Raw genomic sequence first — 72,089 nt, 5'->3', positions numbered from 1 at the left:
GGGCAGGTGTGTCTAGTCAGTACAGAACTGCCCTACACTTTGTGAATGGTACAGTGACAAGCCCATACTACCTGAATAACATCATTAATCCAGTCATTGTGCCCCTGCATGAACAACACAGGCCTAATTTCATCTTCATGGATGACAATGCTCCAGCTCATCGAGGTCGCATCATTAGGGAACGGCTGCTGGAGACTGGGGTACCTCAAATGGAGTGGCCTGCACTTTCTCCAGACCTGAATCCCATAGAAAACCTATGGGATCAGCTGAGTCGCCGTGTAGAGGCTCGGAGCTCTGTACCCCAGAACCTCAATGTCCTGAGGGCCGCCCTTCAAGAAGAGTGGGATGCCATGCCTCAGCAGACAATAAGTCGACTTGTGAACAGCATGAGACGTCGTTGTCAAGCTGTAATTGATGCTCAAGGGCACATGACAAGTTATTGAGACATTGACATTTTTTGTTGTGGTATACCCACCACTGTTGTTGGCTTTGTTTCAATAAATTGTTTGAGATGAGGAAATCACCAGTGTATGCTTCTACTTAAATGCCCTACTTTCATGATATAATATCACTGTAGCGTGAACTTTTCCATAACATTTCACCCGAAAGCCAAATATCCCTAACTTTTTGTGAGTAGTGTATGTTTTTTTTCCATTGCTGAAAAGATCTTGAAAATGGAGGACATACTTTTTCTTGTTTCTGTAACATTAGTCAGTCATGCTGTCTTCCATTGCTGTGTAGCATTTAATCTCTGGTAATATGTTTTGTTATTCACAAACATGGTTTACTGGTCTTTTTTAGTCATAAAACCACATAGTCATACCAAAAATACCACCCTCTTTTGTCAGGCAAATTTGCCCTGTGTGATTGTCTTTTCTGTAATATCTGCTAATAGTTTAGTTGCACATGTGAGTCATCAATATATTAGATATTTAGGTTATAGGCCTGAATGCCCACGAAGTTAATGACGTAGCTCATATAAATGGAACTCCTTGACCTGCTTGAATGGAGAATCACGGCAATCATTGCAACTGTAATTTTAGGAATAGATGACGAGGAAGGTGACTTGTGTGGTCGAAAAGTCCTACCACTTGGGCCAGGTAGTGATGGTTCTTCTCCACACTTTTCTTGTCCAATATCTTCTATAAAATAACTCAAAAGAATTCAAAATCTGATGCAGTAAATAAACCAGGTGCAATAAACCAGCTCAGCTTGTTGTACCTTAATCTGGGTACAATAAACTGAGCTGGTCCATGGAGCAACTGATTCAAATTTATATTTCACCGCCTTTTATTTCTCTCCCTCAATTGTAGAATCTGACCTTATCCTGTCTTTTTATTTTTTCTACAGTTCATACATGTGGAAACGGAATCATTGTCTGTTGTCTCCTCACACACCATCTGGCACAGATGTCAAGGTGCATTGGCCTTGTAGCACACAGACACCTCAGACTTTGCTTTCCAATAATAGTACCCTTAGGGAGGACATTTAGGGAGGTGAAACACCAGCAGGACGAAGCACATTCCACAACAGGAGTGAATGTGGGGTTGGCTTTCACCCACTGGTGAGCACTGAAGGAGAGGATTAGGATGAAAAGCAATGTGGTATTGGCCTGTTTGTCACTGGACAGGAAGGTGCCGATGGGCAAACATTTTTTTCCCCTAGGATTGGGGCAGAAGTTATCCTAGGAAATGAAAATGCGCTGCCGGAGGCTAGCTTAGCCAGGAAGGAGGGGCTAACGTTGAATGTTGTATTTACAAAGCACACCTGCCAAATTGTACTCATTATGCCTTTAACTTAATTTACCACTGGCACAAGGGCCAGGTTCACACATCTGTTTTGGTGTGTGCCTTCTTCAGTGTGTGAAAGAAAAAACATTACAAGCTACCAGTCATAAATAGTAGGATCACAAGTGTAGTCAGTTATAATCAAAGGGTCACATGGTCAACCTCAATCACAAATACAAATTAGACAGGTGGAAATCTGATGCCTGAAGCACCTAGTGCTGCTCATTAAGACTGCCCTCTACTTGAAAAGAATAGTGTACATAAGTGGGGAAAATTGAGCTACTGGAAATATTGCTATATTTATAAATTTAAATGGTTATCAAATAATCGTGAAAGATGTTTCAACTGAAAAGAGTGCTTTTGAGAACTAGAAATGAGTCATGAGGAATGTTTTTTCTTTTTTTTTAAGTTGCACAACATTCTTCCTTGTTTATTTATTTATACACTCCTGATCAAAATTTTAAGACCAGTTGAGAAATTGCAAGAATTTACATTTTGCACTGTTGGATCTTAAGAAGGTTCTAAGTAGAGCTTCAAAATGCAAAAAGAAAAAATAGGAGTGAGACCAAAAAAAAAAAATTTGAGTAAGCAATTTATTGCGAACAACCATTAAACTGAAATAGGCTGTTCATCAGCTGATCAAAAGTTTAAGACCACAGCCTTTAAAAGCCCAAATCTTCGAAAAAATGTTGATTCAGTGTCATTTTCTGTCAGGTATCCACACTGTCATGACCTCCTGATGGCAAAGGCAAAAAAAACCTTTCTTGTTAATCACCTCAAAAATTTGTTTCGGCATGCTTGATGCTAGTGTTTCCAGGAGGAACTGGTGTCCATTTTTGTAAACTTCCCTTGCCATCCAACCCTAACTGTTCTCAATTGGATTTAGATCAGGGGAACACGCAGGATGGTTCAAAAGAGTGATGTTATTTCTCTGGAAGAAGTCCTTTGTCAGGTGGGCATTGTGAACTGCAGCATTATCCTGTTGAAAAACCCAGTCATTACCACACGTACGATGGCCTTCAGTCATGAGGGATGCCCCCTGCAATATCTCCACATAGCCAGCTGCCGTTTGACGCCTCTGCACAACCTGAAGCTCCATTGTTCCATTGAAGGAAAAAGCCCCCCAGATCATGATGACGCCCCCTCCACTGTGCCGTGTAGAAAACATCTCAGGTGGGATCTCCTTGTCATGCCAGTAACGATGGAAGCCATCAGGACCGTCAAGGTTCAATTTTTTCTCATCGGAGAATAAAACTTTCTTCCACCTTTCAATGTCCCATGTTTGTGCCGTTGAAGGAGACGAGGCCTTTGAAGGCATTTTTTGTTCTTAAAACCCTTCTCTCACAGATGCTGTCTGATGGTTATGGGACTGCAGTTGGCACCAGTGACAAGCTTAATTTGGGCTGAGGATCGTCCCGTGTCTTGACGGACAGCCAATTGGATCCTCCGGCTCAGGGCCGGTGAAATTTTTTTGGGTCTACCACTTGACTTTTTTGTTCCATAACCCTCAGGATCTTTTAAGAAGTTTAAAATGACTGTCTTACTGCGTCCAACCTGAAGCTCAACAATCTGACAGTGTTCAAGAAGAGAAAGCTTTTTGCCTTTGCCATCAGGAGGTCATGATAGTCAATCAATCAATCAATCAAACTTTATTTATATAGCATCAAATCACAAAAGAAGTTATCTCATGATGCTTTACATGTAGAGCAGGTAAAGACCACACTCTACAAATTACAGTAGAAAAAAAACAAAACAAAACAAAACAAGAAAAACAAGACAAGAAACCCAACAGATTCCCTCCTGAGCATGCTCTTGGCGACAGTGGCAAGGTAAAACTCCCCTTTAACGGGAAGAACCCTCAGGTAGAACGAGACTCAGGGTGGACGGTCATCTACCTCTACTGGTTGGGTGGGGAGGGGAGAGAGAGAGACAGAGACAGGGAGATAGGGACAAACTGGGACAGCAGACAACAACAGAAACAGCAGGATTTCCTGAACAGGTAATCTAGATGGAAGTGACACGCAGCATCTAGCCATCTCATCTGCAGCTGGATGACCTTCCAGGATGAGCAGGACAGTATGACCTAGACAAGACACAAAAGACACAATGAAAGCAAAGGGGCAGAGGACTCTGGAACAATAGCATGCACTGAATAAAAAAGAGGGGCGGGGGGGGGGGGCGGCAGGAAGAAGAAGAAAGGAAGTGGGAAGAGGAAGATTAGAAAAGAGGAAGTGCTCAGAGCATGATATGAAGTCCCCCGACAGTCTTGGCCTATAGCAGCATAACTAAGGGCTGGTCCAGGGCAACCTGGGCTGGCCCTAACTATAAGCTTTGTCAAAAAGGAAAGTTTTAAGTCTACTCTTAAAGATAGAGAGTGAATCTGCCCTCCGAACTGAGATAGGAAGTTTGTTCCACAAACGTGCAGCCTGGAATTGGAAAGATCTGCCTCCCGATCTAGTTTTAGAGATTTTGGGAACCACCAATAAATCTGCATTTTGGGAGCGCAGTGCTCTGGCAAGGTGATAAGGAACTCTGAGCTCTTTCAGATAAGATGGTGCCTGCCCATTAAGAGCTTTATAGGTGAGGAGAAGAGTTTTAAATTCTATTCTAGATTCTACAGGAAGCCAATGTAAAGAAGCCAGTGACAGTGTGGATACCTGACAGAAAATACAAGGAAGTTTATTTGTCATTATACAACAGGTTGTATAGTGAAATTAAAATGTGGTTCCCTCTTGATTGATTAATTGATTGTGTAAAAAATAGAATTATTAAGCATGGAGGAGTTCAGATGGTGCATTTAGTAGTCTCACAGCCTGAGGGAAGAAGCTGCTCTGTAGTCTGGTGGTACGGCAGCGGATACTTCTGTATCTTTTGCCTGACGGCAGCAGGGTGAACAGGCTGTGGCTGGGGTGGGTGTTGTCTTTTAGGATCCTTTTGGCTCTGCGCAGGCACCTCACCTCCCCAATATCACTGATGCTTGGTAGATGGGTGCCAGTGATGTTTTGGGCAGTTTTAACCACTCGTTGCAGAGTCTTCCTGTCCTGGGCCGTGCACACCCCATGCCAGTTTGTGATGTTTCCAGTCAGGATGCTTTCAATCGCTCCTTTGTAGAAGTTGACAAGAACTTGGCAGGGGAATTAGGAATTAGGAAGTAGGCAGGAGAAGCAAAGAGATGTGGTCTGACTGGCCAAAATGAGGACGAGAGAGGGCTCTGTAGCTGCCAGGAACATTGGTGTAAACATGGTCCAGTGTATTGTTTCCTCTGGTGGAGATGTGGATGTGCTGGTGGAATCTAGGCAAAACAGTTCTGAGATCCGTTTGATTAAAATCCCCAGCAACAATAATAACAGCATCTGGCTGTTTAGTCATGTGACTGCTGATGACCTCATACAATTCCTGGAGTGCATTTTTTGAATTTGCATCTGGTGGAATGTAAACAGCAGCAACAAACACACTTGTGAATTCTCTAGGCAGGTAATATGGCCGACATCTCAGCAGTAAAAACTCAATGTCAGGTGAACATTTTCCATCCACTCTGACTGCACCTGAGCACCAAGTATCATTGATGTACACACAGAGTCCACCCCCTCTCGTCTTACCGGAGTCTTGTGTTCTGTCGGCCCGGAACAGGCTCCGCCCGTCCAGTGCTAAAGCCTCATCCGGTATGCTGTTATGGAGCCACGTCTCTGTCAGGATGAGAGCACCGCAGTTTCTGGTTTCTCTTTGCTGGTTCAGCCTGAGCCTTATCTCATCCATTTTTTTTTTCCTGCGACCAGACATTTGGCAGGAGTAGGCTGGGTAGCGGGACAGCCTTGGGTCCAAGCCTTCTTAGCTTAAGTCTTACCCCGGCTCGTTTCCCTCTCTTCCTGGGTCGACCACACCGCTTGCAATGACGTCTGGTCCGAATGTTTTTAAATGTCGGATCTTGAGATGCCGAGGTCAGCTGCACTCAATTTAGCCACTGCACCTTCTTCTCTGATACCGACGAGCATGTCAAATTTGTACACAACACGATTCCCGGCAATTGAAGTGAAATAATTTTTATTTTTTCGCCCCACCATCAGAATCAGAATCAGAATCAGAATACCTTATTGATCCCCAGGGGGAAATTACTTTTTGTTACAATAACAACTCCCACTCCAAGTGTACAAGTTAAAAGAGCAAATTGTCAAGAAAAATAAAGAAAGGAATATTAATATAATTATATATAAAATTAAAAAAAAAAATGTACAAGTGCAAACATGGACAGGAGTTATTGCACTATAGGTTATTGCACATAAGTATGGTATTAAATATGGATTATTGCACAGAGGGAATTTGCACAAGAGTTAGTTTATGGGGCCAGCCCACTGACTCAGAGTGTCTGACACTCAGAGTGAGGAGTCGTACAGTTTGATGGCCACAGGCAGGAATGATTTCCTGTGTCGCTCTGTGGTGCATCGTGGTGCGATCAGTCTGGTGCTGAAAGAACTCCTGTGTCTGACCAACACGTCATGGAGCGGGTTGGACACATTGTCCAGGATGGCTGTCACCTTGTGAAGGATTCTCCTCTCTAGCACCACCGTCAGAGAGTCCATCTTCACTCCCACAACGTCGCTGGCCTTGCGTATCAGTCTGTTGAGTCTGTTAGCGTCCGATACCCTCAGCTTGCTGCCTCAGCACACCACAGCATAGAGGATAGCACTGGCTACCACAGACTCATAAAATATCCATGCTAAATTGGAGGGAGCCACCAGCTGCTGCGTCCACATGCGCATCCACATGCGCCGCCGTTGCCATAACATAACATTACATACTGCAAAATGACACTGAATGACACATTTTTGCGAAGATTTGGGCTTTTAAAGGCTGTGGTCTTAAAATTTTGATCAGGAGTGTATAAATAAATGAACAAGGCACTGATTCTTGGGAATTTGGATAAAACAGGTTTTAATTTTGAAAAAAAAAGTGCGTTAAATTACAAAATCTGAAGGTATATCATTATAGGCCAAGGTCTTAGCTGTTCAGCAATGTACCGGTGCAACCTCCTCATTTTGCATTTTCTTCATAAAATAGGTTTTTCCAGTTATTAGGCTACTTTGTTTTTGCCAACACCGTCACCGTAATGTTTTTTTTTTTTAATTTGAAAAACATATTTTTGTATTAAAGAGACTTTTACTTTAATAACTCAACAGCACCAAAGAGACATATTGTAAGCATATTCATTTAAAACCAATATAACTGCCTCTGACGGTGGTGACACTAATGTGACGGTGGTGACAGTGGCCTCATTACAACATACATTTCCAAAATTTATACCACTCAAGTTAATGGCTTCTTGCTTAACAACTTTATTTAACTATTTGGTACAAAAAATAAGAATCCTGAGCACTGTTATAAGCATTTTTCAGACTTCAGTCATCACCGTCACACAGAAAACCTGACGGTGGGTTAGGGTTAGGGTTACCTACATCAGACCTCTTCTTAAAAAGTATACATTTATTCCATAATCTAATTTAATATTTTTTATACAGAAGTGACGGTGTTGACATGTTATGGTTGTGACAGTAGCAGTGTCCCAAAATATGAAGAGATTTAAGAGAAAATAGCAAACTTCCAGGAGCCTGAGTGGTCTTGAAGCATGCAGTAGAGCTGAAGGTTTGAAAAGGGCTCCTCAGGAATGTAATTGACCTTGTAGTTTTTTTATTATTATTTTTTAAATATATATCTGACAGTGGTGACGAATATCTGGGACACATTTTGAGCAACCACAAAATAATAGTAAATATTGTTCAAAACCCATCATTTATAGTTTTTAATACATATTATGATGTACTCTTTCATGTGGTAAAGATATTATTCAATGAAATTATTACTTTTTGTTGTTTTAATCAAGTTGAAATGATTATCTCCTGTCTGAGGACAACTGGTTTTGTAGGCCACGGGCCAACATATAATCATTAAATTAATGCAAATTAAAAATAAACCTATAAAAGAACCTTACAAATGTGCAAAGGACCCCCTGATTATGCCCCTGATTCTTTTTATTCATTAAAATGTTGTAAATTTCCAGCAGAAATAGCATTTTTCTTAGTGGGACATGATTTATCCAAATTCTCAAGAATCAGTGAAGGAAGAATGTTGTGCTAGCTTCCAGCTAGCCAACTTAAAAAAAAGAAAAAACATTCCTCATGACTCATTTCTTCTTCTTCATGCTTTAAGCTAGAAACCTCATTAAAACTTGAAATATTATGAAAAATTCAGCATGTTTTAGGATTAGGTTGTTTCTATTCACCTTATTTCACCACACCCACTTTGAAGAGTTATTGGGCCCTATCTTGCGCCAGACTCCCTAAACCCGCTATTTGCGGATTTAGGATTTAGGAAGAGGCGTTCCCCCGTAAAAGTTGCTATCTTGTGCACCTCCCGCTATCCGCAAAACACCTCCGCTACCCGCTATATTATGAATAGGCGTGTTTTGGGCGCTACGCCAGTTAAACCAATCAGTGTGCCAGGTGCCATTGCCTTTAAGGGCAGGATGCGCTATCCTAAATCCTAAATCCTAAACCCGCGATGGAGAGAGGGAGGTAGATTTTCTCAGGGCTTCTACTCAGGCTAAAGCAAGTTGGCTTTATATACATATTATATATTATATTATAGGCGAGTTAATTCGGGAGGTGGAGCCACATGTGTCCAAGTGGACGTGTCACAAGGTTGTACTGAGTAAAATCCCCGGCCACACCACACACACACAAGAGGCAGAGGTGGAACTATGTGTAAACTATTGACAAGGTAGATTGGGCAAATAAAATATTAAAAATAAAAATATAGCACAGCTGCTGGCTTATGATAAAACAATAAAACGTGCTGGCGTAAGTGTCCAATTAAAACTGTCTTTCCTCTAAACAGTCTATATGAGTAATATACTCAGTCCTTTCCGGTGGCGTCCCGGTATCAGTCCGACCGTGTGCATGGCGAGGCTCCGTCGGGGCGCGCATTGAAGCCACCTGGGCGCGCCCTCCTAACAGCCCAAACTTTAGGGATAGCGGATAGCGGGTGGTCAGGACCACCCGCTATCCGCTATCCCTAAAGTTTGTGCACAAGATAGCAACTTTAGGGAAAGCGCATGAAACACGCCCACGAACACACCTCCAGGCGCAAATGACGGAGTCGGCATAAGGATAGCGGGTAGCGGGTGGCGCAAGATACCGTTTAGGGATAGCGGAAGCTCCTAAATCTGCAATTTGCGGGTAGCGGGTAGTGGCAGCGGATAGCGGGTGGCACAAGATAGGGCCCATTGTCTTCTGCCTTTGTCTTTGTCAAAGTAATGGTCAGCTACTTGGCTAGCCAGCTAGTTAACTAAACAAACAACATAACAACATATATGAACCACATACACACACACTCTCATCTATCTATCTGTCTATCTATCTATCTATACACACACACACAGTGCATTCAGGAAGTATTCAGACCCCCTTCACCCTTTTCACTTGTGTTATGTTGCAGCCTGATGCTACAATTGTTTAAATTAATTTTTTCTCTCATTAATCTACACTCAGTACCCCACAATGACAAAGTGAAAACAGAATTGTTGAATTTTTTGTAAATTTATTAAAACGAAAAAACTGAAATATTATATTGACATAAGTATTCAGACCCTTTACTCAGTACTTAGTTGAAGCACCTTTAGCAGCAATTACAGCTTCCAGTCTTTTGGGATATGACGCAACAAGCTTTGCACTCCTGGATTGGGGGGGTTTCTGCCATTCTTCTTTGCAAATCCTCTGGAGCTCGGTCAGGTTGGATAGGGACCGTTGGTGGACAGCCATTTTCAGGTCTCTCCAGAGATGTTGGATAGGGTTCAAGTTAGGGCTGTGACTGGGCCTCTCCAAGACATTCACAGAGTTGTCCCTAAGCCAGTCCTGTGTTGTCTTGGCTGTGTTCTTAGGGTCACTGTCATGTTGGAAGGTGAACCTTCAGCCCAGTCTGAGGTCTTGAGTGCTGTAGAACAGGTTTTCATTGAGGATGTCTCTGTACTTTGCTCCATTCAGCTTTCCCTCAACCTTGACCAGTCTCCCAGTCCCTGCTGCTGAAAAACAGCGAACAGCCTGATGCTGCCAGCACCATGCTTCACTGTTGGGATGGTACTGGGCAGCTGATGAGCGGTGCCTGGTTTCCTCCAGACATAACGTTTGGAATTGAGGCCAAACAGTTCAATATTGTCATGTGTTTTGCACTGAGGAAAGGCTTCCGTCTCACCACTCTGTCCTAAAGACCAGATCAATAGACAGCCACAGTGATGATGAGGAACTTTGTCCCATCTCCACACAGGATCTCTGGAGCTCAGTCAGAGTGACCATCAGGTTTTTGGTAGTCTTTCTTACTAAGGCCCTTCTCCCACAATGGCTCAGTTTGGCCGGGCAACCAGCTCTGGAAGAGTCCTGGTTGTGCCAAACTTCTTCCATTTGAGAATTATGGAGACCACTGTGCTCTTGGGAACTTTCAGTGCAGCAGAGATCTGTGCCTTGCAACAATCCTGTCTCTGAGCTCTGCAGGCAGTTCCTTTGACCTCATGGCTTGGTTTGTGCTCTGATATGCTGTGATGCCTTCTACAGAGAGGTGTGTGCCTTTCCAAATTATGTCCAATCAATTTAATTTACCACAGGTGGACTCTAATCAAGGTGTAGAAACATCTCAGCAACCATCAAGAGAAATGGGAGGAACCTGAGCTAAATTTCAGGTGTTGTTGCAAAGAGTCTGAATACTTATGTCAATGTGATGTTTCAGTTTTTCCTTGTTAATACATTTGCGAAAAATTCTACAATTCTGTTTTCCTTTTGTTATTATAGGGTACTGAGTGTTGATTAATGAGAGAAAAAATTAATTTAAACAATTGTAGAATCAGGCTGTGACATTACAAAAGTGAAAAAAGTGAAGGGGGTCTGAATGCACTGTTATCTATATCTATATCTATCTATCTATATCTATATCTATATATTTATATCTATATATATATCTATATCTATCTATCTATCTATCTATCTATATATGGATGCAGCAGCCGGTGGCTCCCTCCACTTATAACATGGCAAAGCAAAAAAGGAGCGATTCTTTCGCTTTTATTGCTGGGAATCGTGCTGCTTACGATGGTGATATGCTCGTCGGTATCGTAGGGAGAGGTGCGGTGACTGGATTGAGTGCAGCGGACCTGGAGATGATCTCTGCTCTCGGCATCTCTGCATCTCAAGTTCCAACATTTAAAAACATTCGGACCAGACGTCACCGCAAGCAGTGTGGTCGACCCAGGAAGAGAGGGAAACGAGCCGGGAGACGGGAGATGTGCCCTGTGTTCCAATACTCATACTCATACAACCTATCATACTATTTAGTAGGGAAAAAAAAGATTTAGGGTGTTTTCACACATATTTGGGTCGACCCAGTGACATATTTGGGTCGACCCAATATACAATGTATCAATTTTCAACTGGAGCGGCTCGGTTTCACATATGCTTTTTATCGCCGTACCAAGTCCACCGCTCTACAGAATGGAGCGTCATGTATCCATGGCAACCAGACGAAAATGACATGTGTAGCACCATCCCACCCGGAAAAGAAGGTTGAAATGAAGCCTCAAGATGTAAACAAAACACACGTGAACGATGGAGACTCAACAACAACGCCGTCTGATACGCCTAACGTCAGGGACGGTTTTTGCTATGGGCAGTGTGGGCAACCGCCCGGGTCGCAATCTACTTGGGGGCGCACGAGAAAAAAAAAAATCGCCAGTTTTCTAGACTATAGTATTGACCCGCACATGCCGCGGCACCGGGGCACCATCAGTCGGCATCAGGCGGGCTGGCCGGCCGGCCCGCCTGATGCCGACGGGATGCCAAAATAAGAATTAATCGGTCGATTTAAGATTACGGTAGACCCTTTTTCTAATGTTAGCTAGCTCTTATTTTGACAGAAAATGGAAGTGCCGCACAGTTATTGTGCGGCTAACTGTTTACTTCTTCAAAAATAAGGTGAATCGCCTTATTTTGGGTTTACCTCAATATAATGCAAATAATCGCCCTGGCGGTTATTCGGGTGGGCGTTTAATACGCAAAATGGGTGCAGACCCCAGGCGTTTAAAAGAACCAGGTGGCTATTTGCGGCCGGGCGATTAATTGGTGAAATACGGTAACAATGTTGTCCTCTACCCCAGCCCAGCCTATGTAGCCCAAACTTGTGGAGTACACCAGGCTTGGGCCGACCCGGGTTCGCTGCGCGTTCACACCACTAGTTTGGTGCGCCGCACCGCACTAAAGGCCTTGGTGCGCCGCTCCGAGACCACCCCTTCCAGCCGCTCTCGGTACGGCTGTTTAGGTCGACCTCGGGTGCGGCTAGTTGTGTTCACACTACTCGCACCGCACCAATTAGGTCGGCCTAGACAGTTAGGTCGACCTAAACACTGTATGTGTGAAAACACCCTTAGTGTGTCCCAATACATAATATGTCAGATGCAGTATGCCAAGAGTACCAGGATGTTCTACTACATCTGGTCAGATTTCGCAGTCGCAATCAAGAGGGAACCACACTTTAATTTCATTATTCAACCTGTTGTATAATGACAAATAAACTTCCTTGTATCCTTGTATCCTTGTATCCTTGTAAGTGAGCGAGAGGGGCGGACTTCAGGGAGGACGGATGTAGTGTGTCCCAATAGTATGTACTGTAGTTGGCATCTTTGCTTTAAGATTTGAACACCGGGTATCACAATATGTCTTTGTTATTTTGTCATGCTATCTATCACCCGAAGGTTCTGCTCGGGGAAGGGATTCGTTGTCTTTTTTCAGCCACCTGCTTGGACTGGTGTATTCACTGGAAGTGGATGCATTGTATATCTGTGGGGATTTCAACAGTCGAATTTCCGATATGGATGATTGCTTAATGGCGGATGGGGTGCCTCCGCGAATAGCTAAGGATTTAGTGGTAAATAAACATGGTGACTCACTTATTAATTTTATTAAAGACTCTAAATCCTGTATTGTGAATGGCAGAGTCACTCCTCTTAATGATGATTTCACATCAATCTCACCTAAGGGAAAGACAGTAGTTGATTACATTATTGTTCCTCATGATTGCCTAGATTTATGTACTGAATTCAGGGTTATTACCCCCAATGATTTACTGCAGAGTAATGGCTCGGACTGCCTTAAACTTTTGGGGGATCAATGTAAAGTGCCTGACCATTCCCTGTTGCTGCTGAAATTTAAAGCTACCGTGGGGGGCAACCCCTCTGTCCAGTCCCCTGTGGCCCAAAACAAAATTAAGCGGCTTAGAGTTTTTCCTGATAATTTTCTCTCCTCAGAGCTGTGTTGCAATACTTTATTAGAACTGATTAGAAATATTGAGGCCTCTCAGGGCAGACAAGAGGAGGTGGATCTCTGCTACAGCTCACTATGTAGTGTGCTGTATGCAGAGTTGGATAAACATTCCTTTACAAGATCCAATGACACTGGTAAAAACCTAAGACATCAGCGTAAGGCTAAATTCTTTTGGAATTGTGAACTAAATACATTATGGGCTGATGTAAGAATGGCCGAAAGAGAGTTTATAAAATGCCAGGATGGAGTGCGTAAAAGATCTTTAAGAAATTAATATAGGCAGCGCCAACATATCTTTGATAAGAAGCTCCGCTTATATAAACGAAGGTTTAGCAGGGGTCAAGCATTGCACTTGGAACAACTTCAATCCAATAATCCACGCCAATTCTGGAGTGAAATTAATCGCTTGGGCCCCAAGAAGGTTGTTAAAATACCCATGGAAGTTAGACTACCCAATGGGGATATGGATACCAGTCCAGAAAATGTTCTGAAAGTGTGGGAAAATGAATTTACCAACCTGTTTTCGGGTCACTGTATTCCACCTATTTTTGACGACAGTGCTCTGGCAGAAATAAAAAATGCCAAAGATACTCTGGAGAGGAGGATGGACCAGGAGGGGTATCATGAAAATTCATTTTTGAATAGTAACCTTACTATAGAAGAAGTAACCAGGGCCATTGCTAAATTAAAAAATGGAAAAGCTGTAGGTGTAGAGGGTCTTTATAATGAAGTTCTTAAATGCCCCCAGGTTTTGTCTGTATTGTTTTGTTTATTTAAGGCGTGTTTCCTGTATGGGACTATTCCATCCCTCTGGTATAAGTCTATTATTAAGCCAATCCCAAAGTCCACCAAGAGTGACCCAACCGTCCCTCTAAACTATAGGGGCATTAGTCTCATGAGTGCAGTATACAAACTTTACTCTAGTATTCTCAATAACAGACTCTCACATTACCTAGAAATGTTTGATTTACTTGCTGATGAGCAGAATGGATTCAGGAGGCATAGGGCCTGTATCGATCATATTTATACAGTAACCTCAGTTATTAGAGCAAGAATTCAAGAAGAAAAACCTACATTTGTTTGTTTTATAGATTTCCAAAAGGCCTTTGATTGGGTTAACAGAGACCTACTCTTCTTTAAGTTAATTCAGTATGGTGTTGATGATAAATTGTACAAAGCAATCAAAGTATTGTATCAAGCTCCTGTAGCATGTGTGCAAGTGAACGATCTGACTACTGGTTGGTTTCCAACACCATTTGGAGTAAAGCAGGGAGACGTTTTATCCCCTACTCTCTTCTCAATTTTTGTTAATGATCTAGCTCAGGAGATCAAAAATTCTGGGTTAGGTGTAGAATTGGAGGATACTGTGCTAGGTTCTTTATTTTATGCGGATGATATAATCCTCCTGGCAGAGTCAGAGGACTCCCTGCAAAAAATTCTGGATATTGTTGACCTCTGGTGCTCTAAATGGAGGCTCCTGATTAACCAAAACAAAACTCAAATTATGCACTTTAGAAAGAAGGGTACTGTAAGATCATTGTACAACTTTTCATTTGGCGCCCTGCCTCTTGAATTTACAAATGTTTATAAATATCTAGGTTTTACTTTAGATGAATTTATGACCTATGACGAGGGAATGGGAATATTGGCAGACTCTGCGGGAAGGGCTGTCGGATCGATAATTAGTAAAATGAAATTTTGTAAAGATATTGGTTATTCAACATATTCACAGCTTTATGAGGCATGTGTAAGTCCAATTCTTTGCTATGCAGCTGGAGTTTGGGGATATAAGGATGCCAAAAAAGTAAATTCTATTCAAAACAGAGCTATTAAATGTTTTCTTGGAGTGCATGCTTTTGCTCCGATTCTTGCAGTACAGGGTGATATGGGCTGGGAACCAATGGAAGTTAAATTAAAAGGAGAAATGGTTAGACTGTGGAACCGCCTTATTGATATGCCAGAGAGTAGGTTAACAAAAAAGGTTTTCAACTGGAATAAAGCCTACAGTCATCCCTGGATAATGGAAGTCCTCTCTATCTTTAGGGAAGCAGACCTTTCTTATATTTTTCACAACAGGCTTCGCTGTAATGTGAATATGTTGAAGCAGAGACTGTTTCTCAGTTTTAAAGAGAAGTGGTCAAATGACATCTGGCTGAAGCCCAAGCTCAGATCATATGTTCAGATGAAAGATTGTTTTGTTCCTGAACCCTATGTCACCTCTTTTCTAACCAGAAGCCAGAGGTCACTGTGTGCCCAGCTGAGGAGTGGTACCCTGCCCCTGGCCATTGAAGTAGGGCGGTTCACAGCTATCCCTGAAGAGAATAGGATCTGTAATGTTTGTGATTTAAAAGATGTTGAAAATGAATTTCATTTTATGTTTTATTGCACCCTGTATGATGATTTGAGGGTCCCTTTATTTGAGGCCATGCAAAACCAAAAACCTGAGCTATTTTGGGTAGATGATGGCCATAAATTGAAATGGCTCTTTAATGCTGAAGTATTTAAGACTGCAAATTTTATTGCCAAGGCTTGGAATAGAAGGCAGCATATTTTGTTTAACTGATACTTTGATGGGTACATTTTGGATTTGACTTTGTATGCCTGATTTATTCTAATGCGTATTTTGTTGTTGCTGGTGTTGTATGTTTGAGTATGGTTTTGTAATGTGTGTAACAGTGTCTTGTAAGCCCATATGGGCTGGGCTTCTGAGTGAAGTATGACACTTAAATAAAAGAAATCAATCAATCAATCAATCAGTATGCATATGCATGCATATTTCATACTAAACTACATACTTTGTAAGGGCAGCTGCAGTACATACTAAAAGTAAAAAGTATGTGATTTGGAACGCAGGGGTGGCTTCATGATGGCATGCCGGATGAGGCTTTAGCACTGGACGGGCGGAGCCTGTTCCGGGCCGACAGAACACAAGACTCCGGTAAGACGAGAGGGGGCGGGCTCTGTGTGTACATCAACGATGCTTGGTGCTCAGGTGCAGTCAGAGTGGATGAAAAATGTTCACCTGACATTGAGTTTTTACTGCTGAGATGTCGGCCATATTACCTGCCTAGAGAATTCACCAGTGTGTTTGTTACTGCTGTTTACATTCCACCGGAGGCAAATTCAAAAAATGCACTCCAGGAATTGTATGAGGTCATCAGCAGTCACATGGCAAAACAGCCAGATGCTGTTATTATTGTTGCTGGGGATTTTAATCAAACAGACCTCAGAACTGTTTTGCCTAGATTCCACCAGCACGTCCACATCTCCACCAGAGGAAACAACACACTGGACCATGTCTATACCAATGTTCCTGGCAGCTACAGAGCCCTCCCTCATCCTCATTTTGGCCAGTCAGACCACATCTCCCTGCTTCTCCTGCCTACCTACATCCAGCTGACAAAAAGGGTCAAACCAACTGTAAAAACAGTTAAAGTGTGGACAGATGAAGCTGCAGCGGCTCTACAGGACTGTTTTGAATGCACAGACTGGCAGATGTTCAAAGATGCTGCTACCCAGGAGAACCATATTGACCTTGAAGAATACACATCATCAGTGACATCATACATCAGCAAATGTGCTGATGATGTGAGAAATGCCATGTTTAATAAATCAATCAAGAGGGAACCACATTTTAATTTCGTTATACAACCTGTTGTATAATGACCATTAAACTTCCTTGTATCCTTGTATCCTTGTATGTCTGTGTATATATGTGTGTGTATGTGTGTATATATCTATATCTACAGTACAGGCCAAAAGTTTGGACACACCTTCTCATTCAATGCATTTTCTTTATTTTTATAACTATTTACATTGTAGATTCTAACTGAAGGAATGAACACATGTGGAGTTATGTACTTAACAAAAGAAGGTGAAATAACTGAAAACATGTTTTATATTCTAGTTTCTTCAAAATAGCCACCCTTTGCTCTGATTACTGCTTTGCACACTCTTGGCATTCTCTCCATGAGCTTCAAGAGGTAGTCACCTGAAATGGTTTTCCAACAGTCTTGAAGGAGTTCCCAGAGGTGTTTAGCACTTGTTGGCCCCTTTGCCTTCACTCTGCGGTCCAGCTCACCCCAAACCATCTGGATTGGGTTCAGGTCTGGTGACTGTGGAGGCCAGGTCATCTGCCGCAGCACTCCATCACTCTCCTTCTTGGTCAAATAGCCCTTACACAGCCTGGAGGTGTGTTTGGGGTCATTGTCCTGTTGAAAAATAAATGATGGTCCAACTAAACGCAAACCGGATGGGATGGCATGTCGCTGCAGGATGCTGTGGTAGCCATGCTGGTTCAGTGTGCCTTCAATTTTGAATAAATCCCCAACAGTGTCACCAGCAAAACACCCCTATACCATCACACCTCCTCCTCCATGCTTCACAGTGGGAACCAAGCATGTGGAATCCATCCGTTCACCTTTTCTGCGTCTCACAAAGACACGGCGGTTGGAACCAAAGATCTCAAATTTGGACTCATCAGACCAAAGCACAGATTTCCACTGGTCTAATGTCCATTCCTTGTGTTTCTTGGCCCAAACAAATCTCTTCTGCTTGTTGCCTCTCCTTAGCAGTGGTTTCCTAGCAGCTATTTGACCATGAAGGCCTGATTCGCACAGTCTCCTCTTAACAGTTGTTCTAGAGATGGGTCTGCTGCTAGAACTCTGTGTGGCATTTATCTGGTCTCTGATCTGAGCTGCTGTTAACTTGCGATTTCTGAGGCTGGTGACTCGGATGAACTTGTCCTCAGAAGCAGAGGTGACTCTTGGTCTTCCTTTCCTGGGTCGGTCCTCATGTGTGCCAGTTTCGTTGTAGCGCTTGATGGTTTTTGCGACTCCACTTGGGGACACATTTAAAGTTTTTGCAATTTTCCGGACTGACTGACCTTCATTTCTTAAAGTAATGATGGCCACTCGTTTTTCTTTAGTTAGCTGATTGGTTCTTGCCATAATATGAATTTTAACAGTTGTCCAATAGGGCTGTCGGCTGTGTAGTAACCTGACTTCTGCACAACACAACTGATGGTCCCAACCCCATTGATAAAGCAAGAAATTCCACTAATTAACCCTGATAAGGCACACCTGTGAAGTGAAAACCATTTCAGGTGACTACCTCTTGAAGCTCATCCAGAGAATGCCAAGAGTGTGCAAAGCAGTAATCAGAGCAAAGGGTGGCTATTTTGAAGAAACTAGAATATAGACTTAGACTTAGACTTCTTTTATTGTCATTGCACAAAAAAACACAGCAGTGAGATTTTGGCAACGAAATGTCGTTGCTTGGCTTCCGGATTACAGCAGAGATGGAATTGTGGGACCGTTTAGGTATATATAAATATAAATATTATACATAAATATAGTCTATATAACTGGTATGATATGGTCTATATAACTAGTGCTAAAAAACAGGAGCTAAATAGTAATGAGTGCAATTTAGAATAGCTAGATAAAACAGAATGTACAACAACAGACTAAACAGTGTAAACAACTGAATAACCAGTATAAATAATAATGAGTGCAATTGAGAATAACTAGATAAAAACAGAATGTAAACAACGGACTGAGCAGCGTAAACAACTGAATAACCAGTGTAAATAATAATGAGTGCAATAAGAACAGAATGTAAACAACAGAACTGACTAAACAGTGTTAACAGTGGAAGATTGCACAGAAATGTATTGTCCATACGTAGCTGCTGGGCGGGGGGGGGGGGGGGGGGGGGGGGGGGGGGGGGGGTTATTGCACAAATAGGAGGTAATTAATTCTCCTCATCCCAGGGGTGTTTCCCGGACTGGGCTACACACCCTGGGCCTGAAGAAACCATACCTCCATAAAGGGATATTGCACAGAAATGTATTGTCCATACGTAGCTGCTGGGCGGGCGGGCGGCGGAGGGGGGGTGGGGGTGGGGGTGGTTATTGCACAAATAGGAGGTAATTAATTTCTCCTCATCCCAGGGGTGTTTCCCGGACTGGGCTACACACCCTGGGCCTGAAGAAACCATACCTCCATAAAGATATATTGCACAGAAATGTATTGTCCATACGTAGCTGCTGGGCGGGCGGGCGGCGGAGGGGGGGTGGGGGTGGGGGGGGTTATTGCACAAATAGGAGGTAATTAATTCTCCTCATCCCAGGGGTGTTTCCCGGACTGGGCTACACACCCTGGGCCTGAAGAAACCATACCTCCATAAAGATATATTGCACAGAAATGTATTGTCCATATGACAAGTTATTTGGCATTGAGCAGTCTGATGGCCATGTTTTCAGTTATTTCACCTTTTTTTGTTAAGTACATAACTCCACATGTGTTCATTCATAGTTTTGATGCCTTCAGTTAGAATCTACAATGTAAATAGTCATAAAAATAAAGAAAACGCATTGAATGAGAAGGTGTGTCCAAACTTTTGGCCTGTACTGTATATCTATCTATCTATATAAATCTTTCTGTCTATCTATCCAACGTATTCTCATGAAACGGTTTGTATGATATCATACGAAAAGTTATGCACAAATTTCCGTGCATTTTCCTACGAATTTCCAGCAGCACGAGCGATCAGCGCGCCTGCGCGAGCCCCGAAGCGAGAGCCTTAAGAAAAATGGCGGACATTCCTTTTATTCTCAGTGGAAAATGCAATATTTTAAGAGAGCTTATGCATTTAAATGCGTTTTGATAACATTTCTAGCGGGAAATGTGCATTTTGTTTCCAAAATCTTCGTTCAGTTAGTGTATATAATGTTTACTTTGTTAGTTATTACGAAGATTCTTTCAGGTTTCTATCGTTGCTATGGCTGTTGCTATGGACGCTGCTACCACTGTCGCTGATGTAGCTTCCGCTCGCCGTGGAAATCTGGGGAGGGAGGCGTGGGGTTAACCTGCTCTCACAGAAATCCGTGAAATGAGCATGACCTCCTAATAACGCATTGCGTGCTCCTCGCATGTAACCTGTTTTAATCGATTTCTATGGTTTTAATTCCGTGTGATCACCACACAAACAGTGTTCACTGGAAGTCGGCGACATTCCGTGACGTCATGCTGTGGGTGGTGGTTCATAGATCCCGGAAGTGCAAATTTAATCGATATTCCGGAAAAAGGTCTGATTATTAGCCATAACGTTGTAACCATCCAAGGCAGACTTACCACGAGCTATGAGGATGTGTAACGATGGCATGTGCTTCAGCCGAGTCCACAAGTCCCGTATAATATCAACTTTATTTTAAGAAAACACGTTTTATTTGCGATGTCATATCACGGAGAAGCACTACATTACCCATAATCCTAGTGTTTATCAGCTACGTATCTGATTTTACTTTCATCAATAAAGTCAATAAAGTGTAATAAAGTGCATGAAAGTTGATAATATGCTGATATGTTACGCCATTGAACACAACCCTTTCAGTCAGAGAAACAGAGCGGGTGGAAAAACCGCGGAAACACGTCAAAATAGCACTAACGATTTATATATATATTTTTATTTTTCATAACACATCTTTACTCGTGGTATAAACATAGGCTACATGTTATGGTTATGCTTTTGCTGTTGAAAAACTACCGTATGTATGGTTTTTAAACCTAAATTCACAATGTTTATCCTAACCCGGAAGAGGGGTACCAGAACTACAATTCGTGCAGAGTTGCAACACACAGAGGTGTCCTGCGCCATAGATTTTGTAGTTCTAATATGTTATGTCTATTATGTGATGTTGTGATCACTAATTTTTCAATCTTTATTATAGTTTTTGGGTGTGGGAAGAACGCCTGTTTGGTCAGATTTTATTTATTTTTTTCTTAAGATAGTGAAATCATGTTTTTTCCATGTTTTGACACTAGTCAGTGGCGCCCCCTATTGGTTTGCCATCGGACATGATAGTAGAGGTCAAGAGCTTTCCAAAAATGTTGACCCCATGTCTGTGCCATTTTTTGTTGCTGCACTGTAAGCCTTTAAAAGTGTCTCAGGTGGCCATATTAAGTCAATGGGAAAATATGAAATATGAAACACTGAGTATTTTAAGGGGAAAATAAGCTTTGGTGGTCCAAATTGAAAAGTATGACTGTGTTTAAGACTAACATCAATATTATAAATAAATTTGGCCATTAAATCCCCCCTTAAAGAAGTTTGACTGATTTTATCAAGCTTGGCCCTAAAAGGGGTCTGCAGATGTACACCTGAGACAGCCTTGGCTTGGAGCACGATGAAAATCAGACTTTGTCATAGAACAACAATGAAGACATCATTTGAAAGGTCTTGACCTATGGAGTAACATATCTCAGTGTGAGACCAGTGGGCAGTTCCTGCTCCCCACGAGTGCCCTTAGAACCTTGCACCTGAGACACTTTTAAAGGCTTACAGTGCAGCAACAAAAAATGGCACAGACATGGGGTCAACATTTTTGGAAAGGCCCAAGGCAAAGGCAGGCATGGGGCCCTCTGAGATGAGAGGACAACACACAAAACAGGGGCCCTGAGACACACATAATACGATAAGCATTCTGCTGGCATTTTAGCAAAAGTATTTTAATCAAAAACATAATTAATGTGCGCAAAATAAGTAATAACTGTATTAACCATAAATGTATGAGGAGTTTTATGGGGCCCTAGGCAACTGCCTAGTTTTGCCTAATGGTAAGTCCGCTCCTGGCAGAATGTCCATATAAAAAGTATTTTTCCAAAAAAGGGTCTTGAAAAAGAGGGGTCGTCTTAAAATCAGGGTCGTCTTTTATTCGGGTCAATACGGTATATATATAGACTATATAAATCGTTAGGGCTATTTTGACGTGTTTCTGCGGTTTTTCCACCCGCTCTGTTTCTCTGACTGAAAGGGTTGTGTTCAATGGCGTAACATATCAGCATATTATCAACTTTCATGCACTTTATTACACTTTATTGACTTTATTGATGAAAGTAAAATCAGATACGTCGCTGATAAACACTAGGATTATGGGTAATGTAGTGCTTCTCTGTGATATGACATCGCAAATAAAACGTGTTTTCTTAAAATAAAGTTGATATTATACAGGACTTGTGGACTCGGATGAAGCACATGCCATCGTTACACATCCTCATAGCTCGTGGTAAGTCTGCCTTGGATGGTTACAACGTTATGGCTAATAATCAGACTTTTTCCAGAATATCGATTAAATTTGCACTTCCGGGATCTATGAACTACCACCCACAGCATGACGTCACGGAATGTCGCCGACTTCCAGTGAACACTGTTTGTGTGGTGATCACACGGAATTAAAACCATAGAAATCGATTAAAACAGGTTACATGCGAGGAGCACGCAATGCGTTATTAGGAGGTCATGCTCATTTCACGGATTTCTGTGAGAGCAGGTTAACCCCACGCCTCCCTCCCCAGATTTCCACGGCGAGCGGAAGCTACATCAGCGACAGTGGTAGCAGCGTCCATAGCAACAGCCATAGCAACGATAGAAACCTGAAAGAATCTTCGTAATAACTAACAAAGTAAACATCATATACATTAACTGAACGAAGATTTTGGAAATAAAATGCACATTTCCCGCTAGAAATGTTATCAAAACGCATTTGAATGCATAAGCTCTCTTAAAATATTGCATTTTCCACTGAGAATAAAAGGAATGTCCGCCATTTTTCTTAAGGCTCTCGCTTCGGGGCTTGCGCAGGCGTGCTGATCGCTCGTGCTGCTGGAAATCTGTAGGAAAATGCACGGAAATTTGTGCATTATTTTTCGTAGGAATTCCTACGAACGTTTCATGAGAACAGCCTGATCTATCTATCTATCTATCTATCTGTCTATCTGTCTATCTATCTATCTATCTACACACACACACACACACACAGACACACACACTGACCCTGACCCCCTCAGAATGATTGTTTTTTTTTTTTTTAATACATTTTGCAGTGAAGCCATGTAAAATTTTTCATTCATAGTATGAGTTAAGGGGCTTTCACATAGCGCGCGGTTTGGGCGGCGTGCTGCACTGGGTACGGCGCTGGGTGCCGCGCAGACTGGTGCAGAGTGGGCGCTGAGTATGGCGCCGAGGAGGGCGCACGCATGTGCGTTGTGCACGTATGTGGCGCTGGTTGCTATGCGACCGATACAGACGCTAAGAAGTAGTTTTCCGTTCTACGGCACTTTTTCTCTGGCGGACAATACAGGCTGTATTTTTTCATTTCATTTTATTTCACCTGTTACCTGATGTGTGTGTGACTTCACATGGGATTTAATAATAAATGTATGACTATACTGCATTGTCTTTGCAAGAGTGGTGCATATCCCATGATGTCTACACCTCCTGTCCGTTTAGAAAATCATTTGTTTCAGTTTACAACAGTATTGGTCTTTAATTACAGAAAAAAGAAAAAAAATCGCCTATTGTGGAAAGGAAAAACATCATATATCTCTGCCAGTTTTTAAACACACCTGGTATTCCTAAATTGTGGGATATCTCTCTCCATGCCTGGGCTTTTTTAATGATATCACGGTATGACTGCAGTCTAGTGTCCCACAGCTCCCCACAGTGCCTTTCTGCCAAAGTCCGCCTATTTTTTTCCGATTCCAATATTCTCTCCTATTGGAAGCGCTGAGGTGGGCGCTGCGCCCAAGTTAAAAAACTTTCAACTTGGGCGCAGCGCCCGCTGAGCACCCGTTATGTGAAAGCCCCTTTAGGGTCCTGAGGAGGCAATTTGGCTCCAGAACTGTTGCTGTCCTTCTGTCGCTGCTCCATCAGTAGTGTTGCATCTCCATATGTTTTTTTTGTCTGTCTGCCCTGTGATGGACCTGTTCAGGGTGTTTCCCCTGCCTTCCACCCAATGAGCACTGGGATAGGCTCCCCTACGACCCTTGCTGATAAGTGGTTTGGAAAATTAATGAATGAATAGGGTGACCACCTGTCCCTCGTAGCATGTGCACGTACAGGGTTTGAAGCCCATTTCACGCATCCCGCAAATTGAGACCGTGTCCCGCATAATCAATGCTTGCTCTCACAAAAAAAAAAAGAAAAAAGCTCGTTCGCCCGGGGGATCGGGCGATGCGCCTTAGTTTTTCTCCTCCTGCGCTGCTGTGTGCTCATGCCGGGTGTGTGTGTGTGTGTGTGTGTGTGTGTGACTGAGGAGCACACACCCACCGCGCTGTCTGAAGCGTAGCGCGGCGAGAACAAAGTTAAAACAGCAGCGCACTGACATAGATTGTGTAACAAAGTGAAGAGTTGCCACTCCGCTCTATGTTCTACGGTGGCCGAGAACCGCCAAACGCGCTGCAACGGCCAAATGCGTCTCAGTTACAGAAACCAGCTTCAAGTACAGAAACGATCCAAATTCACAAACTCAAACACAAGTCTAAACGAGGTGCAAAAAGAGGAACGTGGTGCAAATGAAAAAAAGGTGCTGCAAAAAACAAAGACAACTTCGTCATCATCAAACGCGCTGCAAATACAGAAACAATCAAAGCACAAAACGACTCAAACCAAGAAACCATCTTCAAAAGAAAAACGCTTCATAACTCCAAACCTGCAGGGGGCGCTCTCAGTGTAACAGCTCAATGGAGAGACACACGGGATGGAGAGCGAGATAGAACAGCTGACTGAAACAATCTAGAATAGAATAGAATAGAATGCCTTTATTGTCACTATACACATGTACAATGAGATTAAGAGCAGCTCCTTTTTAGTGCAAACATGTAATAATAAAGAAAAAAAAATAATAAAAAAAATAAAAAAGATAAATTACAATATAGATAAAAATAAGTAAAAATAAGTTATATATACAGCAAGTAGTTCTATATACAGTAAGGATTTAGTGGTGATATTGCACATTTTAATAGTGTTCACAGTAGGTGGTTGTGAGGTAGTCTGGGGGGATTGGGGAGGGTTGGGCTGTGATGTCAGTGCATGTGTGAGTTCAGAGTGGTGATGGCTTTTGGGAAGAAACTGTTCTTGAGTCTATTTGTTTTGGTTCTGATGCACCTGTAGCGCCTCCCTGAGGGCAGCAGGTCAAACAGGTCAGAACCAGGGTGGGAGTTGTCCTTGATGATATTTTTTGCTCTACTGAGGCAGCGGGAGGTGTAAATGTCCATCAGGGACGGGAGAGGACAGCCGATGATCTTCTGGGCTGCCTTTACCACTCTCTGCAGCCTCTCCCTGTCTGCCATGCAAATGTGCAGCCTTGTAACGTCTGGTGTAAAATATGATAAAATAAACGTCACATAATGTGCAGCGTTGTACAGTGATATAAACATATATAAATATAACTGAATAAAAGTCACATTACCGTTCCCGCTGGATGCTGTTTCAGTCAGCTGTTCTATCTCGCTCTCCATCCCGTGTGTCTCTCCATTGGGCTGTTACGCTGAGAGCGCCCCCTGCAGGTTTGGAGTTATGAAGCGTTTTTCTTTTGAAGATGGTTTCTTGGTTTGAGTCGTTTTGTGCTTTGATTGTTTCTGTATTTGCAGTGCGTTTGATGATGACGAAGTTGTCTTTGTTTTTTGCAGCACCTTTTTTTCATTTGCACCACGTTCCTCTTTTTGCACCTCGTTTAGACTTGTGTTTGAGTTTGTGAATTTGGATCGTTTCTGTACTTGAAGCTGGTTTCTGTAACTGAGACGCATTTGGCTGTTGCAGCGCGTTTGGCGGTTCTCGGCCACCGTAATGTTCACTGGCTGACAGCAGCACACTGGCTTAGCTTGTCTATTCATAGAAGAGGTATCACTTCGGCTTATTTTTCAATCTATGTTATCACATTCATACTACTGCTCATTCATTGGTAGCTGAATTGTTAGGTCTATTTGATAAGCAATTTACATTTTTAAAATAATAATAATAAATTAACATATTGTTAAATTAAAAAAGCCAACATGATGCAGGTCAAAGACAAAAAAAGACTATTGACTAAAACTAGACTAAAATACTTTGGATTTTCTTCAACTAAAACTAGACTAAAATGCCGGGACTTTTCATCAACTAAAATGTGACTAAACAAAAAAGAATTCAAGTTGACTAAATATGACTAAAACTAATAAGGGCATTTGACACAAGACTAAGACTAAAATTAAATTGAAAAATAGCCAACGAAATGAACACTGTTATAAGTTATTTAATTTTATTTATATTTTCCATTGCAATTCACTCACTTTAAATAAAAAGTAAATCTTAAGTGGAAGTTCATCTGTCAGTTAATTGAAATGTTTAAAATATTATGAATATCTTTTATTTAGAAAAAAACACATTGAAAGCTAAGGGCTCATAAACAAGGGTGGCCTGTTCATGAGCATACAGCGGCAATTACATATGTTAGGGGAACAGGGCACCATTAATATACCATGTAAAGTGGTATCTGCTAGAAATCGGTAAACCAGTATCGGTGAGTCTGCCCGCCGAGTGGGGGCGCCGCCACGCCGGGCGGTGTCCCACATTGTCCCTCAGAATCATACCCCTTGTCCCTCATTGGGCTTATTAGCAGGTGGTCACCCTATGAATGAATAAAATGAAAATAACTTAGAAACTTAGTAATTGATAAACATAGTTTAGCTTAGAAACTATGCTGAAAGTGATCAGAGTTTCTGTAGGTGGAGTGCATTGCCTGTCTCACTTAATACAGTGCTTGTGTGAGAGCAGCAACGTTCATGCAAGTAAACGTCACACTGATTATTAATATAATGAGCTATTAATATGTTGCCTGTGATTTTATAGAAGCCTTCTTTTATAGTCAGCTCAGGCAAATGGCCGGGAAATACCAGAAACATTAAACAGTTAAGTGAATACAACAAACAACTGAATGCAACAAGTAGGTTCCCTTGGCAAAAAGAAAGAAAAAATCCAAACTCAACATACCTCACTAACGCCTTGATCTGGCTTTGTAGTACAACCGTCAGGTCAGTGGGCGTCGGTAATGCACTTTTTCATTGTTTGCCAACCGCCGTTAAGAAAATAGAAGAAGACTACCCTTTGACGTAATGCAAGTGCACTTCCGTGTTTGTGTACTAGCATGTGTTTGTGTCTTTGAAAGTGCAACCTAGGTGTGCTGGCGAAATTCTCAGATACGTGAGAATTATTACTTAGGTTTGAACATTCTCATCTTATCCTACACCATGAGCACACTTTGGATGGGCAACGTAAGTTATTTACTGCTTAATATTTAAAAAAGAAGAAAATACTGACTGGCGTACGAGCTAAACAAACGTCATAGTCCTGTGTCTTCCTTTATGTTAAAAGTATTTTGCTTAAGTCCGTAAAAAAAACTTGCATTTAAATTTTGTCGGCAAAACACAACTTTAACGTTAGTTACGGAATACTGTGTGAATGAATACTACGGAATACGTGGGAAAATATCAGGCAAACCAGTTCTTGAATACCACATACCATACCATACCACATTTATTTATGTAGCACATTTAAATACAAACAGAGTTGTGCCAAAGTCCTTTACAATAGATTATAAACATAAATCGATCAAAAACCATATATACAACATACCCAGTGCCACCTAAAACATCAAATGCTCAAGCTGAAGATGGAAAAGCCAAAGTGTAGAAATGAGCCTTGAGGCGTGTTTTAAACACCTGAATACGCCTTACTGAAACAAGTGCTACTTAACATAGAGTGTGTATGAGTTACTACATTTGAGGATTTATAAAAACTTGGATAATTTAACGGGTTAACCCTTTTAAATCTATCTATCTATCTATCTATCTATCTATCTATCTATCTATCTATCTATCCATCTGTCTACTAGAACGGACAAAGGCAAAGTTGAAAGTTGGACTAATCAGATGAATCACTCATTCGGTCGTTTTTCAAAATAAAACTAAAACTAAAAATACAAAACACAACTTCTTTTTCAACATTCATTTCCAAAACCAAAACGAAAAATCCGATAACGACTCGTTTTCCATTTCCGATTTTGTGCTCAAGTCAAAAGTGAAAAAAACAAAACAAACAAACAAACAAACAAAAACAACAACAAAAAACGCGCAAACAGTCCATTTTGTTTTTTCATCTGACACAAAGTTGCGTGACCCGGAAGTGACAGTTGCTCGCGAAAGGTCGGTAAAATCAGCGAGGACACGAAGAGCCTTGGACTGGAGGATTACCAGAGCCCGTCTACGACCGTCTACTAACCCATATTAGAGATTCTCTGGGATTACGCAAAGACAGGCTGTGTCGCAATTTAGGGGCAACAGCATTCGAAAGACGCAGCCTTCGCGGTCAATAAAGGCCATGCTCCGGGCACGGCAGCAGGATTTCAATTTTCTTTGAAAGCCCCACTATGTAAGTTTTTTTTTTTTTTTTTTTTTTTTTTTTGCCAAATAGGGAAACAGTTCCTGAGTGCAGTTCCCTCTTCCACCACTGTCGTAAACTCCGGAATATGTATATTTGTTTACAAGATGGAGGATTAGGAACCGACGAAGAAGATGGCAGAAGCCAAACATCAAATCGATGGACAAGGTAGAGTATCAGGATTTAACACGAAAACGATAATGCATGTTTTTGTTTACTGCTGCGTCAGAGATGAATACTAACATAACAAAAGGAATAACAAAAAAGACTGACAAAGTCTTAGTTCTGCTGAAATACTGCTCGTATTTTCAGCCCATATTGTTTGCTAAGCCTCTGAATGTGGGGTGATATGTGTGTGTAATAGAATAACATGTTGGCAACATGATATGGGCTGCACTGCACAGAACTGGACAGTGTAACTTCTGACAAGATAGCTGAGATAGCAAACTTGAATTGATTTATTCGCATGCTAGCCTGACAGAACTGAGTTCAGGTGACTCTTCAGCTGTGAAAAAACACACTACAAAACTCACAGGGTGACCCCAATGAGGTGACAGCCTAGGTTGCAATCTTTGATAAATAACATGAGCAGGGATGTACACTCTGCTCTTTTCCTGATATCCGTGAGACAAATCAGTACAGACACTGTGAGGCTCTGCTGTCTGATAGTTTATATTATAACTTTTTTGGGGGGCACATGGTTCGTTTATTTTTTACTAATAAAGCCAAAAATGTTTACAGCTTTTGATTTATCACATTCAGAAATGACAACCAATCTGAGAGGGTCACAAGGTCTGTATTTACTGAATTCTTTTGACCCAGAGTTCTCATTCTTGATCAAAATATATTAAAATATGTCCTGTACTACGTACTAGATGGACTTGACACGAGACATTCCTCCCCAAAAATATCTTTCTGTTAAACAAAGCAAGGAAATGAGAAACTAAACAGAGTGGGAAATGACATGGAGAGTCCACTGTGTCATTCCTTTTTTCTTGCATAGTGTATGTACAAACCTTCCCTGAATCCTCAGTTTCATCACATGGAATCAAATTAACCACATAACTGAAATATTGCTGAGGAGAAATCTAAAGTCATGTTTTTATTACATACATTTGCATTACTGACATGCAAGTTCAACCAGACAAAACTAATACTTACATGTATGATTTGGTCAGAATATGCAAAAGTATTTGAGAAGTCAAACATCAGAATATAGGCAGGTTGACTTGTGATTGCATAATATATAACAGTGACAGAGATTATATTCTTTCCACATCAGCCTTGTATCTGGCCTTGTGCAGATCCGGGATGGAGCTGTAGTCTTTGGTCTCCTTCAAGCTGTAGACACTCCAGCTCTTGAGCTTGTTATTGTAATACTGTCTACACCAGTGTTTCTCAAATGGGGGTACGCGTACCCCTGGGGTACTTGAGATTTTTTAAAATTATACAACACGTAGATCCGACCGAGCAATCTGATTGATGACAGTACAGCTAGCCGTGCGCAAATAAAAAAAAATACTGAATCAATCACTGAAAATATTACTCCACCTATATCTTATTGCCCGAGTCTGTGTGGTTTCTATGGCAACATGAAACGTTTCACTGAAACCCGCATCAAAAGCCGCTGTCAACTTTGTTCGCCAGCATAATGGACCGTTTTGTTGTCAATTTTGATTTATTTTGCGACCTATGTTTGGATAAATGGCTGAACGAGGAAGACGAGACAGAAGAGAAAAAGGAGAGATACGCGAGAGTGATGAGTGAAGAGCTGGATTAGCTGGAGAGGTCAGGAAATGAAGCCGGTACGGCCCGGTCAACGTCTTGGGCCGTCAAATGTCTACAAGACTACCTGACAAACACCGGGCAAACAGCTGATTTCTCAGCTGTAAGTAAAGAAGAGCTGAACAAGATCCTGAATTTTATGGAGCTTTAATTTCTATAATAAAGTGCCTCAGCGGATTCAGCACCACGGACAGTACCTGTAAGATTTTCCACGGAGATGTGCGGCTATAACTCTGTTCTTGTTTGTTATCAGTTATTAATTAGCCTAATAATCGTTATTAATTTGTTCAGTCTTTATGAGTTTCCTGGGCCAAAGATTTAATTAATTTGTCAATTTGTTTGCGTCTGTACATTGAAATGAACATTTAATAAATCAACACATCTGTGAAAATTGTCGTCTTTATTTCAGAGGTAAATTGATAACAGCCTGAAAAGGTGATTATAACTCTGTTCAGCCTTAATGTGACTGCTTACTGTCGTTACTTGTGCTGCTTAGCCACATTAATTGGAGCTGACGTTAAATTGGAGTGACACACCCCCAGCTGAAATAAAACATCTGCCGGTGAGTTTATAAAAAGATAGATGTTTGCCGACACTGGAAAACAGTAGCCCATACTGTTAATATAAGCTGGTTGTACATAAAGATCTGTGTGTGTGTGTGTGTGTGTGTGTGTGTGAGTGAGTGAGTGTGTGTGTGTCTATGTCTGTGTCTGGTGCCCCTTTTCCACCAAAAAACACCTGATGCTAGTTCGGAGCTGGTGCTAGAGCCAGTGTTTAACTGGTTCCAACCAAGAACCGGTTTGCTTTTCCATCGGTTCTTTCTCTGGCTCCTGTTTAGCCCCTGCTCGGAGTCGGTGCTTGCCTAGCACCAGTTTGGAACCAGTTTGGCAGCAGTTTGGCCCCTGCTTGGGCGGTGGAAAACCAAAAAACTGGTGCTAAGTCAGGCACCGGCTCCGAACCAGCCCTGGTGGAAAAGGGGTATGCATTCAAAAATCAAGTTCCATTTCTCCGATTTAATAGGCCAATGGCGCAATACATCAGATTAAATGATATTTTTATTATTGAATAAACTTTCTTTAATGAATATACCAGAGGTCGGCAACCTTTACCACTCAAAGAGCCATTTGGACCTGTTTCCCACGGTAAAGAAAACACTGGGAGCCACAAAACCCTTTTGACATTTAAAATTAAATAACACTGCTTTTTTTTTTTTTTTGTCTGTATGCTATGTATAGCTAAACAAACCACAAACAAGCCATAGGCTAATGTGTTGCATTTATGAAATCAATGAACCACTGCAGAGACAACAAAATTAGGCCTACATTTCTGCATGCAACAAAAACATTTTGAACTCCGAAAAAAAGACACTGGGTTAAAGGTTACTTCAAGTAGTAAAGTAGAATACTCAATGTCTATTTGAGTCCTTGTATTTATGAAAAAAACGCCGAACTTAAATTATCCACCGGCAGCAAACCAAAAATGCCGTCCTCTCTCTGTGTGCCATCATCCTTTTACTGGTGCGTGCTGTCAGCTGTCAACCTGAATGATAAAAGGACTATTTCACTGAGCGATGAAAAAATATGAATAGGCTATATGCAAAATAATAGGCAATTAAAATATTTATCATACTTGGTTAATGTGATTTCTGCTCCTGAACCTCAGCGCACAGAGTCTGCACATCTGGGGTCCGTTTCACGAAGCAGGTTCAACAAACTCCGAGTCCTACCCCGAATTCTGAGTTGATCTACTCTGAGATAGGAAACTCTGAGTTTTCGGTTCCAGAACAGCTGATTTGAGTTAGTTTTATCAACTCGGAGTAGTTTCACCTGGAGTTAAGCGCGTGCACCACAGCTATCAAAAGACAGCGTCAATGGAGCCCTGATTTGACGAGTCACCATGGCAACGGGGAAGCGTCGGGCTGCGTTTTTCACCCCAGTTGAATTGGAAATCTTAATGCATTCATACAGCGAGTTTGAACTTTTTTTTTTTTTTTTTTTTTTTTGTGCAACACCGCTGCAGCGGCAAAGGAGAGGGAGACGGCGTGGGGGAACACTGCTGCTCGGGTCATTGCGTACGTTTAAATGGAGTCCGTTGCAATCACAATAATATTACAGGGGGAAACTGCTTGAATGGTAGCCTATTAATTTATTTCATTTAGATGCAATCCCGCGGGGGAGAAGCACACTTGGCAGCAGCTTAAGATGAAATATAAAAACATTGTTCAAACAGGTAAAACATCTATGCGCGGTCTTATAACCATCTCCCGACGAATATTTAATTCTCTGCGCAGTAACACTGCACCTTCATCCACAGGATCGTTGTCGAAAGGACATGCCATGTTCGTGAAAAAAAGTCGCCACCTAACTAGGCTACTAAGGACTTCTAATAAAGGCCTACTGACTGTTTTTTTTTTTTTTTTTTTTTTTTTTTTTTTTAATTATTTCTTAAATAACAGATGGCAGAACTAATATGCCACGCCAAAACTCGCCTGCTGACTGAATGAATGAGGAAGTTAAATACGGTGTGTGGCTGAAAGAGGGCGGACACAGAGAGAAACTCGAGGTTTCATGAGAAAAACCTGGTCCCGACCAGGTTAGTTTCATGGAGTCTGTTACTGCGGAAAACAGACTGAGAGCTTAAGTTACCTCCCTCTGTGAAACAGGCTACAGTTCCCCCTCTTTCTCTGCTTTGAGTTAGGCTACATCCCTTTGTGAAACGGAAAACCCAGAGTTTCCCTCATTTCAGGGTTAACAGACTCAGAGTTTCCACTAAACCTGCTTTGGGAAACGGACCCCAGGGCTGTATGCCTAAGTTGCCCCTAGGTATGACTGTGTGTGTGAATGTCAGTGTTTGTCTGTCTGCCCTGCGATGGACTGGCGACCTGTCCTATGAGCGCTGAGATTGGCTCCAGCTTTGCACTTGTTGTCCGTTTTTTCCACTTTTGATTTGAGCACAAAATGGGAAAACGAGTAGTTATTTTATATCATCTTCATTTTGGTTTTGTGATCAAATTTTTTATTTGGTTTTCTTTTATGACACCCAGTGTATGGGATGCAGCATTAGACATAATACAAAAAACAGATATACAAACAACAACCAAAAAAAAAAAAAAAAGGGAGAAGAAACATAAAAACAAACAACCAAAAGCAATGTGAGTATAAATAAAAATATACATTATTCGAAATAGCATGTATTTACGCACACCCATGGTTACACTTGTAAATCACAATAACTTTTAGAACTAATACTACAACTAATAGAACTAATACTTCCTTCCAGGCCTCAAGACTTTTGTGCCCCACTCGGTTCAACCTTGCTATGGAAAGCTCCATGGAAATATTGTTTGACAAAGACTGATACCGCTGATTGATTGACAGTGTGTTAGAGGGTAGCCATCTTACCGCTACCATCTTCTTAGCAACAATTATTCCTAAAAACAAAAGCCGCCTCTGTACTAAGTTAAAGGTCAGATATGAATCATCATTCAATAATAACAGACGGGGTGAACAGTCCAACTCCACTTTCAACATGGTAGCCATTTTACAAGACACCTTTTCCCAGAAGGCCTTGACCTCTGGGCATTCCCAGAACATATGCAAAAAGGTACCTACTTGATTCAAGTTACATAAAGTACAGTTTTGGGATTGACATAATTTCATTAAATGCCTCTTCTTTGGTGTTAAATATACTCGATGAACAAAATTAAAGTTAGTAATTTGATTATCTAAGTTCTGTGATGAGAGAGAAATATTTTTAAAAACCCTATCCCAATTTATGGGAGAATCCGCACAGTCAATGTCATTATTCCACACTCTTACCATAGCAAGTGGGGAGTGTGAAAATGATACCCTAACAATAGACTCATAGATCAGTGATACACTACCTTCTGTGGCTGTCAAAACCTTTTTAAACAGTTCCATGAGTGGATGAGTAGTAGGTGGAGCATTAACAGGTATTCCAACCTTCCGTAAGGCTGAGCGCAGCTGAAGGTAGAGAAAAAAAGAATTAGAAGGAACACTGAACTTTTTACAAAGATCCTGAAACGAGCATTGGCCATTTTCATCCATTACATCACCTAAAGTTCGAATACTTAATACTATACCACCGGACTGATGTAAAAGGTCGGCCTCCAGACTGCAAAGCACTGTTATGAAATAAAGGAGTGCTGGCATGCCATCTATTCTTAAAGCTATAGAGTTTTAGCACCTTCCGCCATATAAGAATTGCATGACTAATAATTGGTCCGAACCTAGCTCTACATTGCCGATTAGAGAGATTAGTGAACGGTAACTGGTCCAGTGAGACAGGAGCAGCGATACCACTCTCAATGTCAATAGAGGGGTTAGAGATGCCAGGAGAAAACCAATTGGCCAAATTACGTAAAATAAAAGCCAAATAATAGGATCTGAAATCAGGAAATGACAGACCTCCAAACTCCTTCCCTCTCTGCAGATTCATAAGTTTAACCCGTGATCTTTTACCTTTCCAAATATAACGAATAACGGCTTGGTTCAATCTATCCCAAAATTTTGGGGGTGTAGGTAGGGGAAGCATCGAAGTAATTCACTCTAGGCAGGATATTCATTTTAATAGTTGATATTCTTCCCGAGAAGGAGATGGGTAGCTTAAGCCACCTGTCAGATTCAGTAGTTTTAATAATTGAATTATAATTTTTTACCACAATTTTGTCAATAGATTTATAGATGTGTATCTCCAAATATTTAAAATTAGAAACTACTGGAATATCATTATTCTCAGATTCCTCCTTAGACATCTGGTTAAGAGGAAGTAGAGATGATTTTGTCCAATTAATTTTATAGCTGGACATATAACTAAACTGATCGAATATATTGAAAACATTTGGGAGAGACTGATTAATATCCGACAGAAATAATAATACATCATCTGCAAATAAGGATAAATGATGTTTTGTGGAATGAATACTAATTGGATGAATATTAGTTGCTTGCCTTATAGCTTGTGCTAGTGGTTCCAATGATAAAATAAATAATAATGGGGAGAGTGGGTCTCCCTGCCTGGTAGATCTTGAAATCTGAAAGGAGGCAGATGTTATTTGCTCTGTCATCACACTAGCTGAAGGATTAGAATACATAGTTTTAATCATGCCAATGAAATCAGAGCCCAATCCCATTCGCTGTAAAACTCTCCACAAAAAGGGCCACTCAAGGCGATCAAAAGCCTTTTCTGCCTCCACAGACAGGACAGCAGAAGAGGCATTAGTATTTTTTGAACATGCATTGAGGATATGGAGTAATCTACGAATATTATCCGATGCCAATCTCTTCTCGACAAATCCACTTTGATCTACATGAATTAGACTCGGTAGCCTAAATGTTTGATTAATCTATTTGCAAGCATTTAGAGAATAACTTGATGTCAGCACACTTCATTTTGGTTTTGGAAACAAACGCTGAAAAGACAAGTGTTTTTTTTTTTGTCTGTTTGTTTTTTGTTTTTTTGTCATTTTGTCTTTTTATTGGTTCAGGTGATCACCTAATCAGTACCTCATTAAGTAAAACGAGGTGTGCTTGTGCTGGAATTCAGCAGACACTGGAATGACATGACTGCCAGACACACAGAGATGCTGATTTAAGATAAATTTGGAGTGCTCTCTTTATTTTTTTCCAGGGCTGTACATTTATGTGTGTGTGTGTGTGTGTGTGTGTGTGTGTGTGTGTGTGTGTGTGTGTTGTGTAGTGTATGTGTATGAAGTCTAAAATCGTTAATTTCATCATGAGAGTAAATGTAACTTGCAGGCTGGAAAGGGTCTGAGTTATAACCAGAAAACTGATGACCATCGTTGACTAATAATTAAAATAAGTAACTACAGTCTTGCTATTCCTTCTCCTACCCTAAATATGTTAAAGGTATCAAGAACACAAGAGTAACCCAGTATGAGCAATCAATGAAGCAATTACATGAGTAAAATTTATGATGCCTCCCTGTTCTTTACCAACAGTCAAGTAACCTTGATCGTTGCGTTTCATCATGATGTTCTGTTGCTCTGCAGCTGGAGTCCTACATGGATGAGAAGTTTATCACTAGAGCCTTCGCAACCATGGGTGAACAGGTGATAAATGTGCGGATCATACGCAACAAGATGACAGGGTGAGAACTGAGTCTGAAAACTGTTTAGCTTAGATAATGGTTCCTGGTGCAGGATTTTCTGTAAAGTGTGTTGTCTACAGGGGTGCTTTGGGATACTGCTTTGTGGAACTGACGGATGAGGCTACAGCAGAGCGTTGTCTTCGTAAAGTCAATGGAAAATCATTACCAGGAGCTAATCCGGTAAGCACCTTTATCCTCAAAATTAACTTATATCTTATCATTTCATTTGCTAGACACCATAAGAAAGAGCATAATGTATTTGGAAGGTCTTTTTTGATTTCTTACAGCCCACAAGATTCAAGTTAAATCGAGCCACCTTTGGGAAACAAGGAGATAATGGGTGAGTCTAGCAGTAGGAAGTAGGATGTTAGCATTCCTAAGCTGAACTGATTTCAGTTCAGCTTAGCTTGAGCTTGAGCTAAAGAGGGAATGAATTAATTCAGCTCAGTCTTTTTTATACAATGAGTCTTTTTTATCATTCTTTATTAAATACTCAATATGGGCACACACAATCATGGGTTCTACGGTCAGGAATTTTGGGGCCAATCACAGAACGCTGGAACCAGTTTTGGCTTATGCAAATCACCAATCACAGGGTGTATTTAAAGACTTCCTTCCTTCCTTTTATCATGTAGCATTATTTATTTAACTATTCTTAACATTGTATTAAGTATTAAAATTATGAGATGAGAAAGTGTCATGAACTGACCACTGTTTATATATGTTATTTACATAACATATTCCACTCTTTGTGAGACACACAGCTTAAACGATAGCAGCATACCCTTGGTTATTGGGAGCAGATTAGAGGTTAACAAGTACAGTTTTCCTGTGGTTTATAATAAATAAAATTGTATAAAGTAAAAAATAGAGTTAAAGCCAAATGTGCACAGCAACCTAAGTAAGAACAATAAATTACACATAGTGGCAAAAGACAGGGTACCACACAACCAAAAAAGCAACCTGATATATGCCGTCCAATGCAGTGAAGAATGCAAGGACTTATACATTGGCGAAACAAAACAACCATTGAACAAACGCATAGCCCAACACAGAAGTGTGAACTCCTCAGAAGGGCGAACTCCTCAGGTCCAGTCTCATGGTTACACTTGACTCTAACGACTGTTGTTCACATGAGACCACAGCAATGGTCAAGTGAAACCAGTGCCCTCATGAACACACCCACAGGCATTTTTGGTAAACACTCCCACAGAGGTTAAATACCTGGAATAAATACCTGTTAGTTGCGATGGCCAGGGTAAACTTTACAGTCAGGGTTTCCGCTACATGTAATTCATCGTGGCGCACCGCCAAGGCAAAATAAAAGCCGCCACACCTTTGGAATGATTTTTTTTTCTTCCAGATGTTAAAACAATTTTAAAAGGATATATATACATATATATAGGCTATCTAGCCTTTTTTTGCGCAAATATATTTATTAGAATCAGTTTGAAATGATAATGTAAATATCATGAAATGGTACATAACACTGCAATTAACTTCATTTTGAAAAATGAACACCGGAGTCATCACCCGCCTGTTTGATTACTGTCTGCAGCGCGCTCGCAGAGGGAGGGAGAAAAGGGCAAGAGTATGGTACCTAGGCAAGATTAAATTTAATCCAGTTTTTTGTTCAAGCCTGTGAAAACGACCCTAATGTTATCGTTAATGTTAACACTGTAGGGACTATAATTTAGATAGATAGATAGATAGATAGATAGATACTTTATTCATCCCGCAGGAAATTCGCAATTTCCGCGATCACGAAAAAACATTACATTACAACAACTTCACCGGCACCGTGTGAGCAACGACGCTGAAGCCCTCCCCCACAGTTTCAAAAAATCCGAGAGGAATCCCTGTACAGTGTTATACACACTACAACCTATTATTTTACTGTCAACGAAAAATCATAAAAGACATGTCCCCAGTTATCCTCTAAATCCAGTTTAGAAAGATTGATTGCAGAAACAAGCAGGGCAAAGCAGTCCAACTATATCCAAGAATTCAATTTTAGAAAATCCAGAATTCTCAATAAAAGGTTATGCTGATTGAATGACTAAATGCATAATTTGAGGAAGGGAAAGAGGAGAGAGGCACTGCTCTGTAGCAGCAGTTCCTCTTTTCTCACCGGAGTCTGAATTCCTGTAAAAACTCACAACTTTACTACAAAGTCCCCAAGCCCATTGAGTTTCTCAGTCCCATCCAGACAGCACGAACAAGAGAGAAATCTAAAGTTCAATTTAATTCACAACTGGTTGGAAAAAATGGTTATTCCTTCGTACTCGGTTCAATAATTTCCAACTGAAGATTTTTTGTAAATCTCTCTGATGGTAAAGTAGTCCACAACTCCTACTCCAAAGGTCTGGCCCTGAAAAAAGAACCATGTCTTTTTATAGCCTTTTTATACCCTTTCTCTTTCCCACACACCACCTAGTACACGCAAAACTCTAAACTTGATCACACACACATTTACACACAAACTCTACACTTGAGCACACACAAATTCTCAAACTTTAACTGGGTGCGGCCGAGTGGCCGTTAGGGATCAATTCCCCTTTTTGACCTCTCACTACACAGTAAAACACAGACTTGTCTCAACATTTTCAGCCATTAAGACATCTGATCATTACTTTTGATTGCACTGATAGACTATATTCATCCTCATTTCTAATTATTATTACCTTAACCATATCCGTCATTGTTCATTAATCATGAGTAATCATTATACTTTGTCTTAAATCATCAATTGTCTTAAAACATTTCTACACTATATTGGATAGTAGTGTCATCATAGCTGGTATTAATATCTCAGAAATCTGTTATACATATCTAGTCCTGACAATTTTAATGGGAAGTCTCGTACTTTTAGCTGTGCCTTTTGATAGAAAATCCCTTAATTTCCCAGTGTCACTATGACTAGGCTGTTTTAGGCTTGGAGGGATCTCACTTTTTTGACAAGTTATCAAATACATTATCATAAGATTAATTTAACAATGCATGCATAATTTTGTTTATTTCTTATCACTTAAATGAAGAGTGAAAAGAGGATTTATAAATTTATGAGCACTGGTATTCACTTTGTCTGTGGGAATGTCATGTTTTGTTTTTTTATAGTATGTTTCAGTGTAATATAATTCATTTATTCAAACTGGTATACCCTTCTCCAAGTTTTTAAAACACTTGTAAGTGTAAAGGTGAGGGATGTTTGCAATCCCACTTTATTTCCATTTAGACCAGTTCAAAGTTATTTTATTGACCATTATATTGGGGTTCCATATCCTGAGATGGATGTATCAGTATTGTTTTTTTTTTGTTTGTTTGTTTGTTTGTTTTTAATTCAGATCAGTTAATTTAGGGGCTATTTCTAGAGGAGAGATGAAATAAAATATCATCAGATCCCTTTCACATAGTAACACTGGGACGAGCAGCCTGTATGAATATACGGAAAAAAGCCTTTGGCCAAGTGAGTGTGTATATTAATGTACATGCACTGGAAATGACTCAGTCAGTCTTATCCTTCTCTTTTCTGTTGCAGTCAGATGTACTCTCTGTTTGTGGGAGATCTCACGCCGGAGGTGGATGATGGGATGCTTTATGAGTTCTTCTACAACCGCTATCCTTCCTGCCGTGGAGGGAAAGTGGTGCTAGACAGCACAGGCAACTCAAAGTATGCTTTAGATATGAATTACAGCAGTGCCAATCATATTGCCTATATTTTTGGCCCAAATGTGCTGGTGTTGAATTTTATTAACTCTTGAAAACCCAGGAGCCCATGGGCAGGATTTCATTTTTAGAGGTTTACTTCACCCTCTTAACCAAATTCACTTAATTTATTTTTTGTTTTTTGTTTTTTGTTTATTTTGAGGGGGTAGTGGCAGCAAAGCAGGTAATTATTGGTATCAGTTGAAAAAAAAAATCCATATCATGCTTGCATCCCTAGTTTCAATCTGCCTCTGTTTGCCCTGCAGTACTTACTGTCAGCAGCTGGTGTTTAGTTAAGTTGCAGCTGTATTCAAGGACAGTGACCTTAGAGAGCTTTCACATACAGTGGTGTGAAAAAGTGTTTGCCCCCTCCCTGATTTCTTATTTTTTTGCATGTTTGTCACACTTAAATGTTTCAGATCGTCAAACAAATTTAAATATTAGACAAAGATAACACAAGTAAACACAAAATGCAGTTTTTAAATCAAGGGTTTATTATTAAGGGGGGAAAAAATCCAAACCTACATGGCCCTGTGTGAAAAAGTGTTTGCCCCCCCTGTTAAAACATAACTTCACTATGGTTTATCACAGCTGAGTTCAATTTCTCTAGCCACAACCAGCCCTGATTACTGCCATACCTGTTCTCAATCAAGAAATCACTTAAGTAGGACCTCTCTGACAAAGTGAAGTAGACCAAAAGATCCTCAAAAGCTAGACATCATGCTGAGATCCAAAGAAATTCAGGAACAAATGGGAAAGAAAGTTATTGAGATCTATCAGTCTGGAAAAGGTTACAAAGCCATTTCTAAAGCTTTGGGACTCCAGTGAACCACAGTGAGAGCCATTATTCACAAATGGCGAAAACATGGAACAGTGGTGAACCTTCCCAGGAGTGGCCAGCCGACCAAAATTACCCCAAGAGTGCAGCTACGACTCATCCAAGAGGGCACAAAAGAAGCCAGAACAACATCTAAAGAACTGCAGGCCTCACTTGCCTCAGTGAAGGTCGGTGTCCATGATTCAACAATAAGAATGAGACTGGGCAAAAATGGCATCCACGGGAGAGTTCCAAGGCAAAAACCACTGCTGACCAAAAAGAACACAAAGGCTCATCTCACATTTGCCAAAAACATCTTGATGATCCCCCAGACTTTTGGGAAAATATTCTGTGGACTGATGAGACAAAGGTTGAACTTTTTGGAAGGTGTGTGTCCTGTTACATCTGGCATAAAACTGACACAGCATTTCATGAAAAGAACATCATACCAACAGTCAAACATGGTGGTGGTAGTGTGATGGTCTGGGGCTGCTTTGCTGCTTCAGGACCTGGATGACTTGCCATAATTGATGGAACCATGAATTCTGCTCTCTACCAGAAAATCCTAAAGGACAATGTCCGGCCATCAGTTCATGACCTCAAACTCAAGCGCACTTGGGTTATGCAGCAGGACAATGATCAAAAACACACCAGCAAGTCCACCTCTGAATGGCTGAAGAAAAACAAAATTAAGACTTTGGAGTGGCCTAGTCAAAGTCCTGACCTGAATCCTATTGAGATGCTGTGGCATGACCTTCAAAAGGCGGTTCATGCTCGAAAACCCTACAATGTAGCTGAATTACAACAATTCTGCAAAGCTGAGTGGGCCAAAATTCCTGCACAGCACTCTAAGAGACTCATTACAAGTTATCGCAAATGCCTGATTGCAGTTTTTGCTGCTAAGGGTGGCCCAACCACTTATTAGGTTTAGGGGGCAAACACTTTTTCACACAGGGCCATGTAGGTGTGGATTTTTTTTTCGCCTTAATAATAAAAACCTTCATTTAAAAACTGCATTTTGTGTTTACTTGTGTTATCTTTGTCTTATATTTAAATTTGTTTGACGATCTGAAACATTTAAGTGTGACAAACATGCAAAAAAAATAAGAAATCAGGGAGGGGGCAAACACTTTTTCACACCACTGTATGCCTCATTTGGTTCGGATTTTTCAGATTGATCCAAGCCAAAATTACAGGTATGACACCTCCCCCAGAACATGGTTCACACCAAACAGCTGTACCCTGGTCCAACGAAAGGAGGTGGTCTTGGTCTGGTTCGGACTTTTGGATCAGTTACAGGAAATCTGGTAGGCGATCATCAGAACCTGAAAAACAAATAATGAGCCGCAGTAGCACATGGGGAGAAGAGTGGACCGAGTTTTTAAGTTAAATATGGTCTGGCAGTGTAATAAAAGTCAACCAGAAAAAAAAATGTAGGTATTTTCAGAGAGGATGAGAGAGAATTAGAGAAGTGAGAGGACAGGACAGCAGCGCCACCTGAAGGTACAGAAACTGATAGCCGTCCAGAGACAAAACTCGTAAGTCCTCTAGGAGCACAATACACAGTCATGTTGCTATTTGCGCTTTCAGTTTGAACCAAACATACACATATACTGTATACCATCAAAATGCTCAACATCCTCTGCTGAATCCAGGCATACCCAATTTGTTGGACAAAACCCATTCATGCATTGAAGCTTTAATTGTGAAACATTTTCAGGAAAGTGTTGTGGAAAATTCAGTGGCTTGCGTAATCATACGATATTTCATATGAACCGACTGAATATCTTTCTATTCTTTTAACTATGTTACTACAATGACTACAATAGAACAACTAATGAACTGTTGAATATTGTTGAATTCATTACATTTAAACAAATTGATCACACACCAACATGACATGCACGCCCATCTACATACCAATCAATATAAAGTATAGGGAGGTGTCGGTGATGACAACAGGGCATACGTATGTCATGTAAAGGTCTTTAGTGTACTCGCATAACCAGATCAAATGGTTGGCTTGGTATTGTTCAGAAATGTTCGGTACTGGTACTAATACCTTAAAGACCCCCATGAACTCTTACTCTCTTGATTTGATAAATTTCTGTTGAAACAGGATGTTTGGGTCTGACATTGTGGCTCTTTAGATTTAGTAACTGACGACAGTAACTGACAACTTTGCTGACATCTCTGGGTAGAAGCTGACAACCTATCCAGTATTAATATTTAACCCCTTTGCATGTGTTCTAGCCTGGTTGTCATCTCAGAAAATTATTTCTGTGTCATTTTATCACTGTTTACATAAAAGTGGTAAAATCAGACTTTCTTCCACAATACTGGTGATGAATATTTCTTTTTAGTTTTTAATGGCTTTTTTAGGATTTGTTTAGTATTTTGGCTGTGACTGTACTAAAAGAAATTGCACTTGAAGACCTAAGAGTGATTCTTAATGCAATATTTCACAAACTGAAACTGAAATATTAAACACCTGCATATGATGGCATGAATTGATGATTCAAATATTTCCTAAAACATGCATCATTGATGTTATTTAAATTTGGCCATTCTGTGTTCACATGGGCGACCTATGTTTATATTTCCAACCTTCAAAATAATTTAGTAAGCATCTTTCTGCCTTTTACCAGTAAAAAACCCTGTATTTTCAAATCTGATTTTTAGTGATTTTTGTGTGTTTTGGGCCCAATATATTGATACAGTATGACAAAATGACAAAAATAATGGTTGGGTCATATAGGTGATGATATGCTGAAAAAAAGGATTTAAAAAAAAAGGAAAAAAAGGATTTTACTATGGTAAAACATTCTGAATGGGTTTTATAAACAGAAAATGAAAAGCATGCACAAACGGCCAAATACCCTCAGACTATAAGGATTAAAGGGCCTCTAAAAGTCACAAGAAAAGAAATTCAACATGATAACCACCCTAAAAAGTCTTCTATGGGTCCCCTCTAACAGAAAAAATAGGTTGTCAGCTTTTACCCGGACATGTCAGCAAAAGTCATTTCTGAAGCCCTATTCTGAAATGGCCCCCTGACTAATTGTAGGTGTGACATTGTAGATTGATAAATGTTTTTAAAAAATCAAAACTTCACTTTTATGCACCAAGATTCCAGAAAACATGATAGTGTTACACAGATGTTTTTTCTAGCCATCACAGCGTAGGAATGTCTATACTGACATGACTGAATTGACTGAATTAAATTGTGCCCTGATAATTGGCTTTCGCAAGTTTGCACCACATACGTTGTTGAATGAATTTTGTTAAAAAGTACTACATTTGAGAGGATGTTTTCTGTTCTCTTGTAGCAGTTTTTAAACTACCATTGTACTGCTGACAGTAAAAAGGGTATTGGGCTGAGCAGAGGAGATGATGAACATGTATCTGCACCCTCCAACCAGAGTGATTATATTTGACACCTGATTTTATTATAGCCAAGGAGTCATTGGGTGTCAGTGGATTCTTTTGTGTTTTTTTATTTTATTTCATCAGTATTGTTTATTGCTAATCAAATATATAAGCTACACCTTATGAAGTAATTGTCTGGCTCTAGGGGCTGTGGATTTGTTCAGTTTCCAGATGAGAGACTGCAGAAGCGTGCATTAGAGGAATGTCAGGGTGCTGTGGGACTTGGTTGTAAACCACTCCGACTAAGCCTGGCTGCAAATAAGTAAGTCCCTACAAAATACATGACTTACTGTGTCCCTACCAAAACAATCAGATTTTTTGAAATCTACTAAATTGTCATTCAGCGTATCTCTCAATCCCTCCTGAGTTTTAGGAATCGGCAGCAACAGTCAGACAACAGATCATGGCAGTCCAACTCAGGATACAGACAAAACTTCCAGCAGTACAATCAGCAGGCGTATTCAGGGTATTACCCACATTGGGGCTATGACCAGACTGGAGGAAGTTATGGCTACTATAACCAGTATGACTACATGCATTACGCCCCACAACTACAGGTAGCTTCACTGTCTTAGCCTGTTTTAACGTGCTTAATTTATTCGTTGTTAACCACCACATAAATAATTCTTAAATGTCTTACTCTTTTTAGGAAAGTGAAGCTGTTCAGGATGACGTACTAGAAGGTTTGTATTGAATGTTTCTAATGGCCCTTTCTGATTGTAAACTATTTAGAAGGAAGAGGTATCACTTCGGCTTATTTTTCAAACCATGTTATCACATGCATACTCCTGCTCATTCACTGGTAGTTGAATTGTTAGGTCTGTTTGATAAGTAATTTACATTTTTAAAACAAATAATAATTTAACATATTGTTAAATTATTGGAGTCAAGCCTACTGGTAAACCTCTTCTCCTTCAAGATAATTATCATATGTCCTCAGTGCTACAAAAGATCCCCGCCGGAAGTTCGGAAACTTCTCTCTTTTTTGAGGTCTTGCTGTTTGCATCCCTGAATTTAGTACACAGTAATCAGCAAAACTGGGGTACCTGTGGGTCAATGGGTTACCCCACCCATCCCCCACCCCCCCACCCCACCTCGTTTTCAGGTTTCAGGCTCAGGAACATTTTTCACTTTAAGCCCTGGATATGTACACTACTCACAAAAAGTTAGGGATATTTGGCTTTCGGGTGAAATTTACGGAAAATGTAAAAAGTTCACGCTACAGTGATATTATATCATGAAAGTAGGGCATTTAAGTAGAAGCATGCACTGGTGATTTCCTCATCTCAAACAATTTCTTGAAACAAAAGCCAACAACAGTGGTGGATATACCACAACAAAAAATGTCAATGTCTCAATAACTTGTCATGTGCCCTTGAGCATCAATTACAGCTTGACAACGATGTCTCATGCTGTTCACAAGTCGACTTATTGTCTGCTGAGGCATGGCATCCCACTCTTCTTGAAGGGCGGCCCTCAGGACATTGAGGTTCTGAGGTACAGAGCTCCGAGCCTCTACACGGCGACTCAGCTGATCCCATAGGTTTTCTATGGGATTCAGGTCTGGAGGAAAGTGCAGGCCACTCCATCTGAGGTAACCCAGTCTCCAGCAACCGTTCCCTAATGATACGACCTCGATGAGCTGGAGCATTGTCGTCCATGAAGATGAAATTAGGCCTGTGTTGTTCATGCAGGGGCACAATGACTGGATTAATGATGTTATTCAGGTAGTATGGGCTTGTCACTGTACCATTAGGGCAGTTCTGTATTGACTAGACACACCTGCCCACACAGTAACACCACCACCACCAAAGGCTCGTCTGGTGACAACAGTGGCTGATGCATAGTGCTCTCCTTGACGTCTCCAACATCGTTGGCGGCCATCATTTCTGCTCAACATGAATCGGCTTTCATCAGAGAACAGCACTGAGGCCCACTGGTCCCTCGTCCAGCGTAAATGCTCCCTGGCCCATGCAAGACGATGACACCTGTGCCTGGTGGTGTGGTCAGGTACCCTTGCAGGTCGTCTAGCACGCAGACCATGCTGATGTAAACGGTTTCGAATGGTCTGACGTGACACTTGGGTGCCTCTCACCTCCCTTAAACGTGCCTGGAGTTGAGTGGGCATTCATCATCCGGTTCCGCAGGGCACTGTTCACAATGAAGCGGTCATCAGTGTGGGATGTGGCCAAAGGACGTCCACTTCTATGCCTTTCTGTGACTCTTCCAGTCTCTCTGTATCTCTGTTGCAACCTGCTGATGACACTCTAAGCTCAGTGGCCACTTCCGTCTGAGGACATCCTGTTTGAAGCCTCGCAATGGCGAGGTGCTGCTGATCAATTGTTAGGTGTCGTCTTGGTCTCATGATGTCAAAATGTGAACAGCATGATGAGGAGGACTGTTTTAAATACCAATTCTAATTGAACCAGGAAATTTATTGGTCGATTCATGGATCAACACCTGTTGTGAATTTTGTCGTTAAACTCCTTGTTAGAGAACAGCAACTTGTGCAAAAAGTACTGAAACATTGAACAGTTGGACATGTGCATTCAAAAGTTTACAGAAGGTCACATTAAGTTTACCTGTAAAGGTTATAATGCATTTTAGGTTCATCCTGAAATTTCACCTGAAAGCCGAATATCCCTAACTTTTTGTGAGTAGTGTATGTGTTTATTACACTTACTTGCATGTGACATGTTGTCATGTTGATATGGGCAGAGTGGCTGACAGTGTGACAGAGTTCATAACTGCCCTCTGTGATTCTCTCAATGAATCCAATTAATTATGCATCTACCAATTCTAAAACATAATATTTTTCCATTCCGTATTGCAATCTACCCAATGCATTTTTAAGAGAATGTAATACAGTGGAAAAGAGAAGAAAAGGCATTCCCTGAACTTGCGTTCTGAGTACTTACAGGTTATACAACCCACTTCAGGGTTACCCTCGGTAGTTGAAAAAGTTCATAAGTATGATTCACACCAGTTATGCTTAGAGCATTTTTTTCATATTCTTGAGCGTTTACTTTCTTGATCCTGTTTGTTTGGCCAGGTAACTACAGTGCTATTTGAACTCTGCAGGTCACAAAATAACTGATGAGAAAAGATGCTTGAAAATGCAGGGAACTGCAGAAGGAAGTTATTTACGTAATCTGAAGTAGCTGCATGAAACAACTCCAGAGTACAGAGTTATATGGGTAGGAGGCAGGTGATGACATCTGATCAATATCACTGAAGTGCAGGCACAGAGATGGCTACATCCACAGTTCTGAACCAGCCACAGTTTTACAACATTTTTAGACCAGTATTTTTAAACCGGTTGTCAAACTTGTTGTTATTCCTGCACAGTATTTGTTAAAGCAATAAGAACTGTCCAGGTAGACCTAAACTGCATGACGCATTGCAAAAACTGTTTGGGGTGAAGTATTTCTATAGAACAGAAGGTCATGACAGTGTGGATACCTGACAGAAAATGACACTGAATCCACATTTTGCCAAGATTTGGGCTTTTAAAGGCTGTGGTCTTAAACTGAAATAGGCTGTTCATCAGCTGATCAAAAGTTTAATAGTTGTTTGCAATAATTTGTTTACTCCATTTTTTATTTTTTTTTGTCTCACTCCCATTTCTTCTATTTGCATTTTGAAGCTCTACTTAGAACATTCTTAAGATCCAACAGTGCAAAATGTAAATTCTTGCAATTTTTCAACTGGTCTTAAAATTTTGATCAGGAGTGTATAGGTATTGACCCTGAGAAAAAAAAAAAAAAAAAAAAAAAAAACAGTATTGGTCAGTCCATGCAGCATTAGCTATAGACCAAATCAGCTTGCTCAACTCCCCGCCGCTCCTCACCCCGGTGTAAATCAGTCTGCTCTGCTCCCACTCTGCAGCACTTACATTCTCTTGTCATTTGTCTGCTTCAGACCCACTTTCAGCTCTTTCTAAAACATCGGTGGCTGTTGATGATTGCAGTTCAAGGCATGCAGGAAAAAAAAATAACAGTGATCCTACACTTGGTGTCTCCTCAGTCGGCCTTAATTGAAAAATGTATGAATACTGTGTGCTGTTAGTTTTAGACAATCAACTGTCCATCTGTTGTAGATCCAAACCTGGCGCTCGACGTGGTGGAGGCCAACAAGAAATTTATGGAGCTCAGTGAGGAACTGTATGATGCTCTCATTGAGTGTCATTGGCAGTCAGCAGATTTCTCTACAGAGGAGGACTTCGGCATTTCATCAAGCCTACCAGAGCCAATTTACTGCTGAAACTAAATGCACTATCTTGCTGTTTTTTCACTCCTGGCATTTTATTTACAGCTGTCTATTTGAATGTAGATAGTATGCATCAATCTTTTATGTTGCCTTTCAAGTGTATTAACCTATTTAGTGTATGGAAATGTACTGAGTACAAACTGTCCTGGGTTAGAATGGAGTTCAGATTACTCTTAACATAATGTAAATAACACGTTGTAAAGCACACAGTTGTGGTGAATAAAAGAGGGTGGGCCTAATCCTTCAGTCAGCAAACCGCCTCCAATAGAAAAAAAAGTCATGAGATCTAATCTATGCCATTTCCCATTCTAAAGATTCAGTTTGATGCAACTTATTAACAGGGATGGGACAAAATATCCATATATAATGATACTTCCTCTTGTGATACATTATTAGAGACTTAGACTTAGACTTAGACTTCTTTTATTGTCATTGCACAAAAAAACACAGCAGTGAGATTTTGGCAACGAAATGTCGTTGCTTGGCTTCCGGATTACAGCAGAGATGGAATTGTGGGACCGTTTAGGTATATATAAATATAAATATTATACATAAATATAGTCTATATAACTGGTATGATATGAATACAGTTGTGCCAAGTATCAGTATTTGAGTTTTCACGGCAATTCTACAGATACACAGGTGAGTTCATATGACATGTATTTCTTCCCTGCCTTTCCGTATTTCAACTGGAAATATTCTGTCATGTTCATGTTGCAGTTACTGTGCATATTAGAACACTGAAAAACACAATTGATTCCTGCTTACTGAAGGATTATTTTGCCTTCCCAGGGTACTAATTTTATTCTTCAGTTAGAGATATCTAAATGTATCATGGTGATTATCTTACAACCTATCACAGAATTGCCTGTATCTATCTTCATTTTTCTTGGTAAGATATTATGATAGTGTCGTATTGCCAGCTATCCAGTGATTCCCACCCCTACTTACTATGACATACACTATGAATTTATCACAAATAGGTTTGTATCAGTCTAAAAGAATGGATAAACCCTTATGTTGCATCCGTGGCTGTAACTACAAAGTGTGCAAACAATGAACTAAGGCATACCAGCAGACATCAGTGTTGCAAATTAAGTTATAATAGGTTACTGCTGTGTACTTGGGAATGTTTCACCAAGTTAATATGGCAGTTATATGGCAACTTGTGTGGCAATATGGCAGCTGTAACATATCACCATAAATTAATTTCATGCTTGTTTTATTGGCATGCATCAAATGTGTTCTTTCTCTCCTCAAGATAGATTATGTATTGTTTTGCATTTAGATTAATTAAATGTACAGCACCAATGTCTGAATAAACTATGTTGTGGGATTCATTTAGTTTGAGTAGCTGAGGGAAGGCTATACAGATTCCTAAACATGACCTTTGTTTACATATTTATGCCTCCACGCTGGCCACAGCTATGGCCAGAGATAGCACATTTTCAGCTTGTCTCTCCATATGTCCATCAAATTCTTGTGAATATGATATCTGAGGAACATCTTGAGGGATTTTCTTCACATTTTGCACAAACATCCACTTTGATGAACTGATTAAATTTTGGTGGTCAAAAGGTCACACCATACAAAACATATTTCTGGTCATAACAGTTTATGCATTAATTATGACAAGGTTTCACACAAATATCAGTTAGGATAAAATGATGAAGTTGTGATATTTTATACCTAAAGGTCATTTTCACTGTGACATCATCATGGTCTGCAAAAACACTTCTGGTGATTATTCTACACCATAACTCAGCTTTTGCACTTCACTTCCTGTCCCTGTGGGTAAGATATTGTGATAGTGTTGTATTGCCAGTTATCCAGTGTGACAACCAGGACAGGCAGCCTGCGGTTCCTCTGGTAGTCCACCACAAGCTAATTGGTTTTGCTGATACCATCAGTTATTTTTATCCCTTACGTCAAGTATATGTAGTGGTCCTTCTGTGTTCTTTTGCCCTAACACAAAAACATTATAAGATAGGGTTACAAATTTTTCAGAAACCTCTGTGTGAAAACAAGATAATACCAATTAGAAAAAAGAATCAATTCAGTTTTATTTATATAGTGTCAATTCATACCAAAAGTTATCTAAAGGCGCTTTACAGAAATCCAACAAGTATTGGCCAAATCCATGGACCACAATCTTCCTCAAGAGCAAGCACAGGGTTACTGTGGCAAGGAAAAACCTCTTTAAATAGGGCCATAAACCTTGAGCAGAGCATGTATGGAAGGGTTAAGAGATGGATGCAAACTAAGCACGGCAAAATGGAGCACATTCAATCTGCCCCCTCTCCAGCTTTAAAATACCCCTTAAAAGACCCCTCTGTGTACCCGACAAATAGGCCTACAATTTTTTAATGAGGAAAAAAAAACCTCAGTGAGAAATGTACAACTACTCTGTAACCTAACAGAGAGGGGTTTTAGCTTGCAGAGTTTTAGTGACCGTAAAAGCCCACCATCAGCAGGTGACCACATGAGAGTCACAAGGCACTGCAATGACGGGAGCCATAAGGCAGCCACACTAGCGAAAACTTGTCCCGGCGCTATTTATTGTTTCATCTCACTGTAGGTTGATACAGGAGCACCGCCAGGAATTTTGGGCCCCATGACAGAAAAAAAAAAAAAAAAAAAAAAAAAAAAAAAAAAAAAAAATATATATATATATATATATATATATATATATATATACACACACACACACACACACACACATTTACTGATGGTGGTTGATGATGGTTTAATAATTTTATATTAGTTTTTACCTATTTTTTGGGGCCCTGTAAGGCAAGGGCCCTTGGAATTGTCCTAACTTTTCTCCTATATACGGCACCCCTGGGTAGATAGCGTATCGGGTTAGTTTTGCACTGCAGGATTAAACAATGTATTCATATAAGCGTAGAAGAATAGGATGTTTTATGCCCAAATGCTGTTTCACTGTGGGGTTTTGTCATTGCCTACTGTTTGTTTCTAGTTTGCCTACACACACCAACACACCGACCAGCGCTTCGTATTATATATATATCTATATATCTATATAGATATCTATCTATAGATATATATATATAGATATAGATATAGATATATAGATATATATATGTTTTTTTTGTGGTTGTGTTGTTGTTTTTTTTGTTGTTGTTTTTTGTTGTTTTTTTTTAATCAACCGCACGTTCATTTGCGTGACTGATGACTTCACCCAGTGACGTATGCGGACATAGCAAAGGTTAGCTTTCTATGTTTTGACGACTGGACGAACAACATAGGGGAACTACTCGGATATTCGTATTTTACTCAGCCGAATAAGCAAGTATTGCTACCTTTTTCATTTTACTTTTATTCTCGATAGTCTGTTTACGTTTGAGGAACGAAGACATAACTTTTGCCATTCGTAAGGTTACTAGTTAACGTTTTCTTTTAAAGCTTAAAGCTAGCTAACTAGCATTAGTCAGCCAGTCAAGCAAGCAAGTGGCTGGTGTGGTGTCTTTGGTGCTGGATGTTAGGTGGATAGATCAAATTCTAACTGACTTGATATCTTGCTTACAATATAAATTATAAGCAGTAGCACCAGACAACAATCATCGTGGCTGAGCCAAGGTTGGGTAATGTTATAACACATAACGTTACCTGTAGCTAGCTACCTAACTTAAACCCATAATTATGGATTAAATCGATCCAACGTTATTGTTAATTAGTTAACACTAATAGGCCTATATAGTTAACACTAATAAACAGTAACGAGCTGTAGACATAGTTTTACTACTCAGTTATAATATTAAGTGTCCTTTTCTCCGGAACTGTCACTAAGTGAAGTTGGTATGAAGCAAAAGTGAGTGAATTGATCGTTTATAACTTGGACACACCAACAGAACTTAACGAGTTCTATCTGTCTTCCCGTGACAGGATCTTAGTCAGCTAACAGAGTGTTATAGCCTGTTAATTAAATGCTCAATCTTCGGCGCAGCTTAAAGTGGATTTGATTTTGCCAGTTATTGTTTATCCTATTTAGAAAGATAACACAACAAATATTGTTTTCTTTGAATTCCCTTTTTAAGTATTTAATTACTTTCCATTCTGCAGAATTTGTCTCTCCACCCTAAGGCACAAGACGATCCTGGCAGAGATGTCTTATGGCAAAGCAGACAGCTATCGCTCCATGCCACGGGATTTTAGCACCCTGATACAGACATGCAGCTCCAACATCCAGAAAATCACACAAAACAGTATGTGTTCTGCTATTTTGCTGTGAAATGCTCTGTTACTGTACATGTACCCCTGTCTCCTTAGGTGTTAGTGTTAGTGGTCCCATATCAGACTTGCCATTGTTGACTGTTTTCCTTGCAGCTGCCCAGATCAAGAACATGGTGAATCAGCTGGGTACCAGACAGGACACCAGTGAACTTCAGGATCGACTGTAAGTGACATCAAGTTAAATCCCTGATCATACACTTTGCCCTTGTATCTCTTCTCTTGTGAAACCCATACATATTCTGCATCTCAAGCTCACTTCCTTCTAGTCAGATTTATAGCAAAGCAGGTATAATGTGGTCTTTTTTCACTTGCTGTTTTTTTTCCCAGGCAGCAAATACAACATTACACCAACCAACTTGCAAAAGATACCAACAAACACCTGAAAGAATTGGGCTCAATTCCTTTGCCTTCATCACCCTCAGAGCAAGTGAGTATTGGCCTGCACTTGTGACTGAGACTGTTGTATAGAGTGATGATGAGTGTGAAAAAGTTTTTTTGGTTTCACTTTCAATGCTCTTTTCAGTCCACTGGCTTTGAAAATGCCGGCACTAGGTTCTGCTGTATCAGTCTATGCATTCTGGTTCCTGATTCAACCTATGGGGGGTGATACGCTGTCTCTCTAATTGCCTTCATGTGCTCTCATCTTCAGAGGCAGCAGAAGATCCAGAGGGAGCGGCTGATGAATGACTTCTCAGCAGCTCTCAACAACTTCCAGGCAGTCCAGCGTCGTGCAGCAGAGAAAGAAAAGGAGTCAGTAGCCAGAGCGAGAGCTGGATCCCGCCTGTCGGTAATCTTAAAAATAGGAAATGTAACAACTGTATTTGGATGTGTCAGTCCCCAGGACTGCAGATAAATAATTTCAACAACTGCTGTACACTGATGAGAGAGCAGGAAATTCAGATTCCTGATCTCTTGCGCTGTTCTTGAAATGTTCTACATTTTGCAGACTGTGTTTGACCTTTACTGGGTTTTGACTGATATTGTTGGTACCCCTTCTCCTTCAGACTGAAGATGCTGCCCGTGATGAACAGCTTGTTTCTTTCGATAAGTAAGTCCTATGTCATTCATTCAGGGTTTTGACTAGTCATACAATTTTTAGAATTGTATTTCAAGCAGGAGATTATCTGGGCAAGTCAGGAAATATTGTGAAATTTTGCAGATGGTGCAGTATAGCAGGAAGATAGCATAATGGATTTTGAAACTTGCCTCAGACATTCCTTGCACTAAACTGTGGTTTTCAGTTCAGCTGTAGTATATACCATATGATAAATGAGACAAACTAGGAAGGAAGAATATTTTTAAGTCATGGAAACACTCACACTTTTGCTGGTTACAACGCTTGGTTGGGGTGACACCATACAGTTTTTTTTTTTTTTACTGAGGTGGCACAGAACAGATCAGATTTTGACCATATTTATATGTGTAAATAAATCCCATAGGAACTGGATATCTGCCAGTGCAGCACGCAGATTGTGAATTTTTTGGTCATTATGTCTCGCATGTCATTTAGATTTTGATAACCTGGCCTGAGATGCTGTTCTGGTAGGAGAACCTTGGTGATAACCGCTCACACAACATATCGTGCATTTCCCAGAAAGTTTCGGACCTGCTGCTTCTTGTTGAAGGGTACAGCAACACAGTCACACAAGCCTTCTGCCATGAGCCATGCATGCCTCTGAGCCAAGGCAGCAGCAATCATGGCACATACTCAAGTAGCTTGGCAGTAGGGCTGGATACCGTTCACATTTGAGCCAATTGCTGTACCTGTACCAATACCTGAAAGTTATACTAGATACATCTCTCAGCAGGAGGTTTAAACTGTGTTAGCTCAGAGGCGATGAGCACAGTGGAGTGTCACTCTCACTTGCACTCTAACGTGTACTCTCTCCCCCAGATGCACACTTGCAACAAACTGTACACTAGGAGGGATTTTTCAAAAGGCTCATAAGGAATCTTTTCAGTGTTTAATTTGATTCAAAACACAACCCTCTCTCAAGGTATCAAAATTTGGCATTGATTGATCTAATGTGAATAGATCAACAGAATTGTGTTTGGTACCCAACTCTATTTAGCAGCATCCATTGCACTTGTTTACGTCCACAATGGAGTATGCTGGGTCTACAAAAGCAGGTTCTTTCAATTACTGACCAAAAAAAGTTGTGGTTTAAGCACAGAATTGGATGAGTCACATTTAGAAGTTGATGTAAATTGATGTAAACTGGGTAGTAAGATCTGTTATGGAAAAGTCTTGACATTTGTAAACATGTTCATTATCCTGCTGTAAGGCCAGACAAAAATAATTTCTGGGTTCCGGTTCCCGACTGAGTGTCCCATTTAACCCCCCGAGTCAGGTTATTTTATTGGCCTCTGTGTAAAAATGAAATAAAAAAATAAAATAAAGGCACTAGGCGACCGAGTGTGACCTTGTTGGCATTGGTCAAAAGTTAAGCAGGGCTTTTATTTTGATCTATGTTGCACTCGCCTTATTTGTGATTTTCTTGCATAACTTCGGAAAACAATTTCATGGAATCACGCGCCACCGACAGCACTGGCTGGAAAGAATGGACTTCCGCACGGTGTGTGTGTGTGATTTGTCCTTGCAAACCACCAGCGAAAATAATCCGACTACAAGAGAAACGCTTTGCAGATGTAGTGAAAGAGGTGAAACAGTGCCATTGTAGATTTGCAAGTGCAGCAGGCAAACATGACGGGGGATCCGTCATGTTTGCCTGCTGCCCCGTGGAGCTTGGCTCTATGGTGGTGGGCGTGATGGGTGTATTCGACTTCAGGTACCTAGAGCTGCGATGCAAGCCAGAGACACCTCCCTCTGCTAGTAATAACGCTGCTCCGTCTGTTAAAAAGGTGGTAACTTATGCAAATATTGAATTAATTATATTTAAAAAGCAACCCATGCATCGCTTCAGAAGATTAAAAAAAGAATAAAATAAAATAAAATCCCTACCTACCCATCCTTCCCATGAATAAATAAAATAAAATATATCCCCCCTACCCATCCTTAAATGCTAAATAAAATAAAAATAAATAAATAATAATAAATAATAAATAATAATAAATAAATTCCCTACCTATTCATGCCCTTAAATGACAAGGAACCGGAACCCAAGGTATTTTTTGTTTGGCCTAATCATTACACACTTTGTCTTTGCACAGTTATTCCAACTCTTTTCATGTGTTTGACTGTTATACTATTTATCTGAAGCCAAGATGACTGGGGTCAGATGACCGCCCAGACAGAGGAGGCTGCTATCACAGAGGAAGACCTGGAGCTCATCAAGGAGAGAGAAACAAACATTAGGCAGCTGGAGGTCAGCTTCTCTTTTTTACTCTGTTTCTAATTCTGGTAGCCGAGTACAGTCCAGCACACAGTCAGAAGAGAGAACTGATGACAAGCCATCACTTTTTTTCAGTGTCGAACATGAGTAGGATTTAATTGATCTCTGAAGTGGACACTGCGTTGCAGCAGAATGCTGTATATCGACAGCAATACAACCTGGGTTTGATAAGGAATGACTAATGACTTTCAAATATTTGAATTTGGGATGGGCGTGAGTAATCGATTACTTGAGGCGTTTAAAAGGGAACTTGAGTTGTCTTTAATTTTTTTTTTATATTTTAAAATGTTTTCACATATACATATAGCATATCAATTTGTTGCCTCCATTAAAAAGTTATGTGAATGGAAGACAAACAAATTGAAGTTTAAAAAATAAAATATTTTGATGCAATCTATCTCAATTGACAGTGATGCACAGATCGTCTGCTTTACTCTAAACAGTTTATCCTGTGTATGAACCGAGACTGTGTGTGTGACCTTTGGATGTGTAGAAGAACATAATTAACGTTACATCCCAACTGTTCAAACAGTGAAGTTACAACTGCTGTGCTTTGTGTGTAATTGTGCCCAGTTGTGCACAGCCATAGCGTCTTTCTTAATGGGGAAATGCAGTTATTGGTTCTGCTGCGGGGGATTGCTGCAAGTATTTAATAACAAAATCCCCCCCCAAAAAAAAAAATTCACCCCTCTGCTATTAATCAAAATGCTATTTTTATGACCCAAACAAGCCTTACGTATTATTGTATTAGGCCAGACAAAAAAAAAATTCTGGGTTCCGGTTCCCGACCGAGTGTCCCATTTAACTCCCGAGTCAGATTATTTTATTGGCCTCTGTGTAAAAATGAAATAAAATAATAAAATAAAGGCACTATGCGACCAAGTGTGACCTTGTTGGCATTGGTCAAAAGTTAAGCAGGGCTTTTATTTTGATCTATGTTGCACTCGCCTTATTTGTGATGTTCTCACGTAACTTCGGAAAATAACTGGAATAACATGGAATCATGCGCCACCGACAGCACTGGCCGGAAAGAATGGACTTCTGCATGGTGTGTGTGATTTGTCCTCGCAAACCACCAGTGAAAATATTCCGACTACAAGTGAAACCCTTTGCAGATGTAGTGAAAGAGGTGAAACAGTGCCATTGTAGATTTGCGAGTGGCTTTGTGTGGCACAAAGCCACCTATGCATCGCTTCCGAAAATAAAAAAAAAAAAAGAATAAAATTAAATTAAATCCCTACCTACCAATCCTTCCCATGAATAAATAAAATAAAATAAATCCCCACTACCCATCCTTAAAATGCTAAATAAAATAAAAAAAATAAAATAAAATAAATTCCCTACCTATTCATTTGGGTATGACGCAACAAGCTTTACACACCTGGATTGGGGGATTTTCTACCATTCTTCTGTGCAAATCCTCTCAAGCTTGGACAGGTTGGATGGGGACCGTCGGTGGACAGCCACCACCTTGTTTCACAATTTGGGATTGTATTGGGCAGGTGATGAGCAGTTCCTTTTTTCCTCCAGACATAACGTTTGGAATTGAGGCCAAACAGTTCAATCTTGGTTTCATCAGACCAGAGAATCTTGTTTCTCACAGTCTGAGAGTCCTTCAGGTGCTTTTTTGCAAACCCCAAGCGAGCTTTCATGTGTTTTGCACTGAGGAGAGGCTTCCGTCTGGCCACTCTGCCATAAAGCCCAGATCGGTGGAGGGCCACAGTGATGGTTGTCCTTCTGGAACTTTGTCTCATCTCCACACAGGATCTCTGGAGCTCTGTCAGAGTGACCATCAGGTTCTTGGTAACCTTTCTTACTAAGGCCCTTCTCCCACAATGGCTCAGTTTGGCCGGGCGACCAGCTCTTGGAAGAGTTCTGGTTGTGCCAAACTTCTTCCATTTGAGAATTATAGAGGCCACTGTGCTCTTGGAAACCTTCAGTGCAGCAGAGATCTGTGCCTTGCAACATCTCAGTAACCTTCAAGGCAAATGGGAAGCACCTGAGCTAAATTCAAAGTGTTGTTGCAAAGGGATAGGGTTAGGTTATGGGGTACTGAGTGTAGAGTAATGAGAGAAAAAATTAATTTAAAGTATTGTAGCATCAGGCTGCAACATAACAAATGTGAAAAAAGTGAAGGGGGTCTGAATACTTTCTGAATGCACTGTAACTACAGTGCAAACATCACTACTGTACGGTCTTGTTATATATTTTTTTAAAACAATATTTTATATCAAAAGGTAACTGTGACTGTTTTGAAAATGAAATGAAAATGCATGAGGGGCCATGCACATATAAGAGGTGTTTGCATGTATTAGAATGTAAGCAAATACAGACTTTTTTTGCAGCCAGCAGATTATGGTGTCTCTCACCCAGAGTTAGATGAAAAAAACTGATACCTGTGTGTCCAGTGTCCTGTTCAACTGAGTTAGCTCAGCGCATGTGGAAGCTCCTGTGAATATAAGGAAATACACCTTCTAGCATTTTCATATATATATTTAGTTCGTATGACAAGTACAAATAAAAAACAGAAAACAAGATATTAGTTGTTTTAAAAGTAGCTACATTTGGAATTGTCTTTTGACAAATTACAATTGCAGGTGTCAGGATTGCTCATTTACCTCACATTGGATTATAAATTTGTTTTTTGTCGCTTTCAGTCGGACATCATGGATGTAAACCAGATCTTCAAGGATTTAGCAGTGATGATCCACGATCAGGGAGAGATGATTGGTAAGTTCAGTGGACTTTTTCCCAAGTGTATTGAAGGATCCTTGAAAACTCTGTAACAGTTTCAAAATAAATTATCCATAATCATTGTCTGTCAAAAAAAAAAAGGATGTCCTAAATCAACTTTTTAACCATCTAATGACAGGTTTTCCCTGTGTCGTACACTACCAGTCAGAAGTTTGGACACACGTTCTCATTCATGTTTTATGTCTTTATTTTTACTACTTTCTACATTGTAGATACATACTGAAGACATCAAATATTTGAAGCAAGATATATGGAATTATGTAGCAAAGAAAAAATTGTTAAATAACTCTAAATATGTTTTATATTTTAGATTCCTGAAAATAGCCACCCTTTGCTTTGTTGACAGCGCTGCAAACCCTTGGCCTTCTCTCAATGAGCTTCATGATGTAGTCACCTGAGATGGTTTTCACCTCACAGGTGTGCCTTGTCAGGGTTCATTTGTGGAATTTCTTGCCTTCTTAATGGATTTGGGACCATCAGTTGTGTTGTGGAGAAGTCAGGTTGGTACACAACTGACAGCCCTAACAACTGTTAGAATTCATATTATGGCAAGAACCAATCAGCTAAATAAAGAGAAACGACAGTCCATCATTACTTTAAGAACTGAAGGTCAGTCAGTCCGGAAAATTGCAAAAACTTTGAATGTGTCCCCAAGTGCAGTCGCAAAAACCATCGCTATGAAGAAACTGGCTCACATGAGGACCGCCCCAGGAAAGGAAGACCAAGAGTCACCTCTGCTGCTGAGGATAAGTTCCTCCGAGTCACCAGCCTCAGAAATGGCAAGTTAACAGCAGCTCAGATCAGAGACCAGATAAATGCCACACAGAGTTCTAGCAGCAGACCCATCTCTAGAACAACTGTTAAGAGGAGACTGCGCCAATCAGGCCTTCATGGTCAAATAGCTGCTAGGAAACCACTGCTAAGGAGAGGCAACAAGCACAAGAGATTTGTTTGGGCCAAGAAACACAAGGAATGGACATTAGACCAGTGGAAATCTGTGCTTTGGTCTGATGATCCAAATTTGAGATCTTTGATTCCAGCCGCCGTGTCTTTGTGAGACGCAGAAAAGGTGAACGGATGGATTCCACATGCCTGGTTCCCACTGTGAAGCATGGAGGAGGAGGTGTGACGGTGTGGGGGTGCTTTGCTGGTGACACTGTTGGGGATTTATTCAAAATTGAAGGCACACTGAACCAGCATGGCTACCACAGCATCCTGCAGCGACATGCCATCCCATCCGGTTTGCGTTTAGTTGGACCATCATTTATTTTTCAACAGGACAATGAGCCCAAACACACCTCCAGGCTGTGTAAGGGCTATTTGACCAAGAAGGAGAGTGATGGAGTGCTGCGGCAGATGACCTGGCCTCCACAGTCACTGGACCTGAACCCAATCCAGATGGTTTGGGGTGAGCTGGACCGCAGAGTGAAGGCAAAGGGGCCAACAAGTGCTAAACACCTCTGGGAACTCCTTCAAGACTGTTGGAAAACCATTTCAGGTGACTACCTCTTGAAGCTCATGGAGAGAATGCCAAGAGTGTGCAAAGCAGTAATCAGAGCAAAGGGTGGCTATTTTGAAGAAACTAGAATATAAAACATGTTTTCAGTTATTTCACCTTTTTTTGTTAAGTACATAACTCCACATGTGTTCATTCATAGTTTTGATGCCTTCAGTTAGAATCTGCAATGTAAATAGTCATGAAAATAAAGAAAACGCATTGAATGAGAAGGTGTGTCCAAACTTTTGGCCTGTACTGTATGTATGTATATATTTATATGTGTGTGTGTGTGTGTGTGTGTGTGTATTCACAAACTGAAATATTAAACACATGCATATGATGGCGTGAATTAATGATTCAAATATTTCCTAAAACATGCATCATTGATGTTATTTAAATTTGGCCATTCTGTGTTCACATGGGCGACCTATGTTTATATTTCCAACCTTCAAAATAATTTAGTAAGCATCTTTCTGCCTTTTACCAGTAAAAAACCCTGTATTTTCAAATCTGATTTTTAGTTTTTTGTATGTTTTGGGCCCAATATGTTGATACAGTATGACAAAATGACAAAAATAATGGCTGGTGATGATATGCTGAAAAAAAGGATACCAAACTTTACTATGGTAAAACATTTTGAATGGGTTATATAAACAGAAAATTAAAAGCATGCACAAACGGCCAAATACCCTCAGACTATAAGGATTAAAGGGCCTCTAAAAGTCACAAGAAAAGAAATTCAACATGACAACCACCCTAAAAAGTCTTCTATGGGTCCCCTCTAACAGAAAAAATAGGTTGTCAGCTTTTACCCAGACATGTCAGCAAAAGTCATTTCTGAAGCCCTAATGGCCCCCTGACTATATTATTATGCTGTTTTTTGAGGAATGCTTAATTTCAAGTATTGCTACACCTAAAATTTCAAGTAAGTGTGAACTCAGAAGTCATATTGTATATCACTTTACTATTAATGTAGGGGAGAGAAGCATGGGCTGTGTGCTAGTTCAAGGTGTATTACTGTGTTCACACAGGAGTGTCGGCCAGAACACCACTTAAGGCCTTTTCAGAGTATGAGAAATAAGAGACGGAGCAGATGAGCTGCAGTTCACTCTTTTACTTTTTCTTAGCAGAAAATACACAGCTTCTGTATGTGTCTGTGGTCTGTGGTTCCTCTATAAAGAAAGAATAACAAAAACAACTCAATGAAGGAAAACCTTATAATAATATAAACAATATTACAAAGTCATTGACAGTTAAACCGAAAGAGGTAATCAAAGGATTACAGTCTTACTCTTTCTCACTGTCAAGGTAACGCTAGAGCTGACAAACTCACATACCACTTCTTGTGGCAACCAGATACTCTTATTTTGAAAACCACTTCCTGTGGCCAGTTAGCATTAGTTTAATTTCGGCGAAGAAACAGCATCAAAAATAAATCAATATACATTCCAGTACAGTTCCAAAAACACCCTTAACAGGACAACAAACAGATAACACATTTATAAACTGATTGAACTCACCCTTCATTCACGCACAGACCTCTAATAAAGTTGTTTCACCAGTCTCTGTAATTAGCTGCTTAACAGAAGCGCACCTCTCCTCTATGTGACGTCACTCGACAGTATACCCTCATCACTTGGGTTGGCTCACCAAATAATATTACTCAGTAAATGAATAACAAACTGAACATAAAAGCACATAAGGTTACAGGATCTGACAGGCAACACTCTTAAACTTATAACTTTGGGGCCTTTTCTACAATTAAGATCTTTGGCAAAAATATTAGGGTATGCATGATATGGAAATATCATGCAGCCTTTATAACAGCCAGGTTGAACTTGCCTAAAATAGGTACACCGCCACTTGCAAATTTGAGCATATTCATAGTGGCTTGATATTGTTCCTTTATTTGAACTCTATACCAGAAGTGCACATGAAGAGTAAAGAGACAACTGTAACCTAGGGAAACTGGCAGTAAAGAAATGGAAAATGAAGTAAAGTCAAGAACATCAGCAGCAAACAGTCATGTAGCAAGGTCTGATGGTTCAACTAGTTTGGCCAGTAAGGTTGTTCACACTTGAGTCACAGCCAGTGTGCCATTTTTTCCCCACACACGTTATTTTGCCAGTACAAGTCAAAAATGTATTTCTACAGCATGTGTACAGCTAACCTCGTTATTTCTCTCACCCTACAGATAGCATTGAGGCAAATGTGGAGAGCGCTGAGGTTCATGTAGAACGAGGAACAGAGCAGCTTCAGAGAGCAGCCTACTATCAGGTGAGATACTATACCAATGATAGTGAGAGCAACATGGAAAAGCAGCTAGTTTTAATGTCAAGTGCATGAATGAAATGACTGTTAAGTATGGATAATGTGTGTTTTTGCCCTGCTTGGGATGAAAGATTTTTTTTCCCAATTTCACACACCTGGACACAGAAGCATAAGGCACACATGTCACTGTATCAGTTTTGGTCCAGTAAACTCTGACCCACTAGATCAGATGAAACCATATGACCACAATCAAATCATCCTGTGATGCATTCAGCTTCAACCTCAGTCATGTAACCAAGCCAGTACACACAATGGAGGTACAGCAGCACCTTACAGAAATAAAACCCAAAACTTTCTCTTACCAACCAGCCATGTGCCGGCCATGTGCTTAGGAGAATTTACTTACTGCACTGCACTAACTTCAGCCATGGAACCAAGCAACAGTTAAAAAAACAATAACAAATGTTTACTTCAGTGTAGAGTTGGGTACATGTAACACTCTAAATGAACAATATATGTTGCCTGAGGTGTGCCCAGACAAATTTGACCATACATCAGCATATTAACCCCTTATGAACCTGCATGCAGGCTGACATCCTAAGACAGGATTGCCCTAAATGTTCCTGCCGCCTGGTTAAAGGCCCATGGTGACTTCGCTTTTGTTGTCAGGGCTTACTGTTAGCAAAAAGACTTTTTTATTTTTATTTCCTTCCCTTATTTATTGATTGAGTGATTGATTTGTCTTGACTTTCTTTGCTCGTGAAAGCACTTTGTAACCTTGTTAAAAATTGCCATATAAATGATTTTGTTATTATTGTTATTTAGTTTATGTTGGTCATTTACAAATGTAAATAGATAAATTATTTATTGTTTCCTCTAAATCTTCTAGTTAGATTTTTACACTCATCGGCTTGCAAGTATAATGGAGTTACGTCATGTGCATAGAATGATCAAAACACACAACACAGTCAACAATGCCTGTCAGTTTACTTAACGGAATAACAAAAATGAATGTCTTAAGTATGATAACCCTAAATATAATGCATTTTACTTCATAATTTTATTTCCAGTACAGTGTGGATGGTGGAAGGTTTCACTATTTATATCCATATTACATGTGTACAGTATGAGTATACTTGAGTATATTTGTTTTTTGTAAATAGCTTATTCTTTTGATCAGAAATATTAAGAAGCTCAAATATGAGGCTGTTCTGTAAATAGTCTTTTTAGGTGGTTGAACAGATCCAGATAATGATGGACTCCCGTTTAACACCTGCCTCAGTAACCCTGCTTGCTCTTCTCTGTTTACTCTCACAGCAAAAGTCCCGGAAGAAGATGTGCATCCTAGCAATAGTTGTGTCCATTGTGCTTGTTGTACTTGGCATCATCATTTGGCAAGCGGCTAAATGAGTGCACTCCATTTGTGTCACAACTATATTTATTTTACTGTTCCCAACCTCCCACCTTCAAGCACTTGCTTGAGGTGAAGAAGAAAGCAAGAAGATTTTTTTAACAACTGCTGACAGGTTTGAGTGATGTCTGAGCAAAAAAGAACATTTGTAATGGAAAAATGACAAACGCCCATCTAAACTCAAACTTGTTATATGCCATTGAAAAATACATATTTACTCTCAGATAAAGGAAAGGATATCATACTAATGTGGGCTAGAAGAGTGATTAAGATTCCTTCATTTGCTACATTTCATTTATTTTCTATTTACTGCACTAACACTAGCATTCACTGTATTTCTAAACGCAGATCATTATTATTATATGAATATTCTAAATAATTCAAGAGCAGGTGGACTAATATGAACAAAAAAGCACAAAGCTTTTTGTTCATGCAAATTCAGTATTTAAGTGCTGTAATATTTTTTGTTACCATCACACTCTGGCATCCTCTAAAGTGAACCGTGTGAAGTGCCACATCAAAGTTGTATTTGAACCCTTGTATTGCTCAGGTGACTTGAGGTTATATTAGCATCTTTTTACTAAGTCAGCCGATGTACATGACAACATACACAGACATAATAAACGTGAATTAACACTACTGCAAGAGCCATCTGCTTTAACAAAATACATCATGACATAATGCATGATGTATTTGTTTTTAAGGCTCATGGCCTTAAAAACAAGAGATGTGGGATGTCTATTACTCTTGGTGGTAATGCTATGATCTGGTGGTAATGCTATGATGGTCATAGTTGTAAAATTAGTGTTGTAAAAATGAAATTCTAACAAATCATATGTTTGTAAATATTAGTCCTGCATTATACACCTAAAATTCTCAACAACAAAAATTAACTATCTGTAAAATGCAACTTCAGTCAAAATGTCTCCTTTTTTTTTTACCTCTATTACTTCTGCCATTATGCATAAATAAATGTCTTGAACCCTTGTTGCTATTGTGCATGCAACTTATTTTTTATTTATTTATTTTTTTTCTTTCCCTCAGGATTTCTTCATGCAGAGCGATTCAATACCTTAGTAATGGAAGTGGTGACAAGTTTTCACCAGCAGATGGCAGTGGGGTTCAAACTCTCACAGTCTGACTCTAAGAGGGGGCCTGCAGACAAGCCTGCTTATCTGTACATTATCTGTACATTGCACAGATGGACATCATCTTTGAGATTGTTTGGACAAATTAAGGGGTGTCACTAAAAAGCAGGCCCTGCCAGAACTGAGTTGAGTCACAGTTAAATAATTTCACTAGTAATAGTAATAGTCCATTAGGCAACTATCACTTCTATGAATGTTTTTCATGTAGAACAAAACGTGTCATCATGCCAGTGGCACAAAGGCGCAGGAGGCACTGTAGCGCCCCCTATATGTAATTTCCAAAATAGCACTTAGCATTGATGACACTGTGGAATGCCTTTCCATGTGCTTGTGGAATATTCAGAAATTATAGATTAAATCATTAGTCATCACCTACCCAACCATTTCATACCCAAATAATTTCCTTCTGATGCTAGTAAAGTTGTTTAATTTCCACTAAATCAAGAAAGTTCAGATTTTGTTAATATTCACACTCGGGTGTCAAAGAAATGTAGGTGCAGCATTCTAAGGACTCAGTGACATACTCCAAAACTTTCTGTTGGTCTTACTGAGGCCAATGATATGCCTTCACCCCACAGACAGTGTTGTAGTCTCATGCTACAGCCTTGAAAGCCATCTATTCATGACAAAATGGAATCCTTAGAGCTTATGGTTCAGACCAGCTCATGTCTTGTGAACACGCACAGCATTCTGGGGTGTTATGCAGTGTTTTCAAGATATCCAACACGAACAAGGTACATTTATGTCTGATTATAAGTTATTTTGGCTCTTTAGTCTTTTTGGTATTATATACAGTGTGTTAGCATATGTATGAGAATTATGACCAACATTATATAATAAATAAGAACATTTGAAATAAACTAGTCAAAAGTCAAGTCAAGCGTTTCCATAGGAGTTACACACTAGACCAGGGGTGTCCAATCATGTGCCATAGAGGGCCAAGAAGCTGCAGGTTTTCATTCCAACCAAGACCTCCACCAGGTGACTTCACTGATCACCTCACCTTTTATCAGAAAGGAACAAAACTAATCAGTGAATCAGCCCCAATATCCATGTTTCTCAGAGCTGTCCAAAATGTCCATTCATCCCAAGGGTAAAAAATGGAATTGAGGAAAATTTTTTGCAATGTTAATTGTGAATCCCAGAAAGGTAAAACATGCACTTTCTTTTCCAGAGACACTCAGGAGAAGTTAAAAATAATAATGTCCAATCAATTTAATTGACCTAATCTAGGACTCTAATCAAGGTGTAGAAACATCTCAGCAACCATCAAGACAAATGGGAGGCACCTGAGCTAAATTTCAAGTGTTGTTGCAAAGGGTCTGTATACTTACAGTATGTTTGTGGTATTTCAGTTTTTCCTTTTTAATAAATTTACAAAAATTTCTACAATTTTGTTTTCACTTTGTCATTATGGGGTACTGAGTGTAGATTAATGAGAGAAAAAATGGATTTAAAGGATTGTAGCATCAGGCTGCAACATAACAAAAGTGAAAAAAGTGAAGGGGGGCTGAATACTTTATGTACTCTACATGTGGATATACTTAACATTCTGTGTCCTTGACTTCCTCTGTCCTCTGACCTTCAATATGGTCCTTAAAGGGCCCATGCTGTACACTTTTCCAGGGTTTTATTTTAACTGTTGATATCACTAGCAAGATGTATTTGTGGTCTGCTAAATATAGTTTCACAGCTCCCTTCTCTTGCCTTTCTCCTGGAGCTCTGGCAGCACGGTTCGTTTAGCTAATCACAAGAGAATCATCCCCTCTACACTGATTGGCTGACTGTTTTCTGAGTGACATATGCTTCGGGCCAATCACAAGCAAGTAACTGAAACCTTCTTAGCTCAATAGTGCTCACCGGTAAACAGGAATTATCATCTTATGTATGATTGTCATGGCTACTGCTTAGCATGATGTTATACAATCGTACGTATTTGAGCCCGACTCCAATCCCGAACCACAGACGAAACTGGCAATGTATTGTGTCGGGTAGATAAAACAGTTGGCACTGAAATGAGCCCAACAGACAAGCAAATTTGGACTAAAACCCTGCGGGACCCATGAAACCGAGACCTGAGCGTGATGTTATATGACCTTACATGTTTGAGCCTGACTCCAATCCTGAACCACAGATGGCAGGGGACACCGAACCACCTCAAATCCATTTATTACAGGATGTTTCAGAATGGTTAGTTATGCTTGTTAAATATGTTGTAAATATGTTGTGAGCTTGTTGTCCTGAGGTTGGAGGGGTACTGGCTAATTTCGCTAGCTTGTGAGCTTGTTGGCCGGGGAACGAAGTCGGACTGGCTAAGTTCGCTGGCTTGGTAGCTTGTTGCCTGGGGAGCGGAGGCTGACTGGCTAAGTTTGCTAGCTTGTGAGCTTGTTGCCTGGGGAGCGGAGGCGGACTGTGGGCGGAGTCACCATCCTCATGACATCATCAGTTAATGGAAGTGCAATGCGCTCGTTTTATAGGGACAGTTTCAAAAAACGGGCTGTGTGCACTTTTCCATTCATCATAGGTGTAATGCATGGGACAGTATTTTTGTGGCCCCAATTTTTCATGCCATGGGGCCTTTAAAGTCACTGTAACTTCCCAAGAGGAAATTCTCAAGAGACTCGCCCCCTTTCCAAAATAGATAAAAGGTGAAAGGGCATGGCTCTTTTTCTGAATGCTGAGGATACACCACCCTCAGAATTTCAGAGCAAACATCCGTTTCCATACCGTAATTGCTCCCCATATACATAATTGCCTTGACGCATGAACCAGATTCTCAGTTACCTGTTTTCCATTTTTGAGGTTGTTGGCTTTAGAGGACCATACCAGTGACATGTCTAGTGTAATATCTATAAAATGTACAGTGGTGGAAAAAGTTTTTGGACACCCCATGCATTTGTGAAATACTGCATTAAGAATCACTCTTAGGTCTTCAAGTGCAATTTCTTTTAGTACAGTCACAGCCAAAATACTAAGCAAAAAAATTGATTGGTTCCATAAAAATACATAAGAAATTTTGAGTATTGGCTCATTTTGGTACCAGTGATGAAGGTCGTTCTTTTTATTAAAAGACACCATTTTTGTTGCCAAGCTTGGTGTCTATATAAAGCCAGCACATTTGAAAGTTCTTCAGACACAAAAATGGCTAAAACAAGGAACCTAACGTAGGAAACACGCCTGAAGATAAAGATTCTCAGCCAGGAAGGGTACAGCTGCTGCCAGATAGCCAGGAAGTGCAGATGCAGTCCTTCAGCAGTTGGATACACTCTGCAGAAATACAGACGAACCAAAAGCTTGGAAGACAAACCAAGATCTGGGCGTCCAAGGGTTTCTTCAGCAAGAAATGACCGCATCCTGATCCGCATGTGTAGGCAAAACCACCGAATGACATCACAGGAGCTTCAGCAGCAGTGGTCAAACCAAACTGGTGTTCAGTGTTCCACCCGCACTGTACGTGGCCGACTTTTAGATCATGGCTTAAGGTCCTACAAGGCTATCAAGAAGCCCCTGATCAGTGAGAGACAGAGGTTAGCCCGGCGTTGTTGGGCCCAGGCACACAAGAACTGGACAGCCAGGAACTGGAAGAAGATTCTGTGGTCAGAAGAATTTGTCAAGAATTTAGTTTTGTTAGTTTTTCTTGTAAACAATGAACAAAAAAATATAATTTGTATTTGTTTGTATCTGTCTAATGCAGCCACACCTTTTGAAACACAAAAAAAGATTTTTCCACAAATATTTCATGATAATATTTGAAACTGTGTAAAATTTTAAGGGTGTCCGAAAACTTTTTTCCACCACTGTATTTACTTCATGTTTCTGCTAATCTTTTCCCAAGCAAGCAGACATAAGCAAACTCCGATATCATTTTTCTTACCAGTCGTTGGTTTCCATTCATTCCACTACGATATGAAAATTAACTTTCAGAGACTTCAAACCTTGCTCACACCAGTATTCCATCACCGTAATAAAGTTGTGCCTGCGCAGAGCCAAAAGGATCCTAAAAGACAACAGCCACCCCAGCCACAGCCTGTTCACCCTGCTGCCATCAGGCAAAAGATACAGAAGTATCCGCTGCCGTACAACCAGACTACAGAGCAGCTTCTTCCCACAGGCTGTGAGACTACTAAATGCACCATCTGCACTCCTCCATGTTTAATAATTTTATTTTCTATACAATCAATTAATCAATCAAGAGGGAACCACACTTTAATTTCATTATACAACTTGTTGTATAATGACCAATAAACTTCCTTGTATCCTTGTTACTTTTCCTAAAAGCAGCAGCAGTGTTGTGTGTCAATGACTTGAAATTGGGTGCAGTGAAACAGTCTCTTCGCCAGAAATAGTCGCACAGGGAAATGTTAAGACAGCAAATGATCAGTTCTGTGGTTTATGAATGGTGATGACTTTGTTAGGTGCAGAAGCAGAACTTTATAAGGTGATTATGTGTTGTGAAAACTTTAGTACCTCCACATGATTTGTAAAATAGTTTGTTGCAATGTAAAATTTGGGCAAATTCACCAGCATTGTCAGGCAAAAAAGAGCAAGAGGTTAGACTTGTACTTGGCATGACACATACACAGCTATATAATCGCTAAAATAGCAAAGATATAATATAATAGCTATAATACCAAACGATAAAATAAATAAAAACAAATAACAGTGGTTGAGAATATTGCCCGGTGAAGATATTGCATGGGATTATTGTTTGTTGAGTGTTCTCAGCCCAGGGAAAGAAACCGTCAGTTAGTCTTTAGGAGCAGGCCATCATTAACATGTAGTGTCTGCCTGAGGCATTGGGGCAAACAAATGATGTGCTGGGTGGGCAGAGTCTTTTAGGATACATCTGGGCCTTCTGAGGCAGCAGGAACTAAAGATGTCTTCCAAGGAGGGCATGGGGCAGCCGATAGTCCTCTAAGCTGTGTTTATGACCTCCTGCAGAGCCTTCTTGTCTGCGGCCAAGCTCCTAGTGTACCATGCCGTTATGCAGTATGTGAGTATTGTGACAAAGTGGGTGAGACTCTCTGTACTCAGAACTTGTCTCTTACAGATTAGTTTAATTCATTATTCCACATTATTTACTGCTGTGTTTATTTTGCTGTAATTTACCAGTGTTTGTGTAACTTTGCTTCATTCACTATCCCAGGTTTGTTTGTGTTAGCATTTTGGTTACAGTTTACATCAAAGCATGGTCTGTTCCTTTGTTCAGAGCCACATGCAGGACAAGTGTTTGGGAGGGGGCCGCCCAGCATTTCCTGGTATTTATGGTGTTGGTGATGTCATTGTTGACATCACTGGGCCAAACAAGTGAAGATTTTTTTTTTTTTTCCTTTTTCAGTGTTTCATTTGCATACAATATAAAGTCATGTTAAAAGTTACTTATCTGTATGCAAGGCCAGTTAGTTAGGTGAGTGAGCTTGATATGTGGGTTTCTGAATGTTATTTTGATGTTCCTCAGTTGAAGATATGGTGAAGTCTACCGTAGGTGATGGTACTGGCTGAAGGGGACAGAGGTGTGAATTGATCACCCTATAAAGCCAGTCTTGCTCTGCGTTCCAAATCGCATACTTCTACTTTTTAGTAGTTACTTCTACTTTTTAGTGTGTACTGCAGCTACCCTTACAAAGTATGTAGTATAGTATGCAGTATGCATGCATATGCATACTATTGGGACACACTACATACATCATCCCTGAACTCTGACCCTCTTGCTCACTTCCGCCTCCGTCTGTAGTGCTACATTTGAATGTTGTCAAAATGCCAGTGCTCTTTCATACTGCTCTGTCGTCTGTCATATTAACCTTAAACACAGCGTGGCCACACTTTAGACACGTGCTACTTTGAACTGTGTTTGCAATTCTGCAACACACTTCCTCCTGAACACTAAACACTATTTCATACAGAAGATACCTTACTCAAAAATGAAATCATGTGCATACCATTGGGAAAACACTTATGTTCAAAATATAAAACACATCGGGTAATTAGAAAACCTGAGACACACACATGAAAGCACTTTCTTAGAAAACAGAACACCAATCAGTCAGGGCTGAAGCTCTGCAAACAGGCCCCAGGTCAGCCATGTTGAGTACTTTGTGTGGAGGCGGTGAGAAAGAAAGAGGCACAGGAAGACATCGTATGCGATGAGGATGAGATTTTGTGGCTGTGAGTAGTTTGATTTTGTTATATTGTTTTATTTTTGCTTTACATACTATGTATGTATATTTATTTATGTTTGTCAACTCACAAACCCTGGTTTCAAAACAGTAAATCCATGGGCCTAATGAGAGGCTCTCTTCCCAAAATAACACATTTTGTTTGCAAAAGGCTCTTACCATGACAAAACATTTCAAATGTGCAGAAAAAGCCAGTGGCGGTTCTGCCCGTGCCGCCCCCCACGTGACATGAAAATAATGCTGCCCTGGGTGGCTTCCCGCTTCGCCCATGTCAAAAAACGCACATTTTGTCACCACCCAACACAACTAACCCAGCCACTCACTCACTTCATACTCATCACCAAAATGCAACATACCCTTTTCAGTCTGAGCAGGTTCAACCTCATTTTCTCCTGTCTGTACTGCAGTCATATTTTTTTGACGATTTCCATAGTTACATATTGTAAAGGATGTAGCAAAAGCCAATATTTCCCTCAAACAACTCAACTTCTGCCCAAATGAGTAGATTCCTTCAGTCAGCTCTACTGTACTGTAACACAGCTGACAGCAGAATACAAAATACAGCTGTCAGTTTGAACAAGGTTCTCCTGTGTGCTGCACATTCAAATGTGAACTTACAGTAAAGAATTGCATCCAAACTCAGAAAGGCTTTGAAGTGAAATTTTACTGTATTGATGGCAAAAACTGAAATACTGTA

The 72,089-nt window shown here is 40.3% G+C and overlaps 2 protein-coding genes across 8 annotated transcripts; both read left to right on the top strand.

The window, feature by feature from the left end:
* The first annotated feature begins 27,076 nt into the window (after positions 1-27,076).
* Positions 27,077-48,560, top strand: LOC115367530 (tRNA selenocysteine 1-associated protein 1-like). Of its 6 annotated transcripts, none has more exons than XM_030063336.1 (10): positions 27,085-27,228; positions 28,427-28,561; positions 36,210-36,307; positions 36,388-36,487; positions 36,595-36,647; positions 39,846-39,977; positions 44,404-44,520; positions 44,626-44,815; positions 44,908-44,941; positions 48,358-48,560. In XM_030063336.1, exons 2-10 carry the CDS (start codon positions 28,553-28,555, stop codon positions 48,519-48,521), a joined length of 897 nt encoding a protein of 298 aa, XP_029919196.1. In that variant the 5' UTR covers positions 27,085-27,228; positions 28,427-28,552; the 3' UTR covers positions 48,522-48,560. The 6 variants fall into 6 exon arrangements, with proteins under 6 accessions (XP_029919194.1, XP_029919192.1, XP_029919198.1 ...); XM_030063337.1 differs by having other exon boundaries at positions 27,089-27,228; positions 28,501-28,561; XM_030063335.1 differs by lacking the exon at positions 27,085-27,228 and adding an exon at positions 28,282-28,384 and having other exon boundaries at positions 28,501-28,561.
* A 3,152-nt stretch (positions 48,561-51,712) lies between these two features.
* stx12 (syntaxin 12) lies at positions 51,713-64,449 on the top strand. 2 transcript variants are annotated; one of them, XM_030063340.1, is made up of 10 exons: positions 51,713-51,840; positions 52,611-52,753; positions 52,875-52,944; positions 53,109-53,208; positions 53,431-53,568; positions 53,786-53,829; positions 56,002-56,107; positions 58,792-58,864; positions 62,581-62,663; positions 63,975-64,449. In XM_030063340.1, the coding sequence occupies exons 2-10, from the start codon at positions 52,654-52,656 to the stop codon at positions 64,065-64,067; spliced, it is 807 nt and encodes a 268-aa protein (XP_029919200.1). In that variant the 5' UTR covers positions 51,713-51,840; positions 52,611-52,653; the 3' UTR covers positions 64,068-64,449. The 2 variants fall into 2 exon arrangements, with proteins under 2 accessions (XP_029919200.1, XP_029919199.1); XM_030063339.1 differs by having other exon boundaries at positions 51,747-51,836.
* The last annotated feature ends 7,640 nt before the right edge of the window (positions 64,450-72,089 follow it).

This window comes from Myripristis murdjan, chromosome 11 (genome assembly GCF_902150065.1).
Source record: "Myripristis murdjan chromosome 11, fMyrMur1.1, whole genome shotgun sequence".
Classification (NCBI taxonomy): domain Eukaryota; kingdom Metazoa; phylum Chordata; class Actinopteri; order Holocentriformes; family Holocentridae; genus Myripristis; species Myripristis murdjan.
The sequence above is the reverse complement of the archived record's forward strand: the minus strand, read 5'-3'. Positions and strand labels throughout refer to the sequence as shown.

What these genes read in the sequence shown, in the direction of transcription:
- LOC115367530 (XM_030063332.1), top strand. Translation starts at nt 27,205, where the DNA reads ATGAGCACACTTTGGATGGGCAAC. An exon ending in CATTACCAGGAGCTAATCCG is followed by an intron (nt 36,488 to 36,594) that starts GTAAGCACCTTT and finishes GATTTCTTACAG; the next exon opens with CCCACAAGATTCAAGTTAAA. An exon ending in TCAGGATGACGTACTAGAAG is followed by an intron (nt 44,942 to 48,357) that starts GTTTGTATTGAA and finishes CATCTGTTGTAG; the next exon opens with ATCCAAACCTGGCGCTCGAC.
- stx12 (XM_030063340.1), top strand. Translation starts at nt 52,654, where the DNA reads ATGTCTTATGGCAAAGCAGACAGCTATCGCTCCATGCCACGGGATTTT. An exon ending in CAGCTTGTTTCTTTCGATAA is followed by an intron (nt 53,830 to 56,001) that starts GTAAGTCCTATG and finishes ATTTATCTGAAG; the next exon opens with CCAAGATGACTGGGGTCAGA. An exon ending in CGATCAGGGAGAGATGATTG is followed by an intron (nt 58,865 to 62,580) that starts GTAAGTTCAGTG and finishes CTCACCCTACAG; the next exon opens with ATAGCATTGAGGCAAATGTG.